We start from the raw sequence: 72,089 nt of genomic DNA on the forward strand, positions 1-72,089 counted from the left end.
TTAATGTTTGGTAAGAAAAACAGCTTGCACAACGAAATCTATTGGGTGAACCTATGCGGGTGTTTTCAGAGGAATGACAGGCTGTAAAAATGTGAAACCATCATTAAAAATGTTGTACAACTGCATTTTTTTAGTTTGTTCTTTTAATAGCAGTCAAAATTACATCAGTATCTACTCTCCTAAATTGCTTTGCTCCCATTTGCATGACAAAGTGAGACAAACCTTATCAACAACAGTCATGTGGTTGTTTAGTTTGACAGACAACTTTCACATCAGCATAACTTAATCAACACAAACAAACAGCGAAATTTCCAACAGTTAGTTGTCAGACATGGTGGTTTCCTGTATGTTTTCAGACAGGATGAAATATTGTATTGATTTTCACTAATGCATTTATTTTTTCATTATCATGTGTCAGCTGTTTGTGTGGTGGGGGTAGTAAAGGAAAGGCACAAATCTTGTTTTTGAGACAACCGATGGAAAAAAGTATCCCAATTTGCAAATTTATGATCTCGGTCACATTTGTGCCTCATTGTCTCATGTTAAACGTATATTTGAGACTCTCTCTCTGTTTAACTAACTGCTTCCAGTTGAGGAGAGACAAATCACTGCTCATTTGGAGGCAATTCTCAGAATGCATCATTTGCCCTGTTCATGGGACGTTTGCCGGGAGAAACCCTTTACATGCACGCACAGGAAAGAATGTGATCGAGAGGAAAGAGTCAAAGAGGCAAACGGGGATCTCAGACAGCAGTGGAGAGTGGCACAGGAGTCCCCATAAAGCCAAGGTTAATTCCTCAGTCTCTCCATCCATCACTGAGCAGCTGGGAATGGGGGGTGGGTGGTATGGGGGTGACATACCACTTTCAGCCATATATATGTGTGATGAAAGGAAAGAGGGGTGGTAGGGGTGACAAGAGAAATACAGTTCAGAGAGACTGGGGGGTGAGGGGGAGTCTGCATCGCCCCATTGTCTCCCCAAGCACCCATAAAGGGCGTAGGAGGCGAGGGATCATAAGGCTCGTTTGGCAGGAGTTATGGCTGCCAACAGAAGGCGAGTCAGAGCAGGCAGGCAGACCGGACCAATGACAAGCTCGGGATGTAATTGTCACGGTAACTGGTGGGCACTGATGCCGGTGGGGTCAGGAGCGGTCCTGGGTGGACAGCAGCCAGGACATCACAGTGAGTGCAGTAGAGACATCACTGTCACTGATGATCAATGGTCAGCTAAGGCAGGGAGGGCGGTAGCACTGGTTAGCCACCCAATGAGAGAAACATGGAGAGTGGCAGGTAGATTGTTTTTACTGAGATAGCGGTGATACAGGCCAGAAAGGAAAAGTGGAAAAGAACAAATGTGGGAAAGCCAGATTGTTTTAGGACTAGAAGTCTGAATGAAGATGTCAAAACAGCTGCTGAGAATAAAACTCTAGGTAATGCATTCATAAACTCCTTTCTAGTGATGCACAAAAATACCCTAACACTGCTATCTAGTTACCAATACTTTTAGTTTATGTGGTTAGAGAAATAAAGTTGCTCTGAGGGGGGTATTACTGATGCATCAAACAATTGTAGGGGTAATGTTCAGGTTAAGGTCAGATTTTTGGTTAGGGTTTCAGTAAGTGCGCATAGATGTCGCCATTTTTGTCAATGTGTAGCTACAGAAGTGTGACTGGGCAAGTTTAGTGTTGATCATATGGCAGCAGAGGCTAAGTTCGGGCAGACCTACCACAGGGAAGGCAGAAGAGCTCATCTTAATGCCAGCCACATTATCTGGCGTGCTAATGGTAAGTAGACTGGTTCTTATACGGTGCATTTCTACTCAATTTGAGCACTAAAATCACTTTACACACTATATTTTATCCACCCATTCAAGTCCTTTTTTTTATGTCCAAGTACTTTCTATTTAATATTGAAAGGAGCAACTCATGGTTCACTATCTTGCCAAGGATATTTTGGGCATGTAGAATGGAGCAGCCAGGGATCAAACCACCAACCTTCTGATTAGTAGATGACCTGTTCTACTTTCTTAGCCACAGACACCATGGGTACTTGCTTGGCACAAATCCAACTGATCAAGTTCATATATAGTGCCCTATTTAAGCATCTTTAGCCTACCCACAGTAGCTGTGTGTTTGCAAGCCACTAAACAGCCCACCTCCACATCAGCTCCTCCCGATGATGTACCTGACTTATTAATGGCATATCGGCTGTCACTGATGCCCCGAGGTTTATCCTTTAAATCATAGTTCAAACGTTTCAAACGTTTTAAATTTAAATAGTGTTTTAATTGAAGAAATATTTGTAATTTTTGCACTAATCCGTACTTTCTTCAAGAGGGACGGACACACTCTCTTCTTAGTTATGTTCCATATCTTTTTATCCTGCAGACCTGGCTTGTGTCAGGCAGGTGGGTGTTATTAAAACCATGCTATGCTTATATTTTGCTCATTCTCTCTCTCTTACCCTCACACTCTCTTCCTGCCTCTCTCTTGCTCTGTATGTCTCAGAGGGTCATTTGCCTGTTCAGATGAGATTATGAGCTATAATGGAGGAGGTGTGGAGTGCTGAGACAAGGAAAAATGGCCTACCGTGCAGATAGGAGATTTGATGGTTAGTCAATAGCTTTTCTCTGTCATCAGAGAGAGAGGGGAGGAGAGCATGGAGACGAGCATGCATGGACCTTGATTCTGTATAGGAAATGCATTATTTTCTTGAAGACTACCTGAAACGGTCTCGGAAAATCATTTTAGCATGAACTAACCTTGAACATTCCCATACTTATGTAAATGATCATTGTCAGTGGTAATCAATGAATGGAATAGCCTTGAGGTTCTTAAATGTTATTGAGAACATTTTCAATTTAAACAGCATTTCTTTGTCAGGTTGGTTATAAAAGCCTTGTAAGATGAGATGAGAGGTCACATTGTTACTCCATCTTTAGCTTCTGTAAAGCTGTCTTACAGTTTTACAGTCTATGTGCCAGACCACTGGTTGGCCACAAACTTTCATGAAGTCTCTGCTGGGTGTCTAATATTGTCTCAGTGACCATAAAGGTGAAATAACTGGTGGTGACACAATGAGGGTGTGAGCTGAAATAAGCTTCCAGTTTCCAGGAGAGCAATTGCAAATCTACCTGGATCAAAGTCCATTTAAAAACCTCAGTTTAAAACAAACATCAGATCTCAAAAAACCAAGTCATGGCTTTCTAATGCATTTTTCTGGTATCATTCTTTGAAGTATTTATCTGTTAAAAAGGTGACTAAGACCAGGACTGTCGTAATCAGTCATACTGAGGATGCTTGATAATATTGGTGACTGGTTATCTTGGAGGCCTGGTCAACACTATGGTTGGACTGTTTTTCATATTTTTTCCGCATTTGAACAGGACCATTTGTAGTGTTTAACAATCAATCAAACTTCTAAAGTCAATAACTCATAAGTGAAACAAGGACTCTTTCCAACTGTAAGGGCAACAAGCTGGAAATGAATTATTGAATTTTTTAATTATTGTCTAAATTTGACAAAAGGCATTTTCTTTGCTGTTCGGTTTAATTCAATTCATTCTGATTTATATAGCACCAAATCACAACAACTTTATATTGTAGAATAAAGATCCTACAATAATACCAACAATCAGATGACTCACTACGCGTAAGCACTCAGTGACAGTGGGAAGAAAGAAACCCTCAGCAGAACCAGGCTCAGGGAGAGGCAGTCATTTGGAGTGAGGTGAGTTAGACTGGACATAAGACATGCTGTGGACAGCATCACAACAACTAATTTGGAAAACCACACAAATGTGTTTGAGCATATGAGCAAAGTAAGTTGATGCAACACTCTGCAGACTTTTAAGAGGACTAAGTTGGAGGTTTGGTCCTATTTTAGATGCTAAGAGTGCTGATGAAGAGTAGAATGATAGAAAAGAGTAGTCTCTGTGCCTTCAGAACAGGCTGAAAGAAAATCACATCACAACAAACTACCCACTATTCAATAACAACTGAAAGGTAAGTTTGCTTTTAGCTCAGTGCATGGTATGAGAACACAAGAGCAGGAAAAATACACTAGGAAGCAATGCTTGCCAGTGAGGTGTCAGTCCACATCTGGAGTAGACTGTGTTGTGACCTTATGACTGTCCTGATAACGCTCGTGTCTGAGTGGAAATGGGAGAGTGACATGAGGCACTTGAGGGACGAAGTCCTCAGTCAGTGACAGGAAGCATGAATGACACCTGACACACGGCCGACCTCAGAGTGCTGTCTGCTTCTAACAGCTGCTCAGAAAAAGACGTGTGATTAACCGGACCTGACACAAACACAAGTTAACACACACACCCACACGCTCACACCCAGAGCCACGATAGTACAGCTGAGGGATAAATGTGGCTCAATCACACAAATTTCTTTCTGATAACAATGATACCACTACTGCTGCAACTGACTCTTATAGTCACATTGATTTATCATACTTTTATACTTTCAGTTCACTGCATGAGTGTATCAAAAGAAACAAACTATATAAATCTGAGGCAGGGCCAACATGACACATGACAGTCACCTCTTTTGATTTGCTAAGCATTAATGCAGTTTTGCATTTAATCTTTATTATTATTAAGCTCTTGCTTTTTAACATGCTTTTTAATGCATGAGTCTAAAATACCCAAATCTGCTCATATTAGAGGAACAGCAACCGCACTGGCTTCATTTCTCAGGAGATTGCTCCTTTAAATATAACTTGTGTGGGTTTTTTTGCTTGTTTGGTTTTTGTTCTTCTTGCTTATGTGTTTGACGTGCTTTCTTAACAAACTTGCCTGATGCTTGCAGGCAAACGTATTCTCGCAGCTCTGACATGTACAAAAACTTTTGAGCCGACCTCTAATTCGCCCGGCGACCGCTCCCTCCTGCCCGCTGTGTAGTGCGTGCAGAGTTGTTTGTAAAGTCCTGTGTGAGAATGTGTCTAAAATGCATGTGAATGTGTGCAGTGAGCCGAGTGAATATGCATGGCCGCACCCACTTTAATGCATGAAGCCTATCTGCGGCTCATTCATATTTATCTGCGGCACATGCATGCATGCTGGCCCGCAGCTGTTCCGCTGCAGGTAATCATACACTCACCGTTTCTAATGTTAAGCAGCATGGGAAGTGCCACCGCGTGTTGTGTTTGCAAACAGCTTGCATTCTTACTGTTGATGTTCACTGTGAAGCCACGTCATTTGAGTGTGTGGTGGTTCAGCTGAAAAACCAAGAGGGAGAAGCAATAAGACCCTGCCAAAGCTTGCAGAGGTTGCAAACACACACACAGACACACTCAGCTCCTGTCATTGAAGATATTGACTGGGCAATCAAGTGTTATCAAGGATTATCTTAACCTTCGCCCTACTCCTCCTCTTGACTCCACAAACATACAGGATACTCCATCACAGGGAGAACTATGGGAGATCAAAGCTGGCACTGACATTCTCACACTGTAATTTGTAATATTATCTAATCTGAGCTTCATTCCTCAGCTATAAAGACATGGCAGGAGTGGATAAAGTACATCTGCTTATCCATTTATCAGCTTACCCCCCACCCTCCTTATGTTTTACATCCCCCCACCATCTCTTTCTCTCCCACCATGTCTCCCCCCTCCCCACCTCTATCTCTCTCTGTCTCACTCCGCCTCTGACACCCTGATCAATTCCCCATCAAATCCTAATGCCACGGTTTAACTCAAGTGTGGCATCTTAATTAGAACGATAACTGCACACTGTCAGGGTCATCGACTGGGCCGGCCGCAAACCAATGCTTCTCATCGACAGGCTGCCAGCGCTCAGAGAGGCTCTAAAAGCAGGGGACAGGGGACGGAGAGGGATGGATGGACAGAGAAGACGTACAGGTGGAGAGTGAGGGGGAGTAAAAAAGATATAAGAGTGAACAAGGTTTACCTAAGAGCACTCAATGAATGTGAGACTGGAAAAAAACTAAAGAACATGTGACTGGAATTTGGTAACCGTTAAGTAGGGATTAAAAATGTTTTAGAAAAATTGTTTTTGTAGAAGATAAAAGGACCAGGAGCATTTCTATACGGAGCAATGACAAATTGCCCCCTCTGGTGCTTTCTCTCAAAATGTTGTTGTCATATTAATGCAACTATGGACAGAAGGAGGGAAGAAATGGGTTTGAACCCTTCTCACTGTCAAAACATTGTTTTCTTTTAATGCATTGCTGTACCAATTTGTGCTAATTATACACTCACCCACCACTTTGATAGGTGCACTGGTTAACTGCTTGTTAACACAAATATGTGATCAGCCAATCACAGAGAGGCAAATCTGTGTATTTAGGCATATGGGAATGGTTGAAGTTCAAACCAAGTAGAAAAAATAGATAGAGAGATTTTAACTGACTTTGGTTGTTGATGCCAGAGGGACTGTTTTAGGTATTTCAAAAACTTGTTGATCTTCTGTGATTTTACTGCACAATCATCTTAAGGGTATACAAAAATGGTTTAAGGAAGAGAAAATGTTCAGTGAGTTCTCTAGACAAAAATGTCTTGTTGATGGCAGAGGATAGAGGAGACTGTTTTAAGCTCAAAGACAGGCAAAAGTAACTTAAATAACACAAACAGCACAACACATCAAGCCTTGAAGCAGATGGGCTACAGCAGGAGAAGACCACATCGGGAACCAATTCTGTCAGTTGAGAACTGAGGGCAGGATTCACATGGCCTTACCAAACTTGGACACTATAAGGCCGTAAAGTTGTTGTCAGGTCTGGTGAGTCTCAGTTTCTGCTTCATCTTTTGGACGGTCAAATTTAGAAATTAGTACAAACTACATAAAAGGATGTATCCATTATGCCTCATAGTGACAGTTTGTGTGAGGGATATGTTTTCACACACTTTGGTCTTAAGCACCTATGCAGACTGCTTCTGCAAACATTTGTGGACGAATGGGTCACCCTCAGGAAGTCAGTGATAGGCCATGTCAAATCACAGATCAGGGTCAGCAGATGCTGAGGTGCACAGTGCACAGAGCTTTCTGACAATCAATTGCTACAACTCTCCAAACTGCATGTGGCCTTCAGATTAGCTAAAGAACAGCTTCCATGGCTGAGCAGCTGCATTCAAGCCTCCCAACGCAATCCAAAGCTTCAGATGCGGTGGTGTAAAGCAAGTAGCCACTGAATCTAGAGTAGTGGAGGTATGTTCTCTGGCATGACAAATTATGCTTCTCTGACTTGGAATCTGATGGATGAGTCTGTGTTTGGTGGTTGCCAGGAGAACAGTTCTTATCTGACTGCATTGTGCCAAGTTTAAAGTTTAGGGATTATGGTGTGGGCTTGTTTTTCAGGAGTTACAGTGAGATCAGTTTGGAGATGGTCCCTTCCTCTTCTAATATGACTGCACACCAGGGTTCAAAAGGACATGGATGAGTGAGTTTGGTGTGGAAGTTGTATGACCTCCACAGAGTCCTAAAATCAAACAGATAACCTTGGGGATGAATTAGAGAGGAGACAGCGAGCCAGAACTTCGTGTCCAACATCAGTGTCTGACCTCACAAAAGCACTTCTGGAAGAATTGTGGAAAATTCCCATAAACACACTCCTAAACCTTGTGGAAAGTCATTCCAGAAGATTTTAAGCTGTTACAGCTGCAAAGGGTGGGCCAACATCATATTTAACACTATGGATTAAGAATGGAATGTCACTCAAGTTTATATTATGCCTGTGAAGGCAGATGAGTGAATACCTTTGGTAACATAATGTATTATAAAAGAAGTTTAAAGTAATTTGATTCAAAGACTAACTGACGGTATTCAGGAATGTGAGAGAGCTGTACAAGCTGTAAAAAACAAAAAGTAAGAAACAAAATCTCATAACTCAAACTGTGTTCATGAGTTATGAGATTCAGATGAGAAATGCATCAACACAGTAACAAATATCTTTAGTAGTAAAATATGTGTCAAAAGTACATAGAAAGTGTACACAAACACAATGAGAAACACCTGTGAGGCAGGAATGCATTGGTGATTTGAGAACTTTGTGGTGAGAATGATGTAAAATTATGTCAAAGTGATTCTTAACAGCAGTCACATCAGTAAAATCGTTAGAAGTGAATTAAGCGTCTTGAGGTAACTGTTGTAATTTGGAGCTATATAAATAAAACTGAGTTGAATTTTCAACTATTTTTGATTTGGTTTGGTTTGGAGAAAATGGAATAAAAAATGGACAGAAGAAAGGAAGGAAAGTATTTAGGAACAGAAGACGAAATCCAGGAGGAAAATGAATAATGTGTGTAAAGGAAAAAATGGAAGCAAAGGAAAAGAACAAAAAATAAATAGATCAAGAAAGGGGGAAAGAAAGCAGAAAAGGAAAAAGAAAGAAAAGGATAGAATGAAGGAAGACAAGCCATCAAGGAAGTTGGATGGAAAGGAAAAACAGGCACAGAGAAAAGGAAGCATGGGAATAAGAGGAAGAGAAAGGAATCCTTGGAAAGAAACTAAAAGGAAACAAAAGGAAAAGAAAAAAGGGTCTCATTAGAAACTTCTTTATCAAGTAGGGAACATGAAGCTATAGGAAGGAGGCATCAAGAAAAAGAAAATAATTTCATAATGAAAGGAAAGAAAGAATAGCGCTGAAAAATCAGATCAGGGAAAGGAAAAAGGAGAAGATGAGAAAAGGTTGGAAGACTGAAAAAAGAGGCATGAATGAAGAGCTGTAGAAAAATAAGAACAATTAAAAAAAATGAAAAGAAAGCTAAAGCAAGAAAGAAAAAATAGAGGTTGCTGGCAGAAATAAAAAGCAGAAAATGAGGGATTGGAAACAGAAATGATGGGCAAGAAAGAAAGGACATTTAAAGAATGAAAATTAAAGATGACACATGCATCTCAAGGAAGACAACAACAGTTAGGAAAGGATGGTAAAGGAAGAAAGAATCAAGAAAGGAAATTACAAAGGAAGAAAAGGTAGAGAGGAAAAGAGTGTAAGGAATAAAAGGAGGAAGAATGGAAAGACAAAAGAAAAAAGGCTCGTTTGTATATTTGTTGTCAAGCAGAGAACTGAAGATCCTTGACTACAGACACTGAACTTGCTTTCACATGGCGATTTGCCCTCTCTGTTTGCTTTTCAGATTAGAAATAAGGAAAGAAAAAAAAGAGAGGGACAAAACACAGAGATGCTAAGTTTGTCTTTGTATGTGACAAATGTAGAAATCAATAAATCACTGTGGGCCGTTGACAGGTTGTGGCAAGGAGGGGCCGCTCATTCTTCATCGACTATTTATGAAACTGTCGCTGCTGTCTGTCTCTCCTTCTCTCAGAGCATGTGTTGGCTGGCTGGCTGGTTGGCTGCCAAGCGAAAGTAGCATCTGAAATATTTAAATGTTTGCGTGCATTTCACACCGGACCTGTGACGCCCACAGAGGGAGCGTTACGTGCCTGTATGAGATGAGGAGGGGGACAGAGTCACAGGTTCTGTGTGTCTATCACAGATTCGACCACCAAAACTCATCCTGGCACAAATAAAACCACCTCTCTGTTGTTCCTTGAACTGTTCAAGTTCATGCATGTCTCACAGTGGATAGGACTGTTGCCTCACAATTCCTGGTTCAAACCCTGGCTGCTGCCTTCCTGTGTGGATTTTGCTTGCTATCACTGTCCCTGTGTGTCCCTGTGTGGACAGAGATAAAATGCCAATCTCCTACAGAGGCCTGGAAGTCACTCGAAAAAGGACTAAACTCAGAAAAACAAAAGTAAATATCTACATTCCATAAACAGCAATGTAAAATGAGACAATAACAACTCAGGCATACTAATTTAATCCACTGCAGGTTTTTTTTACATCACAAGTCACTTTATACTGTAAGGTAAAGACCCTATAGTAATACAAAGAAAACCTCAACAATCAGATGACCCCATATGAGCAAACACTTTGTGACAGTGGGAAGAAAAAACTCCCTCATAACTGAATGATGTCTCCAGCAGAACCATGGTCAGGGAGATGACTGGCCCTGGTTGGGGAGGGTGAGGATGGGGGTAAGGGATGGAGACAGGTCAAACAACACATTGTGGAAGACAAGAGTGAAGAGGAAACACACAGCATATCTGTGCACAGCCTAGGCCTATTGCAACATCACTAAGGGGAAATTCAGAGTTACCTGATCAAGCCTTAACTCTATTGTTTATCACAAAAGAAAGTTTTAAGCCTAATCTTTAAAGTAGAGAGGGTGTACAGAAGAAGCTTCCACAGAAGAGGGGCCTGGAAACTGAAAGCTCTCCCTTCTATTCCACTTTTAAGTACCCTACAAAACATGAGCAGGTAGAACATGTCTGCCTGTTTGGCAGGTTTTGCACAGAAGATGTCCTTCCTGCTGTAACCTCAAAGGGTTTTGTGTCTTCTCACAAGCTTTCACTTGTAAGGTGGATGTGTAATGTGCAAAAGGAATCGTGCAAATTGTGATAATCTTCAGAGAAAAAGAAACCTAATAAATGTATTGCTCACATGGCTAGTCATACCATCCTTTCTGTTTCTGGGGACGACTCATTAGAGTCGGCATACATACTTAACATACATGGTAAATGGACAGTAGTGATATAAAGATAGATATATATTTCTTCTCAGTTAAGCACAGGAAGGCCTTTCAAATGCAAGTCTAATTCACCCAATCACACAAACAAAACTTTTATCTATGCCTAACCACTGTCTAACATTCCTCCCCAACACCCACCCAGTTGTGGTTAAGGGAGGGAGACAGGACAGAAGACAGACTGTGATTGACAAAAACAATCCAATTTATGAATTTTTCCTCAGAAATGACTTGCTGTTGAGTCCATATATACTTGAATGGAACTAAATGGCCTACAACTCCTCACATACTTTATGTCTTGCTGGACCAAATACTCCAGAGTACCAAATGTAGATTGATCCTCAGAGCCTGTGTAAGTAAAATTTGCTAAACAAAACTAGTGTGTCTGTCAGAAATAGTGGAGCCATCCTAGTTTTCAATGATTTCATTTAAAGCTTTGTTAACCTCATATTTCCCCACTAGCACCTGGAAGCCTTAAGACTGAGAACCACAGAGAGAGTAGGAAGGCCAGCAAGCGATGAAAGGTGGGCTAATATTCTTAGATTTTAGTCTAAGAAAATTAAAAGTATAGAGCTACACCAGCTTTACCATCTGAAATTAACTTCTGGGGATAATGATTATAGTTGGCTGAAGCGTCAGTTCTCAGAGCTCAGCTGTGTCTCTCTCTAAGCAGGCCATGAATGGGCCGTAGTTGATTAATGAATTAGACTTTATATCCAAAGGGGTGCTCTCCCAAAGAGTCCAAACTCCCTAACCTACTGTAATCCACCTATTACAGACAGATTATCCTGATTATTACACCAGTGTAGATTTAACAGACCATGAGCTCAAATTACCCAGAGGGGTTGGATGAAAAATTTGTCAGTTTTTACTTCAGGATTATCCGTAAATGAGAGTGATTGCCCTAAACCTTTACTGTGGATGTGTTAAATACCCAGTTCCTTTTACATGCAGTGCCATCCTTATTTTTTAAGCTGTCGCTGCTTTTATATGATCATCATTTATATCATTTATAAATGATACTAATAAAGGTTTATTGATTAAATCATTTTCATGTTAGAGCATGCTGATATTTTACACTTTTTTAGAATACTTTTTACTTTGTCACCAAATATTCCAACTAAGCCAAAGCTGTCAATCATGCGAGCGATGAGCCATAACCTGGTCGGTAAAGATTCGAAACCGGCCCACTGTATGCCTTTGCGGTGTGTGAAAACTGAGGCGAAATCAGGCGCAGTTTTTGAATCTGTTACTGTGTTTTGCACCAAGGAAGCATTGTGCTGCATGTCGTTAAGAATAGATGTGTTATGAGAGGGGCTGTCCAAATTGGTTATTTCACCTGAGTGTGAGGTGTGAAAGTTTTCCAGCATTCCTACTGACAAAGACATTGTCCACAGCCTGTCATACCACGGTGAAGCAAGACGGTAGAGCCAAAGAGCTTTGCCAGCTTTTATTTTGATTTCCAACCATACAGTAATGACAGTAGACTGGTGGGAAAAAATCATTCTGCTGATATTTCACTGCACATTTTTAAACTAAAAGAAAAAACAATTTTTGTATAGGGCATCATGCAATAGTTTTGCTTGTCTTGCCCACTTGGGAATCAAACTGGCTGAGCTTGACACCATTGGACTAAACAAGATTAGTCTAAGGTGTTAGTCAGATTTTTCTTATTGTCTCAAAAGAGATACAGAGTGTCCCAAAGTAAAATTATTCTCTTTTTTTTAGATTTTAATTATTTAAACAGTCTCTAGAGCCTGCTTAATTTTGAACACAACTATAGGCCATAGCTAAAAAGATAGTTCAGGGACTGTGACTTTTTTCAACAGTTGGTGCATGTCCCATCTAAGATTAACCAGTTTGCTTTGGCCTATAAAACTCCATCCAGCCTTAGTGTGGTCCAGACGCTGAACCTAAAGCTCCAAATTGCCTGAAATCATCAATGACCCTTAATAATGTGTGAATGGGAGCAGACGAGAGGCTATACTACCGAAAGTCTGGAATCAGAGGATGATATCTGCATATTTACACCCATGGTGTTGAAACAAGACGTTAGTGCTCAGTCTCACCAGCTTCTCTCACTCTAAGTCTGAGCTGCCTCTGAAAGTAGTTTAAAGCCACACAAAGCTTTTAATAAAACAACATTTTGCTTCATACTTTTGTGATATGTGGTGTAGTCTTGCTTCACAGTAAGTGTGCACCTGTGAAGTCTGATGTGTGCAGAGAGAGAGAGCGAGAGCAAAAAGTAGATGAGGCACTTTGAGAGCTTGCGGCAATGGTGAGATTTAAACTCATTCTGTCTACGGTTCCATCAGATAACGAGCTGAATCAGCACGCACTGTGGATATGCACGGAGTGGGACACACACACACACACACACACACACACACACACACACACACACACACACACACACACACACACATCAGACATTTACGGAGATACAGGAGGAAAAGACAAAGTCTGGCACTGGCTGTTCATGAGCAGGAGTCCTCAGAATCAGAAACTGTCACTTTATCATCCCTCCACCATTTTTCTTTCCTCAGTTTCTCTCTCCTGGTGTCTCAAAGGTCACAAAACAATTAAAGATAACAAAATTGATTTATTTATCCTTGGTATGCAGTGTACACTACATTTCCTTTCTCACAAAACATTTCCAAAGTCAGATTTAGGAATAAGGTAATCACTGCAGTCTGTATCTTCTTCTTCCTTGCTAGTGAAGGATGCAAATGCGGTCGTGTGGAGACAGAGCGGACTGATCTAAAAGCGACCTGTTTATTGACTGTTTGCAGAACTTAAAGGGCAAAAGGGAAAAGTGAAAACTGTAAACTACTGAAACATAAAGCTCTGTGAGGGACTAATGGGAAGGCAGCACTATAGACAGCTGCAAAAACAAGACACAGCTGAGCTAAACTACAGAGGATGAGACAACAAAAGGAAAACTAAAAGCAGGACACAAGAGACTAAGCATCACGAAGTACTGGGACAAATGACCCGGGGCAATGACAGTAGGATCCCTTGGTTTCTTAATCAGATCAGTCACCAAGAGGGCAACTTGAGGCGGTTATGTCCATCTTATATATACAGGTTGGAGGTGTGCTCACATTGATGTACAGAACAGCTAATGGTGGAAAACTTTTACAATGCACCTTTAGTAATCTTAGATATGAAAGATTTCTGCCTCAAAATCTATCTGCTCACAATCACTTTTAATAAGATGTTCTTTATTGAGCATTTATTAGTTGTTTTAAATGTCTTAATTTGCAGGCAATATGCAATTTATTAATGTTTTAAATTAGTTATATATTACTTAGAAACAGGTCATTTTGTCTCATTCAATGATATTTATGCTATTATGATATTTCAGCACATCATCATTATTATTATTATTATTATCATTATTATTATTATTTAACCACATTAAGAACGACAGTCTATCACTTTCCATCTTCCTCTGTCCTCTTCCACCACTGCTCCTGCATCCTTCTTTTACTTTCTCTTTTCCTCCTTCTCACCCAGGCTTGTTTCAGGCTCTGTGTTGGATCACTTTCATAGCCCTGCTGTCAGTGCTAACCACACCTTGACCCCACTGACCCCTCTTATATCCTCTGCCTTATCTCTCCCAACCTGCCACATCACCCTGCACCTTAGCCCTCACCACATACTCTGCTGCTACCTTCTCCCTGTGGATGATGAGGAGGATGAGGTGGAGGAGGAGGACGTGGAGGAGGAGAAGGAGGAGGAGGACGATGAAGGAGGCGGTCAGTGACGCACTCCGCTACAGGCCTGTCCCTGCTCATTTCAGGTTAGCCCATCTGCAGTAGTACCAGCCAAAGTGACAGCTGTCAGCGCCACTAAGCGTACTCCACATGCTCCCCCTCCATCCGTCCTTGGAGCTCGGCCAGGACAACGGAGGAGAGGAGAGGAGAGGAGAGGAGAGGAGAGGAGGAAAAGAAAGACATTTAAGAAAATGAGAGAAAAGGAAAACAGATATTTTTAATAAATTGAGAGGCGAGAGAACAAACTGAGGAGATAAGTCGAGAAGAAAGAGTAAAATAAAGTGGGTAGAATTAGATTTGAATAAAAAGAAAATTTAAAAAAGAAAATGAGAGAAAATGAAAGGAAAAAGAGGGGACAAGAGGAGGAAATAGAAACAGAATGAAGGGTGAGGACGTAAAAAATCAAGGAGAGAAAGGAACAAGAAAAACAAAAGAACAGATGAATGGAGGAAAAAAGAGATGAAAGGGGTAGAAGTAAGAGGAAAGGAAAGATTGAGGGCTGAAACAAGGGGGGAATAAGTGAAACTGTTTTGTTTTTGTTGTCTTTTTAATAGAAGTTCAGCAGTTTCCTCCAGTCACCGGCCTACAATAATAATAAAAATAATAATAATGAGGTGTAAATGTAAACTGAGCTTCGTCCGTTTCTCATCCACTCTGACTTCTCCAGTCTCGGCTGCTGTTCTTCGGCCTCTTCCGTGGCCTCGCAGCTGCTCCTGTTTAACGTGTGAGCAGCGCCGCCTGCTGGCTGGGAGCGCAGCAGCCTGCCGCAGCTCCTGCTCTGTGCTCGGCGCTCCTCCGAGCATCAGCGCAGCGCTGTGCTCTCAGAGCGAGCGCGAAGGCTCGGAGAGAGAAGACAGAGGTTCGTCTGGTGTTTGTCTAGAGGAGACAAACAAAGCCGGACTGTGAGCGTGACTTTTGGTTTCCTGTTCACGTGTGTCTGTTTTGTTTGTTTGTTTGTTTGTTTGTTTGTTTGTTTGTTTGTTTGTTTGTTTGTTTGTTTGTTTGTTTGTTTTAATCGCAAGGGCTGCAAAACTGCCGCAAAGGAGAGCTGGAAATCAGGAGGAGCGGGAAGAGAAAATAAACTTATCTGCATTTTATGGCTGATGTGAATGAAGGTAATATAAGTTCAACATGTCCACGTGCACAAAAAGTAATATTTGCATCGTTCTTGAAAAAGGAAAGCTTCTGACTTAATCTGTGCTGAAATAATTCGATTTTTTAAAATCTTTATTTATACACATAATTATGTATCTTTTCATAATTTTGTGCACATATTATTTATTATGTTCACTTTGCTGGATCATCATTGTGTCAAATGTCATGTCAGTGAATATAATTACTTATATGACATCATGTTTAAACTCACTTTCAGAACCAAATAAATAGACAGTGTGTATCCAGCCTTGGCTTGGTAAGTGAAGGACGACAGCATTACAGGTAGGAACAAGAAGCTGAACTAAACCTGACAAAATGTTCCACTGTTAGAATATTGGTGGGAAATCTCTTTTTCAGATCTCTTGTTCTTTAAATGTTCCTCCCATGTCTCTGTTTCTGTTACACATTTCACGAAAATACGAAATGTTGCATTTCAGGTTTGGAGGTCAACAAAGCTACAGTCTGACAGAGAAAACCAGTCAGTGCGACAGAAACGCGACATGAAACTCATGCACTAAGATCCTCACCTCCAAGCGTGAGTATATTGTTTCCTGTCCTGGAACGTGACTTGAAGTTGTGCAGACTATGCTTGCAGAGGTCAGAGGTCAAGTTAATGATCTTATGAAGACCTGAGACCCAGAGATAAAACAGCTACCTGCTCTCCTTTGCTTCATTCTAGATACAACCGGTACGAGTGAGTGATGCCTGCCCCAAAATGCTCTAATAACCGCGTACATGAATAAATAACACACACACACACACACACACACACACACACACACACACACACACACACACACAGGTACAGAGCTATCGGCTGAGCAGCAGCAACAGAGCGGGTGTCTTGATTCCTAGACAGACACACTCATGCACTTTTAATGGGATCCCGCTCTAAAACCATGGGATTCCTCTGCCAAGTCCGACCCTTTTTCACTGAGAGTGTGTGTGAGTGAGTGCTTAACCGTGCGTGTGTGTGTGTGTGTGTGTGCAGGAGGTGTGGATAAGGGTCATCTCCCGGCCCAGGGGTGCGATTTCAGCTTTCCAGAGGGAGGGTAAGTGAGTAGTCCCAAGACCCTGAAAACCCCAAGGTTTGAAATGAAACCTCATCGCACACGTTGTGCACTCAGCCCGACCGCTGAGAGTGCACGTGAAAATATCACAAATATAACGTGCAGCTGGATCATTTTTAATAATAAATGGGAAAAAAATAATCATCCTTTTTGCTGACCGTTTCAGTCTTTCTTTGTTTATTTATTTGTTTGTCTTTTTTAATGCCCCTAAATTTAATTCACACTTCCTTACATAAAAGAAAGTCTCAGTGAATAACAAAATCACATTTTCAGTATATGTAGATTTTTTTCAGGTGATTACTTAATATTTCTGCATCATTAAATCAAACAATGATACTTCAGGTTTCACGTGCAACATTTTGAAGCCTGGATTAGCATCTGAGTAAAAAAAGCTAAAAGCAGGAGCTGCACTTCATGCCTGTGATTTAATCCGGGATTAAACGGTTCGATGAATCACAAATTAATCCCAAATTTGTATAATATCTCCATTTCATCAGCCCCTGACACAGAGCAGTGATTATCAGGCAACTTCTTCAACACATTTCAATATGCATTCGAGTATCCTGAAATAAAATTCCCTGAATGAAAGCCTCACAAGTCAAACATTTTAAGATTTGTTTACCAATTTGTTATCTACAGGAGTGCATGCTTGTTTATGCATTACTGACACTGAGTTGGCAGAAAGCTGGAAAAGCTTTCTATTGGACATCTCTCAAGAGGTCAAGCTTAGGCATTCTGCTCTTTGACATCCTGTTGGTGGCCCTGAAAAACCATCTCTGTCACCTGGCTGAGACAGGTGACAGAGATGATAGGATTAGAAAGTATCTTATGTGAATGAGGGGATGAGCAGAATATTTTCTGATATATAAAAATGCTGCCAGTGGTCGACTGCAGCCTCAGAGGTGGGGTGATAATATGACCTGCAAAGATGCATAAGTTCCCACAGTAAATGATTTTTCTACTCTTTAACCCTGAGTCTGCTGGACTGCTCTTCGTATACTGAGGAAACCCCATTTCATCAGGTTTTACACAAAACTACCAGAAAACGTGAGATGTTTGTGATGCATTTTATTTCCTAAAAACCTATGATATAAACTTATCATATAACAAAAATATTATTTAGTTTCTGCAGTGGTGACATTTATTTTCTGACTTACATTTCATGCATCAGAATAGTGGCTCATTCCAGGGTATTGGGGAAAATAATCAGTGTCGTGTATCATGGACTCCAAGATTCTGCCTGTGAGACCACTTCGGCGTGTCAATCCAGCCCATGATCACTTTAGACACATTTTCTCAGACTCTTTATCTCACATATCCAGCAAAGGCTCAATGAGGTGCCATATTTGCAAAACTATATGTAAAATGAACGCGACACCCAGCAACACTTCAAGCAGCTGATGAAGCAATGCCCCCTTTAACTATTTCTTGATATATGTAGTTTTTTTTTTTTTTTTTAAGATCCACTTTTTAAAAAATGTACATTTGACTTCTGTTATTTTTTCTTTGGCTTAATATCATTTTGTTGATGCATTTAAAAAACATTCAAATGAACTCTTGCTTCTCATATATTGTTTTATTGTAATGAGGAAACGGTCTTCTGTATTATTAAAAAAAAAAGGAAAAATCAGTTATTGTGCTTTTGTTTTAATGATCTACCTATCACAGAGCTGCATTTTATTAATAACCAGTTTTATAATGACCGAGCCCCCTCGTGAGCTGCTGGAAATAAGGTTCTTTAAAACACTTAAATCACTCATGTCGTTTGCATTTTTCAATTAACCTGTTAATAGGTTCATATATACAAAATGGGACAAAATAAATTACTATTGATGGAAATACTGAAGCAAAAAATCCAACACCACACGTCTCCTGTTTGTTCAACCAGCCAAAAGCCCAACCCTCAACAAATCTTTGTGGTATTAAAAAATGGCCATTATCTAAAAGGTATATTTTTCCAAACTGTAGAGCTGCACATCTATTTTGCTACTGTAGCAAGTAAAAGAGACTGAATTATCACGTTTGCCTATAATCTCTGTTTCTCAGTGTACATGTGGTAGTGTCCTCAGGATAACAGAAATCACAAGTTCTGACAGCAGAAAAATCGTCTCATTTCACAAGCTGTTTATATTTTTGTGTTTGCTTTATTATTATTTTTATTATTGTCTGGATTTGAATCTTTATCCAACTGTTGTTCTGAAGCTCAAAAATGTTGCAGCAGTGTGTGTGTGTGTGTGTTTGTGATTTTCAGAAATACTTCGAGGTTGAATAAAAAATGAAATGATAGAGCAGCTGTTCCATATTTATTACGCAGAAGGCACTTAAAGGTGGAAAAGCGTGGAGGAAATCTGTGCATGCTGCTGTGTTGAGCACGCAGGAGCAGAGTACCAAATGTTTGTGGTTTTTGCTTTTTCTTTCTTTATTTATTCATTTATTTATTTGTTCTCTGGTGAGCGGGATTACCTCTGAATTATGGAACAGTCCCCTTTCTCTCCTTAAGTAAAAAATAACATCTGTCCGGCAAATGGAGAGCTTAGTGTTTCTCTATAATTAATGGTAAAAGCCTCCAGAGCTGCACATAAAATATACATCTTCCATGCAGGACCCCCATAACAAAGAGACCAAGAGAGACCAAGAGACGAGGAGGCGGAGGAGAGCAGTAGGTCAGTGAGAAAGGAGGAAGTGCCACTCTCTGTGCATGACAGCACAGTGAGTGACTGTATTTATTCACAGACCAGAAAATTAAGTCACCACTGCCAAAAACTGCCGTTTCTCCAAGATTTGTTCTTACTTTAAAACCCTTTTATTGTTCTCCATAAGTCTTTGAATAAAAGCACAGCAGAGAACACTAAAGACTTGCAGGCTGCTTGTTAACATGGTGAAAATATTCCACGTATAACTCAGTATGCAACTTTTGATGGTTTTTGTTGTTGTTGTTCCTGACGGTTTGATGCCATCTGGATTGCAGTTTTCATATACAACATTGCTGGCTCAGTAAAAAAAAAAAACTCATTGAAAGAGATCTCATCAATCTCAATTTTACATCTCAAACAATGTTCTGTCACATAAGGCATCTCACGTTGCCTCTTTGCAGACTTCCTTTTAATAACTAGTGGCTGCAGTTGGAAGCTAGCTTCACTCTGCTTGACCATGTCATTTTCATGAGAAGCCAGCAGCATTTTCTGGTTGCTTGTGCATGCTCTTGTGGATAAACCTCTGGTGGGTTTAGCAAAGGAGCAGCTTGTCCTGGTTCTGCTTTCACTGTTCTGAGATCAGCTACAGTTTGCATGTTACTGAGAGACTGCACATTGCATGTGTGTGAAAACAGGGCTAGCAGCTAAAAAGTAACCAAGCAAACTTATTCTGTGATTTTTCATCTTAATAAATAAGATTTCTGTAATGACCTTGTCCCAAATGTAGAATGTAGAGGAATTTTATTACGTTTAGCACAGTTGTTTTGATTATACACCACCGTCAGTTTTCTTTAATATTTTTAATCTCACTGCAGATATTGACAGTTAATGTGTCATTCTGTAGATTTAAAATGTTATTAATATGTTTTAATAATCAATTTGTAGGTTTGTTTATCTGAATTCATTAATTCACCACTTTTATACATAATGCAGGTCACCCATACCAGAAAAATAACATTTTATAGAATATAATTCATACTGTAGATAAAACAAATTATATAAAACATTTAAAATAAGACCATCCTTAAACATTTGCAACAGTAATATTAATCCATTTAACACTAATGGGAAACATTTTTCGGCAGAATAAGTACTTTTACCTTTAATGCTTTAAGTTAAATGTACTGGGGTACATTTGGGGTACTCGTTGCCCTGTACCTGTGACATGTGCAATGACAATAAAGTTGAATTCTATTCTAATTCTATTCTATTCTATACATGCTGAGGACTTTACATAGAGTTGCAACGCTAATTTTACTAAAGGAACACATTTTATTAAATCCACCAACACTTTTCATAGTTTAATAACAACTATAGAAATAATAATATTTTACAATTCTTAAGCAAAGGAGTCTATGCAGAGTGCAGAATGATGCAAGATACATAGCATACATAGCATACATAAAATATTGAGAGAGCACAAAGTCATTAAATATTGTGTTTTAATATGGTATTTAAACAGTGGCAAACATGCATTTTTCTTCTTTTAAAGGAGGTGGTGATCGTTGCCTCTGCTTCTTGCCTTTCTGTAAAATCACAGCACACCAGCAACACATACCAAGTTCACTTCTTGCAGCACTAAACACGTGTTGTGTGCATATACGGTATACATGCAGTTTCCCCTAAAGACGTTCAGCAACACTGTCTTGTCCTGCAGACAAAACAAATCTTCAGAATTCATCATCTCTTATTAAATCAGCTAACCTCCTTAATAGTGTTGTCTCTTATATATGTTATACAGCATTTGCTACACATGAACACATAACCTCACAACCACACAGGCCATAATCATCTGCTGTGGACAAGATCCACTGTAAACTGCTCCCAACTGCATTGTTTATTGATTAGTGATTGAAAAATGATTGGCTGTGGAAAGTAAACACAGGAGCACTCAGACAGTCACCGGGGAAACACACATCTCATTAAATTTACAGCCAGCATAATACACACACACACACACACACACACAAATAAATAATGTGTGTGTGTTGTATTCACAGACAGTGAGAGAAGTCAGAGCTGTAAGTGACTCCTCGGAGTTGGAGCAGTTTATTATATAGCTGATAGTCTTCAGTAAGTGAGGGCATTAATATAACAAATGTTGCTTTGATGTATAGTGAAAACGCTGAAGTTTTTATTGAAAGTAAACAGTGACCTCTACAGGTTATAGTGTGTCAGAACAGGTATCAGACTTAAAGCAGTTCATCTTTCACCACTGCTGTTTGATACATTTGGAGATACATAACGAGAATAATCCTCCAGCTTTTAAGGGAATGGCTGTAACATAAGGATGGAGAGTGCAGGCGTCCACTTATCTCTGAGATCATCAGCCGATGACCCGCATGGATTGTCTTCATCTTATCTTATCTTCCTAATTGTTATACCTATGTATATTTGAAGATGAATTTTAAAGGATTATGTGTTGTAAACTATTGATTTTTTTTCATTTAATTTTCCTTAGTTTTACTTTATTTACACATTTTATAAACACGAAGTTGCAATTTTCTCTCTTTCCCTCCCTCTCTGTAATAAGTCATATTCTGCTACCACAAAACATTACTTTGTTATTGTAATGTAAATGGGTAGTCCAAGTACAAACATGTTGAAACAATTCGATACTTTATTTGCGATAACTGGTTGTTTTAGCGGAACCAATATGTAAGCCATTCTCTCCGCCGGAGTGTTATAGATGTGGGACGGGAACGATGGAAAGATGGCGGCCGCAATGGTGCAAATGTCATGTTTGTACCGTGGGATGTTAGCGGTCAGGACCACTGGCATCAGGACGCTGATCCCCGGGCTGGTCCCGGTCCAGTTCCGAGCCTTCTCGGTGCGGAAGGAGCCCGAGCTAGAGGAGAATCCGTACTATAGCAAGTACCAGGACAAGATCCAGAAACTGCGCAGGTCAGCCACCAGCCACACACCAGACACCACAACCCCGTTACAAACGATATAGGTTTCCCGTCGTTTACAGTTTCACATTACACTGAGGTATACGGAGTATCTCTTCAAAGATTTCACCGACAGTGAAGTTGTCTAACGTTATTTATTGATATGTTTTTTAATATGAATGTCTATTGTTAAACTATAATAGGTCGGCGTGTGAAAATGCAGGCGAAATCCAGCATGAAGTATATATGAAATATATATATGAATATTATAAATATCCATTAAATCCATTTCATAAATGTATTGTGAATCTTTTATCATTTGTTTACGTTGAGAGTTGTTGGAATATTACTCAGTGGAAGATAGTGAATGAATTTCTGCTTTTAACAGTTTACTTGTTTCATTTTGTTATTATTATAAAGCCATGAAAATGGATGATATAACTACAACCAGTCTCCGCTGTTACCGTTGACTGATCGATCGGTTGTTTTAATGTTTTCATCAAAAGTTCCTGAAGATAATAATAACTGTGATCAGATGATAATGATGTATACAGTTACAGTCATGATAGAAAAGTGATATTAAACACAGATAGCTAGTTAGTTAATTTGTGTTTACACTGACTTTGTCTGAATCCTTTCTAGTGCCAAATCACAGGAGTACAAGACCCGACTGGAGAAAAGGCATGAAGCCAAGAAGGAAGTGCTGGGACACTCGAAGCAGGCAGAGTTCGTCAGATTTATGGAGCAGGAGGTGGAGTATCAGCGGGGCTCACAACTGAACAACATGATGAGACAATGGACTAGTTAGAAACAGTTTTGTTTCTAACAACTACCACTTGTTAACAATTGTGTTGTTGCGTAGACAATTTTATTCAGATGTGTGTAACTGTTTTGCATTAGGATGGTCTGGTTGTAGTTAGTGAATTTCAATGTCTTCCTTTCCTTTTTGCTGTGGGAATCTTTGCAGCTGGAAAAAAGGGACAAGATGGCAGCTGGTGACGCAACATCAGGAGGTTTTACAAAGAATAAGGTGAGCTAAAGATAGAAGCGCTTTAGGCCTCAGTTGGCAGCAGTGGATCTTGAATAGGACACAAATGGAATACTGAGACAGTTCACCTTCAAATTAAGAGTTATGCCTAACTGCTACAAGCAAAGCATTTCAAAAGCTGCAGCTTTTATTTTGAAGGTGAATTGTCTCTGTTTCTGGTTTACATTGCACTTTCCACCGTTTTACATCACTTGGCATGTAGCGCACAAATGTCTGCAGGCACATTAGCATCTTCCTTGCAAGCTGTGAGTGACTGCAGTAGCTGGTTAGCAACTTAAGTGATTACAGTGAGGTTCTCAAGTCACTTTTCCCTCATCTGCTGTTGTCTCTATCAGACTGTGATGTGTTTTCTTTAGACTTTGGGCTCCATCCTCAACTTGGAGATGATCAAGGACAAGACAGGCGAGGAGATTGCAGAGGTGAGTGTGTGGGATTGGCCTGTGCACATCAGTCGCAGACTCTCTGTACAGAAACCTTTTGAAACTGCTTTCACCTTTCCTGTTTTTCTCTCAGCTTTGGATGAAGTATTATTCTACCAAGGATACAGTCAGCGCCGTCATCCCAGTGAGCTTAAAACTCTTTGTTTCTATCTCCTTTATTTTTTGCTTGGATTTAAATATGAAAGTAATATTCATGTTTGGTGGCTTTTTGTTTGTTTTTGTCTGTTAGTCTTTAGAGTAAATCTGATGGTTCAATGAGCTTTGATGGAAAGATGTGCTTGTAAACACCGGATGTGACAGAGAAATCAAGTGACACTACATGCTCATTGGCTAAACAGTTGTGATTAAGTAATTGGCCAACGAACATAGCGTAATTTATCTGTCTTTCTGATTCTAATAATCAGCTCAATTTCCAAAATGAACTTTGTGCTTTATTTAGCATAACTTGTAAATAGGAGCTGAGACCACAGACTGACCAAAAAAGTGTTTACTTAGGTCACAGAGTGACGAAGCTGAGGGCCATGTTCTTCCTCACAACCAAACCAAGTAGGAGGAATCACCCCCTGCTGTCCATGCAAGAGAATGCAGGTTTTTGTAAATTTAGCATCGGGTTTAATTTTTATGATGTGATATTTTATATAAATACAATTTTTTTTTTTAAATAAACAAAAAAACCCTCGATGGTACTGCATGAGGTGGTCAGCAGTGATAGAGAAGATGTAAGTTGTGGTGCAGGACTGGGTGGAGACGAGCGTCAGGGGTGATTTGTGACAGAAGGAGATGAGCAAGAGAAGGTTTTCAAGATGGTAGTGAGACCTGCTGTGATGGTGGAACTAAAGGCTGGAGGCAGAGATGAAAATGTTAATTTTACTTGGAGTGACTAGGATGGATAAGATTAGAAACAAGTGCATAAGAGGGACAGATCAAGTTTGGAGACAAAGCTGAGATGGTTTGGACGGGTGCAGAGCAGAAAGAAAAGAGGAAGACCTCAGAGAAGAGTCATGGATGTAATGAAGGATGTTTGGTGAGATGGAGGAAGATGATCTGCTGTCTGACAGGGCAAGATGATATTTTATATACAGTCTGTGGTCTCATTGCTATTTTAGGTAATACTAACTCACATATGATGTACAAGCAAAAGAACAAGCTGTGCAGTGATGCAGAGAGTTCCTTTGACAGGGTTTCAGTAATAACACAGAAAAAATTAAAGTACTTGTTTGTTTTTGTCTCATCTACACATTTAGATTGCAGATTTTTCTTTTCTTCTGGGGCTTTTCTGTGCAGTTTGGTATTGACTGATAATAACGCTCCAACACTGCAATGATGCCATTAAGATAACATTTATATAGACAGATTAAATTGTGATAAGCACTGTTCATAATGATCTAATATTCTCTCTTCTCTTGTATTTGCAGACACAGATCTATGAGATGATTTTCAGCAGATCAAAGTCCTGCCCAATGGTAAGATCAATGCTGCAAGCTCTGGAAGCTAAGCCAACGTTAATTCCGAACACTTTAATAACAACAACACTGAGCAAAGTTTGGAGCAAGGGAATAAAAATACTGAAGATTTTTTTTAAAAAGCTACAGAAAGTGATTGATGGGTATTTCATAAGCAGTAACAAAGTTCGCTGAATAGCTGCAAAGTGCTAGACTTTAAATTGTCATACCTGTGATTATTCATTAACCATCTGATCATCAAGACTTTCATGATGCTGTTATTCTGTTTTCAGGCAGCCCAATTTTTTTCCCTCTTTTTCTAAGTCGTCACCTCGGTGACTTTTCTGTTTCTCCTTCATCTCAGTTCCTTTACGCTTTGCCTCAGAAAGAGGGTTACGAGTTCTTTGTGGGTCAGTGGTCCCGACATGAGCTCCACTTCACCTCCCTCATCAACGTCCAGGTAAAGTGCTTCAGACTTACATCTTGACATGCTTCTGGGAAAGTTCATTACTCTCTGGATTGCGGAGCTTGTGAAACGAGGCTTTACAGAGTCGTTCCTTCTGGCACCTTTCCTTTGGCATTTTTAACCATAAAAGATGGAAAGAGAGTCTTTTTTTTTTTTTTTTTTTTTTTACATTTTTGAAATTAGTAATTACGTTTTTTGGAAATGAGCTGATCTTTTCATGCTTGGTTATTTACAGTAACGGCAACTCTGCCCAAACTCTCGTAATTCCTCTGAGTTTTAGCACGGTAAATTAGCTGAATGTGTTTGTGTGCAGACGCTGGGTGAGAATGCTCCCAGTCAGCTGATCCTCTACCACTACCCAGACCTGAAGGAGGAGAAGGGCATCGTGCTCATGACAGCAGAGATGGATCCCAAGTTCATAGTAAGTCCACATACGAGCCTATATGAATAGACTTTAGAGGTTTTATGTTCTTGAGAGATTCACAAATACAGCAATGCAGCGGATGTAGTGTGTCACATCTGATGTGTATTTAAGGCCTCAACATCTATCCCTCATCTCCACAGACCGTCCACCAGGCTCAGTGTTTGGCTAATCAGGTGCAGCTCTTCTACGGCACCCAGAGACAGGAGACTTACCGATTGGTGGAGATATTTAACCACCACCCTGCAGAATTCAAGCACATGTCAGTCATAGCAGAGCTGGAGCAGAGCGGTTTGGGGCCTGCAAACCCTTCCACGGGTTCCTGAGATGGACTGAAGTTGCCACCAGACAGCCTGCCGAGGAACTGTTGGTCTCCATGTACAGTCGCAAAGATATCCAAGCTTCTTTGCTCAGCACGCTCCAGTGGGATATAGCTGCTTCTTGCTCTGTGTGTGCAGTTTCCAGCAGCACAGAACTTCAAGAAGCACAAACAGCTTCTCTCAGAATTTACTACGCATCTTGTGTGTTGCCAGTTTGCCTCAATGGGAAAATACTGTTGAAGTGAGCACTTCTATAATAAATAGTTCTCACTTTGTCTTGTTCTTCATATCAGACTGTGATGTAAGCAGAAGAACATTGTTCATAGCTATCCAAATAAGCCCATATGAAATGCAATAAATGTAATAAATCATCTTCAAAACTTTAACCTGTTTATATAATGAGCGTTATAACCAGAAGAAAAACTTATGTGCTTTAAACACAATACTGAGGCAAACAGAAAAGTCTTCATAGCCTGGATTGTGACTGACCACTTATTAATGATCAGGGTGGTATCGTTCCATACAACTGTTACTGTTCCAACAGGTGTTAAATCAACGGTGTACGTTAGAGTTCACATTAACCAAATATTTATGACAGATTTTTTTTTTAACTGTGATGGAAACATTTCACGTCTGTCCTTCCTTTTGACACATAACACTGATGGATTTATCAGAAACTTCCATAATAACACCCTTAACAAAAGTGCAGCAGAGGTGGGTGGTCTCTGCATAAAATGACATAAACATGTATTCTGGGCCTAAAGTGGAACTTTGCAAGTGAGGAACCAAAGGCTCTGGTGCAGCATGTAGAAATAACTGAAAGTAGAAACGAGTCATGTACAAAATTGTTTTAGCTTTACTAGATTTACTTTCTTTGCATGTAGGCTGTGGTCAGGTAACCTGTGCTGCTGCTTCTGAGGTTTGGTATGCTTTGTGGATGTACCCAACTTTACCCTGCAGTATAAGAGCAGATATTACATAAGCCTTTGTGGCTGGTTTCAAACCCTCCGGCCAGAATACAGCCGTGTAAAGGTGGAGTTTGATAAGTGATACTAAAGAGAATACTCAGCAGACTGTGCGCTACACTGCATAGGAACACTTTGTATTTGCTGATATTTGTTGAGTTGTATGAAACGATGCATTTGAAAGTACAGATTAATTTTAATCGATACAGCTCCAATTCACAACAGTAATTTTAAGGTGCTTTATATTTTAAGGTAAAGACCACCAATCACACGACCCCCTATGAGCTGGATATACTTCCTCACATTTCATCTGAAAGACACACACCTGTGGTAATGAGACTGAAAACACCTGAATTCAAAGATTAAAAGCTGTGGCTCAATGCATCATGATTCTATGATGTGTGCTACTGCATGTGTTACAGTAAATGCACAGTAGTTCATTATTCACTTTTATTGTATTTATTTAAGGAAAAAAGTACTGTGCAAATCCCCAAATGCAGTATTAGGGATGGTCACATATCCAGGCAAAAACACAAATTCATTTCTCTTACAAACAGTCAATGCCAAGCATTTACTCAAATGCACACATGCACACGGAAAGCCAGAGAGGACATAAAAAAAGTATTTGGGTCTAATCACAATAAAAAGATTTAAAAATTATTTTCAAAGAGTTCAAATCTATTTTTATAATGTCATAAACAATAAAACAGTTTTTGTAGTGATGGCAACACATAGTCAACAGACATAAAACTATGTAATTGCAAAATAATGCAGTGCATCTGCAGGTTGCAACACATTAAATTTAAGCTGGGAGCTGTAAACACAATTATGAAGCCAATTTAAGACTTACTTAATAATCACACAAAAAAGTACAGACAAGGAAAAAAATGAATTTCTATGAACTTAATCTCAACTTTTACTAACTCCAAATGAAACAAGTTAGGCCAACGCCTCTTCAACAATCAGCAGTGGCTTCTGGCCCTGGCAGATCCCCAAAGAAAGCAGAATGGATTTACACGGGGTGGCTGTGAGTGTATACCGACTAAATTCTAATGACCCTTTAGGATCGGAGATTGGAAGGTAATGTAGACAGTGAGAGAAACGCATCTAATGTTGAAGGCTTGTAATGAATAGTGGTACGCATTTTAATTCACAGGAATAGGGAGTGACTGAAAATTCAGAAAAGCAGGTTGAAACTGGGATGAAATGAACCAAATTTCTAAATCTAGTCATGTTAAGTCAAAGACAGCAGTTGCTTCTGTCTAAGATGGTTATGTCAAAAAAGGTTGGGTTGTCTACGTGAATGAAAATGGCTCTCTTGATGATTTATGCCTCTGGAAAAGAACTACTATTACTACCGAACAAATTTGAAAACAGCTGATGTTGGCTAGAAGAAACTTTTCTGACTGAACTTAGGTCGTTTGGTGTAGAACCACATTCTGCCATAAAAACCCCAAACCTGGCTGGATTGGCATTTGTGCAGTGCTAAGTGTTGTGCTGAAAGTGCAGCTGGCCCTAAAAACTGCCATTGAAGCTGGCAAAGGGTGTCAAAGTAATTGTGCTGTTACATTGATCAATCAATCAATCAATCAATCAAGATCTCATAGTGCAGAAAATCCCATCTGGTTTCCATTTGTAGTCAGAGCAGTACTGATCAAACACATTTGAACACATAACTGCATGCAACAATGCTTGCAGAGAACAGAAATGCAATGATAAGACCACTGAGTAATACTTTCTGACAAAGATTTAGCTTTCAAGTGAAGGAAGATGGAAGAAAGTCGTGGCCTAGATATACACTGGCCTTGCTTAAGCCGTGAAAACAGAGAGCTGAAATCAGGTGCTGGATTGTAGCAACGTTCTTTCATTTGAACCAGTTTCCTACAGCACCTGAACTGATAAGGGGTGTGAGTATATTACCCATACAGTAGTAATATATATTGTCCTTTCAGAAGACAGTACATGCTATATTTCATAACATGTAATTGCTAAATGTTATTGGGGCTAAACACAGTACAGGAGAATGCTCAACAGAGTGTAAAGAAAGATTTGGCAACAAATACAAATTGAGCAGACAAATATAACAAGTAGAACAGGGAAAGTGTATCTGGAAACCTGCTGACAATGTGAACTGAAATATAATGGAAAAAATAGGATGTAGAGAAGCATATTTGGTAACTCAGTGTCTCAACAGGGAATTAAAAAATGTTTCAAAAGTAAGATGGAGGAAAGATTATCGGGCAGCCTCGGGTCAGAAATGGATTATCAAGAATGTTCAAACACAGGATGGAGAAAATGAAGCTGTCATCTCAGTTCCAGAAACTGGAGTAGTTGATGTTAGCGAACAGAGGAAAGAAATTAGCATCTCTGTGCTAACACAAGTGGAGAAAAGTAAATGTTAAATGGACTGGTTGTTATATAGTGCTTTTCTACTATAGCTGAGCAATCAAAGTGCTTTATGCAAGGTACCTCGTTCACACCTATTCATACAATTAATTTTTTCTATGCTTAAGTGCTTTATTTCTATCTAACATTCATACTCTGGTGGCTGCACGAATCATGGTATCACATCTTGAATAGTCTTCTTACTGTCAAAAGTGGCACAAAAGTTGCTCATTTTCAAAGGAATGTGAATATCATCATTGTGAAAGAAGTTGTAAGATCTTTTAAAACTATATTTAAGATTTTTTAGACGAAACATACCCAGATAAACACTGAATTTGCTCTTGTCCCCTCATGCTTTCCACACTCATGACAATGGACCGTCATGTTACAGTGAACACAGACAAACTCAAATAACATTCATTTTAAGCTGGAACAAAATGCTACGTCAAGTTGTATCAAAATTTTACAAAAAGTTCAAACAGCACTGATTTAAAGAAAGAAACATTTTCTCAGTATCGTCCTACAACTACAGATGTAACATTGGCTGTTTCTAATATACAGTACAGTGGTTGGACATTGTTAAACACAGTGGACTTTGGTGTAATCACACCTCATGTCATGCTTTTCCTACATGATCGCTCTTTATCACATTTGACATCCAAACACACATCCTCTCAATGTGAGTACATCATAGTCATTATTGTAAAACCTGAAACTACATTTACAAAATATTTGTCACAGTGCATTCAAAATACTAAAACTACATTAGAAAATAGAGCAAAGTTCAAGTGCTTTTAGTCACCTAGAAATGATAAAACTAAACATAAAAAAATGATCTAAGGATTAATTCCAACATGATACTTTTAGTAATAAATCCAGGTTGAACTGACTGGCCAAATTAATCCTAATCTATTAAAAGCTGAATGTGCTTTCTGTCAGAAGTGAACAGACTGACAGTTGGAGGCCTTCAGTGGTTAATCACAGGTGACTGCTGGTCTATTCGGTCCCATCAAGAATATAGTACAAGAAATTTTGTACTTCCTTGCTAATTCTGCTTCATCTTCTTCAACAAATATTAACATTTAGAGAAGCTACTTTCAGCTGTATTTACAAGGGATCATCACAGTGGGTAGCACCACATTGGCAGGTTTTTACACCAGATATCCCTTCTGACACAACCCCAAAGTAATTTGTGTAAACCACTACACTCTGAGCTGTTTTTTTTTTCTTTATTCTTACCAATAACTTTGCCAGCTGTGCAGAATTGTGCAGTGCTTGAACAATGGGCCCTGCTAACACTGTTAACCTTGCATTTATTAACTAGAAGGGGATGTTGATCATAGTTGTTTGCTGAAAGTTCAGTAAAATATATTTGTTTTCAAACAATTCCAAAAAATTGAAGAAAATCATGCTTGAACCATCCCACAGTTTTCCTTTTTTCACAGCAGTTTGCTTCAGATTTGTTCATACTGATTGATAACACCCACTCACTCACTCTATGTGAATTTACTGGACAGCCACCTGAACAAATGTCACACTGTGACATAATCTCCATAGTGGCGAGCCAACAGGGTAAAAAGCATTACATGTCTGATTTAGTTCATGTCTAGTGTTAGACTACATTCACACGTGCAATTCTTTCTACCGATTTATTAAAAAATCCTATGCCTGCAGGTTGTGTGTAAAAACAGGTATATTATCAAAGTCTGTGGCACCCTGTCTCACAGAGGAAACCAAGACAACAAAATGGGCTGTGTGGGTGATCATTTGTTGGTATCAACAGAACGGAACAGAGTCACTTTTTACACTTAAAGTGTGTCCATAAAGAAGGGTACTGTACAGCTGTCAGCTTCAACACAGCAAGCATGTATGTTTCTAAAGCCTTGAAATTAATTAAGAAGAAGCCTCAGTTCTGTTATTTTGCTCCCTTTATACTTTTGTGCTTTTATTTTTGTAGCTACTGTACTTATATGACATAAAGCTCATTAACATTCTACAAATGTAACTTTGCCAGGCCCTGTGGAAAATTAGCATCTATTTACTCACACACTTTGACTTTATATACATTGCCACCACATTCTTCCTAAACACACAATTTAAATTCAAAGTCAGGTTAACCCAGTGTAGGAACTGGGGACACTGTTCAAGGCCTGTACAATGTAGACAGTCCCAAAAAGTGAAGCCATAGTATCTTGGATATGGGCAGTGCCATATTGTGCTGCTCATTTGCAAACAGATCCTTCATAATAGTGACTTCAGGTGAGAAATTACAGACATATTTCCACTACTGATTCACCTACTGTGCAGTCTCTGTTCGAAAGATGCCAGGACACAATTCTGTGATACTTCAAATTCACTTTTGTACAATGGGTAAAAGTAGTAAACATCATATTTCAATGATTAACTGACGAAGATGTCGGATATGCTGGAGTGTGCAAGAAGAACTTGGCACAGCACTTGTTCCTTGACTATACTTTTCCTTTGTCCCAGCTTTGCATCATCACCTACCTCCTCAACTCAGGAGAGGCTGTTTCTTTGTGTCTGCTTTACTTGTACCGTGTGCTCCGCTGCTGTGATTCCCTGAGTGATTCCTCTGAAGTCATCTCTTAGTACATGGCCTCAGTGTCTCGGATGCTTCCGAACGACAAACTGAAAGCGCTTCCAAGTCTCTTTGTGATCGTGCTGCCTTCCCTCTTTTTCTTCCTGTTCCAGTTCAGCAAAGAGGCGGAGCTCTGGCCTTTAGCCCCAGACAGCAGACGATGCCGAGTGTTTTCTTTGTCGCTGCACAGCGACAGCATAACTGCCCTCCTCTCCACCTGCTAACAAACAAAAAAGCATACACACAGGTACACAACCACTGAAACAGCAGCCAAACCCCACAGATATTTCCACAATTTAAGGAATCAAAGAATAGACTTTCAGTTTTGATTCAAGGGTCTGAACATAAAGTACTGCACGGCTTTGGTTAGTATAAAGATGGCTCAAATGTAATCAAATGACAAACACTCATATTCCCTTGTTTCAGCGTTTTACAGGTGAGGGGTAAAAAGCAACCCCTCATGCTGGAAAAGGGCTAGACATCCATGGAAGACAACAAAAAAAGAAATGCCACCAAAAAGCTTTGCAGCAATTTATTGTTCTCTACGTCTCTACGAAGGAAGTTTATCTCAAATCTACATGCTTATGAATGCCCTACATAGCTCATACACATACTTACCTGTGTATCATGTGAGTGTAATGTGACCACACTGATCTCCACCTCTCTGTCACTGCAGCTCTTCAGCATGTGGACCACCTCACCATGTTTGGCCCACTTACAGTCCTTTCCATCCACTGCTACTATGTAGTCTCCTTCCCTCAGTCCAGCCTCCTGAACACACCATGTAACAGTTATACATCATTAGTTCATCTTAATTACATGTTTTGATCTCGTTTTTTTCATGCAAGTATGCAGGCCCGCAATATATTCCCACAATGAAGAAGGAGACAAAAGAAGGAAGTGTATTGCATTTTGTCTCCTTCATGTCCTTCACAACTCTTTTCTAAATAACAAATGAATGGCTGTTTTTTGCAGTTAACTATTTTATCAAATTCAATTCAACTGTATTTATACACAACAACAGTCACCTCAAGGTATTTTATATTGTAAGACCCCATAATAATACAATAAGTAGACAGAAAAGCAGGTCTTAAAATATTTACATCTTAGAATCAAACTGCAAATCAATTCCTTTTGAGAGGATAAAAACTAAGAATAAAAATAAGACTACAAGAATACAAGAGAAGATCTTTTCCTCTCACAGAATCTTCTCTAGATGTGCAGGGTTTGTCTCACCTCTGCCCAGCCTCCAGGTACCACTCCAGCCACCAGGACAGGAGAGTCTCCTCTGAGTGTGAGCCCCAGTCCTCCTTCTCTCTTATTCAGGCAGATCACACGCATCGGGCCCCAGCGAGCCCTCGCACAGAACACTGACAGTGGACCCTAGAGCATAAGAACAGGAAACAATTTTTAATGGTTACCTAACCTGGGTAGGTATCTGCCAAGTGTGTATTATTTTCTCCCTGTGGGACTTACCAGTCTTTGGAAGATATCAGTAACCTTGACTGTGGAGAAATTGGGTGGAACGATGTCTGGTTTCTGGTGGGTATGAGCTGGTAAAGAAGCCAGTTAGTCACTATGATTTAATCAAACAGAAAATGTAATCATTGATTTTACCATTATACGTGACACTCACACTGTATCTCTGGGGCCTCTGCAATTTCATCGAAGTCATCCTCTCGATCCAGCTCTGAGTATTTGTCCAGGGAACGTTTGTGTGTGACAGAGAGCACATCCTGCAGGATATCCATCTTTCTCAGGATCTTGCACAGACTGTGGACACGCATGGCCTCCTCATGTCTGATTACAGCACGCCGCAGGTGGGCCTTACCTTCATGTAAACAGAAATTATTATTAAAAAACATAAAGGTTTCAAAGAATGGGGATATAACTATTTAAGTTATAACATCAGCATTTTGGTTCATTTTCAAGATGCTTGCACAATGCAGCTCATAGCAGCTACGTGATGAATACAAACTCACCAAGTTTTCGTCTTTTTTCAGGATCTCGAAGAACCTGGCTGAGTTGTGGCCCTGCAGGAACACTGGCATGGCACTGAAGGAAGGCCTTCTCAGCCTCCTCCTCCTCTTCCTCCCCTCCTGCCAACACTATGGAAAAATGTATACAGCTAAGATCTGTTTAGAAACACTAATTAAGTGAGGATTATCTCTGAATAAGAATACAATAAAGTTAGGTTTATTGGGTAAATCACTAGAAATGTCAGTTTTCTTCTTCAAAACACAGTGCTTTTGATGCTGCATAGGTGATACACAGGAAAGAGGTGTACTCCATAATTGACAGAGGAAAACAGCTTTGTTGATCAATTTGCCTCATTAGACATTAACAGACTGCTGACAAGATGACAAGCACAGACAAGACAACATTTCACACTGCCCGCTGGATCAGTCTGACACCACTCTCACACCGCCAAGAATATCAGTGTTTGATAAAAAATATTACATTACAGTCTGTTTATAAATTAGCAGCAAAAAGTGTCTCATGTATGTAACAAGTTGTTTAAGCTTCAACTTAAGACTTTTTAAGACTTTTTAAAGACACAAGTATACTACTTTAATTCAAAATTAAATATAGCCAAGGCAGAAGGTTATCTACAAAACAAGAAGTATGAACTCTCCCTAATGAACGTGTAAGTAAATTTTGTACTTACACATGTGGTCACAGAGTGCAACAGCAGCGTAGTAGTGGGAGAGAGCGCGGAAGTGTTCAGATTTTACCTGAACCATGGACACCCATGAAAATGGCACATAGTCCTTCATCAAAGGCTGTGCCATAGTCTGCTGCACTAACAAGTAAACATCTGACACCTACAGAAAACACACATGCGTATACAGTTAAACATAGGGCATCAAGGGTAATAACACAAACAAAGCAGATATGTATTTACTCACCCGTGCAGCCTCCTGTGCCAGCCGGAGCTGGGAGGTAAAGTGCGTGTCCTGTGTGGTCAGGGTGATGCGCTCAAACACACACTCCTGTACCTGGGCAAGCATGAGCCGCACCAGCATGCAGAGTGATGGACTACTCATGTCCAGACTTGGAGCGTTGGAAAAGTTCTCTTTAAGATAATTAAATGCACCTACACATAAAAAAATAAATAAATAACCAATAAATACATTACCAATTAGCCATGTGAATTCAAACATTTTGATATCAATGCTTATTATATCAAAAGTATATAATAAAAACAACTGAACAAAAACTTTAAATTTACAGGATTGGCTACCTCAAAATCATCAATAGCTGATTATAAACAACAAAAAAATCTGTTATATTATCGGCAATCTTCTTGTTTTGGCTGCTCCTTTTAGGGATTGCCACAGTGGATCATCTGCCTCTATCTCGCCCTATCCCTAGCATTGTCTTCTGTCACAGCAACCCTCTGCACGTCCTCCTTTGCTCCTCTGAGGTCTTCCTCTTTTCCTTCTGCCTGGAAGCTTCATCTTCAAAATCCTTTACACAATATATCCATTATACAGTATGCAGTCATTGTTAACCCAGGCCATGACAAATTCAATATGAAAAATTCATTTTTTATGATCTGCATCTTGGATCTGGCCAAGATTTTACACCAGGTGCACTTCCTGATGCAACCCTCCCTGTTTATCTGGACTTGGGACCAGCACTAGGAGTATATTGCATTGTGCTGTTTTGTGTAAAAGAACATGCCCCTCTTATTTGAAGGCTCACAAAACGAGAAATCAAGTATTCTAATGTATGATTTTGCCATTGTGGTACCTGCAGCACGCTGAAAAGCATCTATAGCTCGGTCTATGCCAGCTGTTGCGGAGCGGTCCTGTCTTGCTCCAATCTGCGTGTACAGGGCTCCGATGTTGAACAACACACTTCCCTTCTCGAAGGCCAGCGCACGCTGACATGATGGAACGCCAGTCAGAGAGTCATACCTGAATGACAAATGAAAAGGGAACCACCAATGAACAAAGCCCCTCCAGAGTTTAAGCTGCTGGAACATAAGTGTCTTCATCTACTATTAAGCTTAAATTCTTTTTTAAAGTCATGTAATGGGACACTGCCATCCATCCTCTGCTTCATAATTAGCGCCTTCAAGCTCAACTAAAATTTGTAGCCAACCACTTAGAAACATAAATGAGATTTTAATTCTGGAGAAATGGTTTTATGGTCACATTACATACAGTGGCTTGCAAAAGTATTCGGCCCCCTTGAAGTTTTCCACATTTTGTCACATTACAGCCACAAACATGAATCAATGTTATTGGAATTCCACGTGAAAGACCAATACAAAGTGGTGTACACGTGAGAAGTGGAACGAAAATCATACATGATTTCAAACATTTTTTACAAATAAATAACTGCAAAGTGGGGTGTGCGTAATTATTCAGCCCCCTGAGTCAATACTTTGTAGAACCACCTTTTGCTGCAATTCCAGCTGCCAGTCTTTTAGGGTATGTCTCTACCAGCTTTGCACATCTAGAGACTGAAATCCTTGCCCATCCTTCTTTGCAAAACAGCTCCACAACTGCCCTGTGACGGCCTCAGAGGTTGTCTAAGAGAATATTGGGAGCAAAAACACCATGAAGTCCAAAGAACACACCAGACAGGTCAGGGATAAAGTTACTGAGAAATTTAAAGCAGGCTTAGGCTACAAAAAGATTTCCCAAGCCTTGAACATCCCACGGAGCACTGTTCAAGCCATCATCCAGAAATGGAAGGAGTATGGCACAACTGTAAACCTACCAAGACAAGGCCGTCCACCTAAACTCACAGGCCGAACAAGGAGAGCGCTGATCAGAAATGCAGCCAAGAGGCCCATGGTGACTCTGGACGAGCTGCAGAGATCTACAGCTCAGGTGGGGGAATCTGTCCATAGGACAACTATTAGTCATGCACTGCACAAAGTTGGCCTTTATGGAAGAGTGGCAAGAAGAAAGCCATTGTTAACAGAAAATCATAAGAAGTCCCGTTTGCAGTTTGCCACAAGCCATGTGGGGGACACAGCAAACATATGGAAGAAGGTGCTCTGGTCAGATGAGACCAAAATGGAACTTTTTGGCCAAAATGCAAAACGCTATGTGTGGCAGAAAACTAACACTGCACATCACTCTGAACACACCATCCCCACTGTCAAATATGGTGGTGGCAGCATCATGCTCTGGGGGTGCTTCTCTTCAGCAGGGACAGGGAAGCTGGTCAGAGTTGATGGGAAGATGGATGGAGCCAAATACAGGGCAATCTTGGAAGAAAACCTCTTGGAGTCTGCAAAAGACTTGAGACTGGGGCGGAGGTTCAGCAGGACAACGACCCTAAACATAAAGCCAGGGCAACAATGGAATGGTTTAAAACAAAACATATCCATGTGTTAGAATGGCCCAGTCAAAGTCCAGATCTAAATCCAATCGAGAATCTGTGGCAAGATCTGAAAACTGCTGTTCACAAACGCTGTCCATCTAATCTGACTGAGCTGGAGCTGTTTTGCAAAGAAGAATGGGCAAGGATTTCAGTCTCTAGATGTGCAAAGCTGGTAGAGACAGACCCTAAAAGACTGGCAGCTGTAATTGCAGCAAAAGGTGGTTCTACAAAGTATTGACTCAGGGGGCTGAATAATTACGCACACCCCACTTTGCAGTTATTTATTTGTAAAAAATGTTTGAAATCATGTATGATTTTCATTCCACTTCTCACATGTACACCACTTTGTATTGGTCTTTCACCTGGAATTCCAATAAAATTGATTCGTGTTTGTGGCTGTAATGTGACAAAATGTGGGAAAGTTCAAGGGGGCCGAATACTTTTGCAAGCCACTGTATATCTGTCCCTGGAAAACAACTATTGAATGCTTCGATTTTCTCCTGAAAGAGAGAGCAGCAGTAAGGCATCAGGATGTAGTAACAACACAGCTAAAGTGCACATTTAAAAAAACAGTTCTTTTTGCTATCATATAATACCAGTGGAAATGGACACCCAGATTCTTCTGAGCAGAGAAGAAACGTTGATCCAGGTAGTACAGCTGATTGTAGTACTCCATTAGCAGCTCCAGACCGGCCTGGTTTCGACTGGGTGTACGCATGGCCTGATTGAATCATCAATAAACTAAATGTTAACACTCATTTAATATCAGCTACAGCCTAAAAGAGAGAACAACTTTAAGTAAATCAACACTTTTCATTCCACTTGTTTTTCTACCCATTATTAGAGGCACACTCTGGGTTTCTACCAACAGCTTCCTACAAACAGAACTGGGACTGAATGAGCAGAATGTTTACTCTGGATCAAACTGTATGGGTGAATTTATTAACCTGTCTAAGTTCCATAAGCTCTTTGATTTCCTTGTCATAGAGAAAGCTGTCCTCCCCATAGTGCTCACATATGAAGTCCTGTGAAGGCAGACAGAGACACGGTGACAAAAAAATTATCTTCACGTGTCCACATGAAGATGATTTTGGTTATTCTTCCATACTACCTGAAAAAAGGAAAGCAAATAAGCACAAAAATATGATATTTCATCAAACTACCCATCTGTGTCAAATGTTTAGTAATGAACAAGTAATGAAAAGAACTAATGTAAATTAGCATAAAAATATAAACACTGCTTGTAAAATAAGCTTAAAAACATTGATTCAGTAACTTTCATTAGAATACATTTACTGCAATAATTTTTCACTCAAACACAAGTTTTTCTTGAAAAGAACAACAAACTGGATAAATAAAGAGAAGGACGTAGACAGATGCTGACTTCACCTTGATAGCAACAGTGACATCCACCTCTTTGGTTTCTTTTAAGCCAAGTGGGATCATTGGAACATTGACAGCCTCACTGCAAAAAGAAATTAACAGCGATATTTTAGGTTTCAACAATGACTGCTGCTCCCATCTGCTTGTTTTCAAAACCGGTGAGCACTATTCTCAGTGCTTCATCCTGCTAATCAGCAAAGCTAAAGCCAAGCAGTAAGCCTGTCACCCCCCACAGTTACCTACTGTCATTCACAATAACAACAAATGTGCACACAGACACCACAGGGTTATTGACTATACTCTAATCAGGGTTTTTTTTCCCTCCCACGATACGGAGCCATGGAGGCAAAAATCTTATGGATGTGACAGACTGCATGACACATATGTGGATGCTTTTTTCCTTTAATCTCTTAAAATAAATGTGACTGAAACCCAACTTTGACTTAACCCCATCCTATTATTAAAAAACAAAGATAACATTTCTAAGGACCAACACATAAACTGGTCACCAAAAATATCTAAGTACAAGGAGGTTATACACCCAGTGCCAGTGTCACTACAAAAATATAATGGATTTTTTTTTTCCCAATAATAATGATCATTACTCTAACAAGCATGGTCCGGATTTAATGGGACAAATTTGCATGTATTTGTGCACCTGTCTGTCTGGTAGACGTCCATGCTGCTGTTAAGTTCCTCCAGTTCCTCTTTGAGCAGCTGCAGGTTGGAATTGACAAAACTGAGCTCTAGAGCCACCGTCTCCTTCACCTTGTTGTTGGTTGTCGCCCTGCAGAATAAAACACAAAGATGTCCAGGTTTCCTTTTTTTCAGTTCTCAAAACTTCTTTGTGGGCTTTCTAAAAACAGTACTTGGGCTGATTCCTAATTTGCTTTGTCGTAGAGCCCAGTATCACAACTAAAACAACACAGCTAAAAACTGACTTGCCAGTTCAGTATTAGTGGATGCAGCAAACTTTTCTGAGAACATAAATTCAGGATGGGGTGAAGGCATAAAAAGTCTCTCTTTAATTTATGCAGCACTCCCCACCTTCTCCTCCCTCTGTCAACCACTGTTCATTCACTTTCTCTGGTTCACCCCCCAAAAACAATGAGAGGGTCGATGACTAAGGCCAGCTCATACTTCTATGGGGTACACAATGTTCCCGGAAATCTGAAGCATCACTAGTTTACTGTTGTTGTTCAGAAAAGTGGTAGAGAATTCCATTATTATTGGTCCTGAACAGTGCACAAAATTATTGGGACTTTGCAGTCAGAAAGAATTTCTATCCATGAAGTAGAGAAATGGATCAAAACGGCACTGTGTCAAATTCACAGAAATGTGGAAGAAATGATTGAGTTTAGATGAACTGAAAAAATAAAGGCCTGCAACATCAAATTTACTTACATTTCCTCTGGCCCATCTATCCAACCCGTTTCTGTTTTTAGCGGGAGTTCTGGTGTCAGTTTTGGAGATGTTTCTACAAAATCCATGTCGCCTTGTTTTCAAGTTATCGATTTCACAAGACTTTCAGAAAACTTACTCTGACCTTGAGACAGGGCTCTAGAGTGCGACCAATTTGGTCGCAAATGCGACCAAATTTTTCAGTGGTGTGACTAAAAAAAATATTTGGTCGCACCGGTGCGACCAACTGTTCGGGTAACAACAACAAAAAAATCTCTGCAACTCTCCGTGTGGTCAACAACAGACACATTATGCCACTGTCGTGGACTAAACCAATCAGAGATAGTCAGGGGCGGCACCTCTCTGATTGACCGTGGTCCAGTTGAAAGTGCAGGTGGAAGTGGAAGGTGAGTAGCTTGAATAAAGTGATATCGATTCATTAAATCCTGAATTGACTTTTAAGTATAACTGTGTTTTGTCAGAAACGCCAGATTCTCAGATTAAAGCTCACAAAACTATTTCAACAACCACCAAACAGCAAATGAGAGCAGGTACACGGATTCCACACAAAGACGTAACACAGAGCCGACACATCAGAATCAGCTTTCTCTTTCTCTGCTTTCTCACCCAACAGCACGTAGACGGACACGCCGTCAGGGCTCACCGATTCTGATGCGTCGGGTCCGCACTGTGTTTACGTTTTTTTGTGCTGATTCTGAGCTGCAGGTTTTGTCTCTCTCCAACCAAAATTCGCCGAGCCAGCAGCAAAAGAAGCAGCAAACTACGTTTCACATTTGATCAATGTCGTCATGAATTCCCTCTGACTTTTGCTGTTTTGCTTCCACTACGATAAAAAATTACACTTCATACACAGCTCTCTGTGTGTACTTCAAGAACAGTTTCCCGTGTCAAATCTCTGTTTTCTGCATTATTCATTTGCTTATTACCCACCAGTCTACCGTTGTTTACAGCGCTGTCGGCCGCTGTCTTTTTCTTTTCTTTTTCTTTTTTTTTTTCCACTTAAATGACCTCGGACAAGAAAGCCTAATTTCTGCTGTTCAATACTGAAGAAATTTAAACTTTTTAAAATTATGCAAAATTGCAGAATATTGCTGAATATTTTTAAGGTTATCTGCTATAAAACGCCAGACCAGGAAAATCTCCTTCATGTTTTTCTGTGTTTTATTCTCAGTTACTTTGACACAAAGGCATCTGCTGTGATGTTCACAATTCTGATGAAGTCTCATGTGTATCAGTACTGATAAATGATCAGAATTATAATATTTCTGACTGTCTGAGGCTAAATTGAATCGAATCAGGACTTTGAGAACCGGAATCGAATGGATTATAGAAATCAGTGATGATACCCAGCCCTAGTGAGCAGCCTAGGCCCGACAGAAGTGGATGTAGCTGTGGGTAATAAGAAAAGATGAAAAGAACTATTGATAACTTTTGTGTTAAGTTAAGGCCTGATCCGTCTGAAATTCATAGCCAGCTCTGACACGGTGCCATCAATCTTTGAATGCTGAAAAAACAGCAAAGTATCCAGAAAACACATTATATGCTGCAATAAATGCACTGCCCAAGTGTCCCCTCTCCCCACTGCCTTTCAGCAGCAGGCAACAGCAAACAGGTCGTCAGAGGAGCCAAGATGATGATTAAGTTTAACATTTTCTACAATATTGACAAAGCAATTTAAGCACAAGTTTGTTAGTTATTAATTTAGAAATGAATATTGTCTGTATGGACTGCAACTTCCCCCCCAAAAAAGTGCACATGTAAAACTGCGGTGTTAAGCAATGCGGTTGAAAAATTTGAGTGCGCCTAACTTTTGTGCCGGTGCACTGGTGCTCCCATGGCAAAAAGTTAGTCTAGAGCCCTGCCTTGAGAGTGAGGTCACTGAGATTCGAACTCATCCAAGATTTTCAGTAGATGCACCTGTGGTATGACATTGAATACACTGTCGCATTCTGGAGTTATCATATTCAAAAAAAAATCAGAAAACTTGACCTCTGACCTTGACTTTGAGGTCAAGGTCACCGGGATTCAAAATCCTCCGAGATTTCTAGGAGATACACCTATGATATCAATTTGTAGCTCCTACGTCGCCTTGTTGCTGAGTTATCACATTCACAAGCTTTTCAGAAAACTACCCCTCACCTTTGACCTTTAGGTTGAGGTCACTAAGACACAAACTCATCCGAGATTTTTGGTAGATGCACCTATGGCATTTGAAAATCCTAGGTGACTTCCTTCTTGAGTTATCAAAAACTTAGGTGTCCGGCCTGCCCAGCTGCCCATCTGTCCACCTGGAGGGATGACTACAACACCCCATCAGCCTTTTAGGCTGACTGGTAAAGAGCTAAAAAAAAACATATGTTAGAGTGTTTATCTTGAAATAGCACTTCATCTTCAGTTGCATATACCTGTTACCAGAACACTCACATCACTCTGAATTTGAAATATTTGTGGTGCTTTTTCTATGTTATCCTTTAACACATGACCAATCTCAGTTCAAACACACAACTGAAGCTCACTTTTGAGGACTTAAATCAGGTTAAGCTTTCCAGTTAGACCACTTTAGCTTCACCTCTCTCCTCATCTGTCACTGCCTTTCCCAGTCTCACACACACACACACACACACCTATATGTAGGATCAAGCCAGGGCCAATCTGATTAGTCAGCATTAAACAGGCTGCCAAATATCCCCTTCACACACATCCACTTACACACACAACATGCTGCAGCTCTGGAAGGGAAACACAAGTATTTCTTGCTTATGACATGAAGAATCAGAGAAGTTTAAATGTTAGAATTTTTTTTTCCTGTGGCCATAACAAATTTTAATTTTTTAAAAGCACTAACCAAAGCAGAAACAGAAAACAATGTTCTGATATCATTAAGAACAAACTGATCGACAAAGTCATTCAAAAACTGAACAATAGAAAAAAAGCACCTGTGAGATAAGAAAAATAAAATACCTCTGGGGTCTGCATGGACCCCTGTGCTGGGATGATGTTTAAACAACATTACAGTCCCTCAGTTGAACTCCTACATGCAGCACAGAACATGACGTCTTCATTAGCCAATCACAAACCCTGATTAGTGACACCCCCTCCCCTGTATTTAATTAACATCCCAAACCCCCTACACACAAACACACACAAACATCGACTCCCACACACCAGCACTAATACCATGACCCAGTTTCACAACAAGTGAAGTGCAAGTGAAAGCTACATGTTTTTTGTGTGTGTGTATGTGTCTATGTGTTCCACTTGACTGGAAAAAGAAGGACAGAAAAAAAGGTCTGACAGCACCAGACAAATAAGTGGGGGATGAGCTTGCCAGAGCACCGCTGGGAATCTCTGCATGGGAACAGGCCGGGGGCAGACACAAAGCTAGCTGATTACAGGCTGACGGGCTGTGTGGGGGTCTTTGTCTATGTGACGGAGCGTCCCAATAGAACGGGAGGGAGGGCTTGTTTTATATCCAGCAAACTGAGTCATCACCTTTAGGGATAAGAGCCTAAATCAGGTCAAATGTGGAGCTAGGGAAACATTGAAAAGACAAATAAAAAGAACTTAACACCCTGTTACACAGTAATTATTTTAAGGACTGTTTCATCATTTAAAACATTTAGAAAACAAAACAGCAAAAGCCACTGCAGTCAGGCCACTCAAACTGGCTTGACTATGAAATAAGAATATCCAAATAGAATGATAGGTCATCAAAAGAGTAATTTATTAATCTCATATCAACTGTGGTTTTCTACACTAACTAACTTTTGGGAGCATTTTGAAGCATTGTAATAATACAATAAAATAATACAGAGAGTACAGAGTAAATAAAAAAGAAAGAAGAAAGATTTTTTTCAACTTTATCAGTTGTTGCAAAAACAAGTCCTGAGACAACAGTGAGTCTGTCTTAAATTAAAAACATTGTTAGTTTCATTAGATTAGATTTTAGTGCGGCACCACTGAGGAAGCAGAAAGGAGCTCTTTGCTTTAATTAAGTGGCTCCTCCTACTCCTCCTCCCGAATAGTGCTGGAGCAGCAGCATGTCCCATGTCTTTCCAGAGACTTTTGCACAGCGGTCTGCTCATACTTTAAACATTGAAAGACTGCCACAGCAGAGGTTTAGAGCAAATGTATCCACATACTTCATACATATTTTTTTTTTTTTTTTTTTTTCATTGTACAATGTACCAAAATACATCGCAGAACTTAAGCAGACCCACCAAAAATGTACAATTATAGGTGATGAGGAACGAAGCAGCCATCAATCAAAGAAGAAAGGAAAGGCACAGTAATAGAAGTCTCCAGCAGCATACAATTATCTTAATGTCCTTCCTTATAAAGTAAGATATAACTAAATTAAAAAGAAAGGAAAAAAAAAAAATAGTAATAATACTTAAAAAAAAAAAAAAATAGTTCATACATATACTCTGAGGCTCCGTACTAATTTACCTGAGTGGGCAATAAACATGGACATGTTGAGAATGAGTTGAGGAGACAGAATATAGAGGAGAGCAATGGAGAGACACTAGACAAAGATGATGCCAATGTCCTCAGAGACAAGACCTTGATGCTATGTGAACATTTCATTTTTAACTTCGTCCACTTTCCTCACCAGTAAAACTCTCTGGTTTGTGTGAATGACAACTGGCTGCTTCAAGACACAGGGCCAGCAGTTCAGAGAGTTGGGAGATTAGCTTCAGTGGTGCTCATGCTGCCAAAGTATGCAGTGTTCACTCACTGTTCTGTTTGAAAGAAGCATTAATATAAAAAAAGCAAAAATTTGCACAACAGGGAGGAGATAAACCAGCACAAGCACATAAACAGCCATGTTCACACACAGTGAACACAAACAGAGCTGTAAAACTGGGTGGTGCTGGTGTGTGTGTTTCTTTAGGATGGGAGTGATCTCTGACCTTTTCCCATCAACCGACTGAACCAAAAATGTGAGGCAACCAACAAAGACGACAACACAGATGGCACCTGAATAGCATTTCTCACAAAATCACACAGAAAAAGTTGGCGTGTGACGAGTGAATATACATTATATTTAAAGCAACTGTGATAAAGCTGACAAACACAAAGCTTCACAATTTTTTACCCATGGGATTGGAAAAGCAGCTCAACACTACAGCACTGCATCACTTATTTCCAAGAAGATTCGTGTCTATTTTGGCCTCTCCAAACTGTGAAACAGACACGCATGCAGATGTTGCATTACCAGAAGGAGGAAATAATCTATTTAAAGCCACGAAGTCGGTAGTGAGAAAAATGTATGAAATACATTCCAGGGTCCTTAATGATCAAAACTGATTAAGCTAGGCAGCTAATATGTATATACATATAACTGTCAATGTTAATAATGTCTGTTTAAATGCTTTTCCATGATTATTTTCATGTTGGCTTGAAATAAAATATCTTCCTCTGCTGTTACTGCAACTTCTGTGTGCATGTACGTGAAATGGACACCGTGGACCGGCGTGTCTATTTCACGCTTTATTGTGATATCAGGTTGCAACCACCCTACCTATGGGAGGAAGCTAAAGTTCCTGGAGAGAACATGCAAACTCCACACACACGATAGATTCAAACTCAGGTCCTTCTTGCTGTGAGGCAGCAGTGCTAACCACTGCACAACCGTGCTGCCCTTATGTAACATCACAACAGAAAAGTAATTAAAAATAAAATAAAAATTGTGCACGCAATGTTCTGATTCGTCGCAGTGTCTCACCTGAACAGGTTCTCCGCTCCAGTTCTCATACGCATCTCCTTGTTGATCTGCTGGTTGATGCGAGCCCGTCGATGCTGCAGCTTACTGCGCTGAGTCTGAGCCAAAGGATCACAGCCCTGCAGATGAAATAAAGAAATAGAGGAGGTAAAAGAATTACTGAATGACCAATTACAAAAGTTGCATTTCCCACAGAATTAGACTATTTTAATTAATCTACTCACCGGCAAGAAAGCAAACCTTTTTCCAAGCAATAGCATAAATGATGTTGTATGTTATAAGGGTGTAAAGGTTATGAGACCATGACAGAAACCACCATGTAAGCAGTTCCACCGGTTTGTGGTGGAAGCAGTGTTGGAAAGCAGTTGCACTTGTGTTTATATAACATGTGTATGTTCACTCAAAAGGTGGGAAAAGCATACTAAACAATAAAAAGTACTTCTTGAAAAATAAACAACAGAGCACTATAAACAGTTTCCTCTGGCAGAATCCAAACAACAGCTAAAAGTCCTCACAACAGTATCTTAACCAACTACCCACCTCATGTTGGATCTCTAGAGCAGCGGTCCCCAACCCCCGGGCCACGGACCAGTACCGGTACCGAGTTGAGGCTCGGGTGTGAAATTTATGGTTTTCAGGGGTTTTACTGGTTTTTAGTTAACTCGGTTTCCCTGGGTCTTTCCATTGTGTTATGAATAAATCTTCAAATTTTTTGGTACCAGTAATGGTTTTATTTATCTTGTATTTATCCGCGATACCTTAAAGGCCGGTCCGTGGAAATATTGTCGGACATAAACCAGTCCGTGGAGCAAAAAAGTTGGGGAATGCTGCTCTAGAGCACAACACAGATACTTCCAGACACCAGTTTAAAACCATCCAGTGGACTACAGGATGAGAAACTCAAGCAGCTGACTAATATCAAAGATAGCCACAAAAGAAACTGGCAAGTGGACCAGACTGTAAAGAAACACGATGGTAAAGGCACGTGAACTTCCACCGATATCATTATCAAGTCTCTGTATGAGAAACAATGGAGTCTGGAGAGGAAGCTGAATGATATCGAGCAGTAGGGAAACACAAAGTGGAAGGGTCAGGGCTGGTTGAGTTAATGAATTTCCAAAACCGGAGCAAACTGATGTTGTACCAGTAAATCCATCATGGAAGCTGCTAAAAAACCTAAAATTAAAAAAAAAAAAAAAGACAGCTACACTAGACTACCAAATATACTTGGTGGCTGTTAATATATTTTGGCAGTCTGCCCAAGAAAACACAGAACAGCTGTGAAAATGTGACAACATTACTTCATGCTGTATGATCTGAGTAAGACGTACTGGAAGCAGCTGGCAGACTTACAACCAGCTAACTAATGTTTTCCCCGATGGAAATTATCCTGTCCAAAAACACGCTTAAAAAAAGAAACTGTAAGAGACACAGCCACAGCGGGGATAAGATTTGATATATCGAAAATAAATCTCAAACAGACTTTGGCACAGTGAGAAATTACTTTTTACTTTTTTTAAGCCTTCCTGTTTTCACATGACACTAACCCCAGTTTTACCATGGCACCATGGCATGTTATTACTGCCAGTTGAGAGCAGTCTGAAAGAATTACTTCACACTACAAACCCTGTATAGGGATGATGATGATAGATGATGGATGTGACAACATGTGAAGGTCATTGTGGCTGCTTAACATGATAATACTGTGCCACAATAAAGCAGCGGACATACATTCTCTCAGAAGATAAAAAAAAAAAACTTTAACAGGATCTGTACATGTGTTTGAAGATTTAACAGCTTTTTAAAATCTTGCTTCAACAGAGGCAATTTGCTCACATTACTTTAAGAACTACCACACAGCTGGTAATTTGCATGCTCACTAAAACCAGACATGTGTCATACAGTACAGCACACTTTCACACTCTGAGGTAAACAAATGTACAGTTACATGACAGATGGCGGAGCTGAACTGTAAACAAGCTGAATACTCCCTTTTTCTTATGCCCTACTACTCCTTCCATCATCTTCTCTATCCCTCTTCCAGGAACATCTACAGTATATGGTTGTTATGTTTGTCTCTCTCTTTTTCTTCATATATCTCTTTACAGTAAAGGAGTTTGTTTAACATGCGCACATCAAGTAACCCTCCAGTGCCTATGTGACCTGATCTCCCACGGCAGGGAAGGTTACAAAGACTGAAAAAAAGACTACCCACCTAAATTATATATTCGCATAAATTATATATCATCATTTATTATTTTATTGGTAAAAACAACAATTAACAGTTTGGCAAGTGTATATTCTGTGATTTACTTATCTGTTGCATTTTATTTAACAATGTCAGGAAAGCAATGTTTCAGGGGATCCTGATGTCACACCGTAAATTACGGACTGATAATTTAACAGTGGTATAAGATCAGCACTCTATGAACATGACCCTGAAGCCAAGGTATATGTATATAGAACTGGATCAGTTCAGCCCTTCTCTGCTGTATTGGGACGGCCACTATGTCAAAACTCAGAAAATGTGGTCAGCAGAAAAATGTGCTTTTTTTTACCATGTGGGTATTATCATGTGGGTATTATTCCTGCTGCTAACTTTCTTTGTTCCCAAGCTAAGTTAAAGTTTCCATTTTCCAATTTAGACATGATCATCAATGACATTCAGGTTTCATGTTTTTTAGTTTTTAGTCAGGGGCGTTTTTAGCCCATTTTTGGTCTAAAAACAAATGATCAAAGCACCCCCAATGATTTCTTAATTTTTTTGACAATATTTGCGGTTTGTGTGACACAATACTAAAAATATAAAAACCATACAGGACTTGCCTGAGACGTAATAGTTTAAAAACAAAAGTATAGATAGTGTGTGTGTGTGTTTGTGTACGGAGAGACAGCCAGGTTCATAATGGATATTAGGAAGTTTTTTCAAAAAAAGGAGCCACATTCAGGTAAAAGTATAAGATCAAATGATCTGTCAATCAAGAATAATGTTGGATCAGTGTTTCAATATTTATATCTTTTATTAGATGTACATGTGGTTTGGTTATTTGCCTTTTGGTTCAAAGTACACTGAGAGAGGACGTTTTTATTAGTGATCTTAATAGTATTTTTTTTTCATATTAATGTAATTTTTTCATCTAATTGAATACAATCTATTTGTGTATGATTGTCAGTCCAAAGAGGGAGAGAGGAAAGAGGGGAACATGAGGAGAAAGTACAAGGTCAGGAAGAACCAGGTAAGAAAACAGACAGGGAATAGTGACAGGCAAAACAGAAACTGTTAAACTGACAAAAAAAACACCTAATTTCACTCATACGATCTGGAAGTTGTGTTCTCCCTATATTAAAGCTGCTATACAGACTCTTCCAAACAAACTGGGTTGAAACATTTTTTGACCTTCTTTAACAACATTCCAACATAACATTATCATTGATTGGGGAGACTAAAATTGGGACTGACAGAGATGAACTGATGAATTTGGGATTTCTTATGATTTAATACAGAAATTTGCAGACTGTCACAGAGATGGACAACAGACGACGAGGACAGGGACGAGGACAGGGGTTTAAATGCACCAAGGAGACAGTCAGAGAGACCTCGGGACAACTGGAGACATTTAAGGATGCAGGGACTGACAGAGACAGGGAAGAAGTCTCATTGTGACGAGTAAAGTTTATCTTGCCTGGCTGGGCAGCTCTCTGGGTGCTCAGCACCCCTAAAGCTCTGATCCTAGAATCGCCCCTGGTTTTAGTTACAGGTCCAATAAGATCCCCAAGTGAAGCCACACAGCATCATCACGTGGACTGTATTCTAATTTTACTTATCCAGTAATTTTTGTCGATTTGAAATAAGTGCAAGAGTGTGGTTGTCTGACCTTGCGGATGCTCCCACTGTGGCTGCCATCTGTGGGTAAAGTCGACGGGAATTCGTCGTCGTCGTCAGAAGGACCGTCTGACAGGGACATCTCAAACTCTCTGCAAAGATTCATGTCAGCATTTTATTACACTCAGGCACGTTTAGACACACTTCTCATACACCACCGCACTCTTGGAACACGACTCTTAGCTTAAGTCGCCATTTTAAAAAGTAAATTTTATCCCAATGCAAACAAAACAAAAAATATCCCCCCCCCCCCCAAAAAGCGTTAATTTGGCTAACATTAAATACTTGCCTTATCGCTGGTTCCTCCATCGTCAAGCTATAATACCTGCGACCAAAAAGTCTCTACATGTCTCCCAACTTTCCCACCACTTTGTGAATTTCCAAGTAAGCGTACTACTCCAAAAACAGTCAACAGCAGATTAACTTTTTTACTCCTGAAAACAACTAAGCTTTCGCTCTATCGTACAACGTCGTCCGCACGACTCTTCCCGACGTGTGTGCAGCTGGGAGCGCTTACTCACCGAGGCGGGCCTCGAATGTAGAAGCTAGCCAATCATGTTGCAGCTTCTAAGACAGACAATATATGAAACAAATCATAGGGCAGGTTGGGACGGAACAACGATCCGAGGTGACCAATTGCGATTCGTTCGTGGCATCTCCGCGAGTCGTTGCTATGGTAACGGCAGGGCTTTGGCTTGTGTGTGGGCCTCGGAAAGATTACAGAAGCTCCGCCTCAACCTAGGACTGAAAACAAATTTCCACATTAGATCACTTATTCTGTTATTCATTGTCTCCGTGCTCTGTTCTGCTGTTGTCATATGGCAGCGTTTTTGACTTTTTACAAGCTATTTAACTAAGAATGTATGTAAAGTTCATCAACAGGAAACTCTAATACACAGGTTACAACATAGGTTACAACAAGGTTACAAATAAAAAGAATATTGAATATGATGTAATAAGATGGGTTTTATTCTGTAAATGGTTATAGAGTTTTTGTTTTAGTTATACGCTAAGTCTATATCTGAAGAAGCCACGGCATAAAGAAGGGGGTTAAAAAGCTCAATACTTGCATGTAACAAAACATGCAAGAAGGTAAGCCAGTGCTAAGGTACCTTAAACATGCATTCCTCCTAATGGTCAGCAGGGGGCAAGTCCTCTCGCTGTCCGCTTACGGAAAACCGACGCTGTTCAGCACTTTCCTGGTGGGTTTCTGGCCTTAAGGGGTCTTTACCCTTCACAGATTTGCCTTAAGGCAAAAGAATTTTTTCTTAAAACCATCGTCCAGCTGATGTCTTTTTAAAAGATTGTTACCAACCAAAGTGTATCAATGAAATAGGCTTTTTAAATATTACTATTCTGACTGTTATGTTATTGGACTGGTTAATACGAAAATGAAACAACAAACATAATTTTTAATAATAATGATGCTTCATAATAATAATGGTAATAATAGTAATAGTAATAATAGTAATAATAATGTTTTTAATAAGCAATAAAACATGAAAGGCAATCTTGTTTGTTTATTAGTCACCAGAGGATGTCACATAAAAACAGATGAAAGAAGCAAAACCATGTGCCATAGTGAGGGGCTAAAGTGGGCATGTTTTTATTTATTTGTTTTGTTTGTTTGTTTTGGCACTACATTGGAATGATTTGGGGTGTCGATAAGTTGTGGTACTTCAGCATATAGCTAGCCATGCAGAAGAAGAGTGAGCATAAAGTGTGTAATTTTTTTGTGTCAGGACATTTTGAATGCAAAGGTCCAGCTGCTGTATTTCACAGGGAGAGAAAAGAAAAAGAGTTAAGTTCACTCAGAAATGAAGGGAGATATTTTTTAAAAAAAAGCCAGGACTAGAAAGGAAGAAGAGAGCTTAGATTTAAAGCTAAGGACTGCTCAGTGGCGTTTGATGAACTGGAAATGTAAAGTTTACATGTAAGTCCTCATGTTTTTAAATCAGATACCGGGTCTGTATATGTGCAATTGTGTTTTTTCGTGTTGTGAAACATGCTGCAAAAAACAACAACAACAAAAAACAACTGAGGTAGACTAATTGGTTTATTTAAAAATTGCATGAAAATACTCTGCAGGTTAATGCAGAATAAACAGGTCAGTTTGCTGTACTGTGATGGATTTAAACCAAGAACAATGTGTGACTAGTGGACAGTGGCTCTAGTGATCATGGTCAGAGTTTGGTTACATAAAGGGTAGCAGAGATGAATTTGAAGTTAAGCTGATTCATTCACTGAATTCCACATTCATACCAGCTGTGTAGTGCACAAATGAAATGCGAAATCAGGGACAGTTCCTCCAACACAAATGCAAAAAAACAACCCCCACACACACACACACACATAAGCAAAACAGTTACATGTTAGATGCATTTTATTTATTTATTTTAGCTATACTACTGGGCTGCAGAGAACTTGTTATATGAGAATATAAGACATTAAATTCCATGACTTATTCTCCCTGAAACAAAAGAGCACCAGCTCCAGTAACATTTACATCAACCTCCAGTTAGTGGTGCTGTAAAATCTGGAGCTGAGAGCATTGGGGGCAACAGAATAGAGCTTTTACAGTGTGAAAAGACTATGCACACTTTGCGTCTCAAATTCAACCCTCTGGCTTTTGGGGGGACAATGTGAAAGAACTATAGTGGTTATATTGCCATTTACTGGATAAACTTGACCCCAATCAAATTGTTTGCCTTGACAGGTGATGGTAGTCTCCATAGCTCATATTTGAAAGGCTTTTGTAAACAGTAGACAGTATATGCACATGAGAATTCAAGTAAGTATAGAGAACTACCACTTCTTCGATGGATATGATGCAGCTTTAAGCAACTTTTTAACAAAAGGGGAAAATGATTAGTGTGAGGAAGAAGCTACTTATATATGCCAAACTCCAATAAATAACCAAAATAACAGATTTTCCATTAATTGTGGTGAATTATTATTATATGGAATGAAATAAAAACCTAAATAAATATAAATAAAAATAAATACCCTAAATCAAAAGCTCTTGGTTGGTTACTTTTTTAAGTATTCCACTGTCTGTCTTTGATTTTTTTGATTAATCAGATTTTCCCTTCTCCTTGCTTTGTACCACTTTGGTCACTTGGGGGCAGTTTTGTCCCCTTTTACCCAGTAAAATACTATACTGCAAACACTTATCTTTTCTGTGCGCTCTGTGATTATTTGTATGGAGGTATCTATGGTTCAAACTATGTAAATGTTTACAATTACTACACTGGGGTGGGGTTGGAGGCTGGTGATGTTGTTGCATTCTCTAAATCTAAATGCCAACACATAAAGGTAGTAATTTCTGTCCACCTGTGGATCCAGAACACAACCTGCCATCTGTAGATTTGACCTTTTATGCTCAGTTTGAACCTTTTTACTCTTTCAAGCTGCCAATTCAAATTTAGAAATGCTTCAAACCACTGTGATGGAGCTCATTCATGTACACTGTTCTTTACAAAGTTTGTAGAAACAACATTTTTTATGCTCACAATGACCCAGTAATATAGGAACGTCTGTGACATTTTCACACTGTCAATAATTTAGTGTTGTTCTCTCCTTCACAGCAAACAATGAGGAGGACCTGCTGTCGATGTGAAAAATGTCTTTGTCCTCACATGCAGGGGGAATAATGGACATTCTGTGAAGGCCGAAAAGGATTAAAGCAGAACAATTGTCCTTTCAGACACCACCTTGAGGTGACTGTTGTTGTGAATAAGAGGTATATGAATAAAGCTAAACTGAATTGAACTGAAAAGAAAATAAGGTACTGTGCAAAAGTTCCACCAGACTTTTTGGACATGTTTTAAGTGGTCTTGAGCAGTAGTTCAACAGGCTTCCTGAAGGTCTTTCTTTGGACTTTAGCTGCTTTTTCATTCACTATTAGTCGAGTCCTTGTACCTGATTATTTTTGTTTGTATGTTTGTTTGTTCTCTGCATTACTCAAGCATAGAGAGATACCTAACTGACTGTGATGGACCAGTTATGTGTCCACACATAACAGACAACTTAGAAAAAAACATTTGAAATTGTAGCTTTGAGCAATTTGTTAGCAGTGACCTGCTGCAAAAATACATTACATTGTTCTCATTTCTTTAGCCAAATTTATGAAAAATGCCACCAATAACACAGACTGGCATAAAATAGTAATTTTGCACCGACAACATGCTTCTAAAAGAGCTATGACCCAAAAACGTGGCATATATTTGCTTGGTGTGCAGGGTGTCCTTTAAAACCATTGAGGAAACTGGAAAAGCAGAGGACAAAAGAAAAAGCGGTAATGCTTAAAAATAATCTACAGCAGAAGACACGTCCTTAAGCAATTGGGAATTGGGAAAAAATCAAGAAAAGACCTGAGACAGGACCTGAGAGATGCTTTTGACAATTCAGCCAATCCATCTACAGTACTGTTCGTCAAAGCCTCACCAGAAATGGTCTTAATGGAAGGATGGTTGAATATAAGAATCAGTCCATTATCTGTAAAACATGGTGGTGGCACTGTCATTGTTTGGTGCTGCATTTTAGCCAGTGGTGTTGGGGAGCTAAATGGAGTTACGAATGCAGAAAAGTACCATCAGATTAGGATCCACCATGTATTGCCAACTTGAAAGGCTTCCTTTTTCAGTGTGACAGTGATTCAAAGCACAGTGCCAATGCAGTAAAAACATGCCTGGATGGAATAACATACACTGTGAGTTGTGGACTGCCCTCCCCACAGCCCTGGACATAAACATTACTGAAGCAGTGTGGGATCACCTTGACAAAGAACAAAACAAAGAGCAGCCAATATCCAAAGAAGAGCTGTGAATTTCATTCAAAAAGCCCAGAGCAATTTTCTTCATGATGCCTTAAAGAAATTACAAGAAAGCTTACCTAAAAGAGTTCATGTTGTGTTGAAGTATAAAGGTGGTCATACCAGATACTGACTTTCAAGGCCATTAGAATTTGACAAACTCTGGTTTTGCCAGTTATACTGTATTTCCATTTTTCTTTGCACATAAATTACTGCACATATTTCCCGTTTTTATGTCAAAATTTAAACCACTGAGGGGTTACACAAGAATTGTACACAGTACTGCATACAAACTTTAGTCTTCTCTAAGGAAAGGGACACTAAAGGTAGCACACTCAGGGGCGCTGGCTGTGGAGGTTGAAAGCACTTCAGTGGGAAGTAGTACTAATGAAGCAAGGTGACAGCTCTTAAGACAAAGCCGCTGAGGTGACAGGAGGTCTCACAGAGCAAGCCAGGGGGCAGTTTTTGTAACAGATGGTTACCTGAGTGGGCAGGGTGCCTGGCAGGCCTTGCTGCCCTTTCATTAGCTTGCGTGTCATCCAGTCTTTTAATGGGGGTGGCCCCTGACAACACCTACACTCAGCAGCATTATGGGTACAAAGCTGGATTGTCCTCTGCACACATGAAGACAGTAATACTTCAAACTTAGAAGGTGCTTTGGGGTGATGAAAAATTCAGACCGGGGCAGGCTGTGATGTGTGAGCTGTCAAATCAGATCAACTAGTTAGCTCTTTTTAGAAGAAGTTTTTTTTTAAAAATCTTGTCTAGTAATAAATGTGTGAATTTAAATAATACAATAAAGAGACACTGATTTTCTAGCAGATGTTTTAAAGCGGGGGGGTTATAGAAAAATGATTTATTTCAGGCATAACATGAGCAACAGAATATGCAGCAGCAATTAGCAGGCTCCTGATATGCGTTCACCTTCGACCACCACAGTCAGCTGCTTATATAAACTCCACACACATGTTTAATTAACACACATACACAAACACACAGTATGAAGAGTTGGACAGCACCAGGCCCCGACATGGTTCACACCTACTGGTTGAAGAAGCTGACTGCGCTCCACGAGTGCCTGGCAGAACATATGAACCAGCTGGTAGTTGACGAGAGACACCCAGAATGGCTAACCAAAGGCCAGACAGTCCTGATCCTCAAGGACCCCCAGAAGGGACCAGTCCCAACCAACTACTGGCAAATAACCTGCCTGAGTACCACATGGAAGCTCCTGTCAGGCATCATAGCGACTAAGATGAACAGGCACATGGCTCAATACATGAGTGGGGAACAGAAAGGGATTGGCAAGAATACCAGAGGCGCAAAACACCAGCTATTGGTAGACTGAGCAGTCAGCTGAGACTTCAAGACTAGGCTGACCAACCTGTGCACTGCCTGGATTGATTACAAGAAGGCCTATGACTCACACCTGGATCCTGGAATGCCTAGAACTATACAAGATCAACAGGACCCTAAGAGCCTTCATCAGAAATTCAATGGGGATGTGGTGACCAGCACTAGAGGCCTGCATATGCTTGAACCCCCTCAGTGAGATCACTGACAAGAACTGGTTATGGATATCAACTACAAAATGGAGCAATCCTCAGCCACCTCATCTACATGGATGACATCAAGCTGTATGCCAGGAGTTAACAAGACATCATTTCACTGATCCACACCACCAGGATCAACAGTAATGACACTGGAATGTCAATTGGACTAGATAAATATAGTTGGATGGTAACAAAGAAAGGTAAGGTAGTCAGAACTGAAAGAATTGTACTAAAAGAAGGAATCATTGACATCAGTGACAGCTACAAGTACCTGGGAATCCTACAGGCAAATGGGAACCATGAAGAGGCCACTAGAAAAGTCACCACCACCCAATACTTGCAGAGAGTAACGCAAGTCCTGAAGAGTCAACTGAATGTGAAGAGATAGAGGAGAGAAGCCACTAACATCAAGACAAGGAAGCTCCTGACCACGCATAGAGGGTTTCATCACAAGTCCAGCAACCTGAGGCTGCATGTTAAGCAGATGGAAGGAGGCTGGGAACTGGTGAGTGTCAGTACAACAGTTCAGAATGAGACAACAAACATCCACGAGTACATCAAGAAGATGTCCCGAACTGACCGCGTGCTCAGTGAATACCTCTGGCAGCAGAAACCCAAGAACGAGGAGGATGAGGAGGAACCATCATGGAAGGATAGGCCTCTGCATGATATGTACCACCGGCAGATAGAGGAAGTGGCTGATATCCAGATATCCTATCAGTGACTGGACAAAGCTGGACTGAAAGACAACACAGAGGCACTAATCATGGCAGCACAGGAACAAGCTCTGAGAACAAGATCCATAGAGGCTGGGGTCTATCACACCACACAAGAGCAGGCTGTGTGAAGATGCCCCAGAGACAATCCAGCACATAACAGCAGGGCATACATGGGAAGCCATAACCAACTGACCAGCATAGTACACAGAAACACCTGTGCTGAGTATGTGCTGGAAGTTCCGAGGTGAAAATGGGAGACGACCCCCTAGGGTGGTGGAGAATGGCTGAGCTAAGATCCTGTGGGACTTCAACATACAGATGGACAAAATGGTGGTGGCTAACCAACCAGACATAGTGGTGGTAGATAAGCAGAAGAAGACAGCCATAGTGATAGATGTGGCAATACCGAATGACAGCAACATCATGAAGAGGGAACATGAAGAGAGAAATACCAAGGGCTCAGAGTCGCAAGTGTGTGTGTGTGTGTCTGTGTGTGTGTGTGTGTGTTAATAAATTAAACTGCCACAGAAACATGCGTGTTGTAGTGATGGAAAGGAGAGTATATTTGGACACCCGTCTACAGTTCGGATTATGCATTACATAAGGGTTTGCATTAGTTTTTAAATGATAGAATTCTACTGTTAGGATGACCCAAACTGAATTTTTTTTTAAAATTTAACACGTGTGTCCTTAAGGAATAATGAACCAATTGGCATGTGCCAGCTAACATTTTTCAGGCAAAATTGGCGTCTCATGAAAAGGAAGGTAAGGGTATAAGTGTTGTTGTTTTCTCATTTCATATGGGCTTTTTGTATAGTGTATTTAGTTGTTAAGTTCTGACCACTGGCATTCATTGAGAACTAGATTTTGCACCTCCTCAGTAGAAATAACAGGAAGTGGAATGGATGGCTCTGCTTGAACTGAATGTTAATGTCTGCATGTGAGTATCTATAATGACTGTTGATTATTATGGTAAAAATTTACCATATAGCACAATACATAATACATATGATAGTACACTTCAAATGAAGGAAATGATTATGGGCAATAATGTTTTCAGCAAATTTTATCCATTCAGTACGTGTAAAGATCAGTTTGGATAAACCAACCACTGAAATGGTTAAAAGTATGAAACAGGGATCTCACAACATTCTGAAGCTGTGAAATTTCATGCCCCAATGGCCTTTGTTCCCATTTGTATTGTATCATACACGTGAGCAGCATGCTGGGCTCATTAGTATTTCCATAGCATCCTCGCAGCACAGCAGTTGGTTACTACATTAAAGAACCGGAGTTGTTGAGGGAGGGCTGGATTTAGTAAAAACACCCCTGTTGATGGGGTATGCTCATCACTCTGCCAGGCACAGATGTAGGATTTTGAAAGTCATACTATAGGTGCATGTACTATAAATCTTGGATGAGTCTGAATCTCAGTGACCTTGAACTCAAGGTCAAGGTCAGAAGTCAAGTTTTCTGAAAATTCAGTTAATACAATAACTCAAGAAGGAAGTCACCTAGGATTTTCAAATTGATTTCATATGTGAATCTACTAGGAGGCTGAGGATAAGCACTGTTGGCTACCAATATTTTGTAAAAATAAATAAATAAATAAATAAATACAACTATGCGTTAATTATATTTCTTTGGCCTGTGATTCAAGAAACATCACGTTAATGCTTTACTGCTTTGGGACAGGAATATTGAAATAATATTTATATTCTATTGTCTATTTACCCAGAGACTGCCTTTTCTGAGTATTTTAATGAAAGTGAAAAACATCTCGCACCATAAAATAGACTCAAAGAAATAAAGGTTGAGCAGTAAAACATGAAGGAGTTTCAATTTAAAGGCCAGTATGGACATATTCTAGTATGGGCATGTAGTCCACAAACTACTACAGGGAGTGCAGAATTATTAGGCAAGTTGTATTTTTGAGGAATAATTTTATTATTGAACAACAACCATGTTCTCAATGAACCCAAAAAACTCATTAATATCAAAGCTGAATGTTTTTGGAAGTAGTTTTTAGTTTGTTGTTAGTTTTAGCTATTTTAGGGGGATATCTGTGTGTGCAGGTGACTATTACTGTGCATAATTATTAGGCAACTTAACAAAAAACAAATATATACCCATTTCAATGATTTATTTTTACCAGTGAAACCAATATAACATCTCCACATTCACAAATATACATTTCTGACATTCAAAAACAAAACAAAAACAAATCAGCGACCAATATAGCCACCTTTCTTTGCAAGGACACTCAAAAGTCTGCCATCCATGGATTCTGTCAGTGTTTTGATCTGTTCACCATCAACATTGCGTGCAGCAGCAACCACAGCCTCCCAGACACTGTTCAGAGAGGTGTACTGTTTTCCCTCCTTGTAAATCTCACATTTGATGATGGACCACAGGTTCTCAATGGGGTTCAGATCAGGTGAACAAGGAGGCCATGTCATTAGTTTTTCTTCTTTTATACCCTTTCTTGCCAGCCACGCTGTGGAGTACTTGGACGCGTGTGATGGAGCATTGTCCTGCATGAAAATCATGTTTTTCTTGAAGGATGCAGACTTCTTCCTGTACCACTGCTTGAAGAAGGTGTCTTCCAGAAACTGGCAGTAGGACTGGGAGTTGAGCTTGACTCCATCCTCAACCCGAAAAAGGCCCCACAAGCTCATCTTTGATGATACCAGCCCAAACCAGTACTCCACCTCCACCTTGCTGGCGTCTGAGTCGGACTGGAGCTCTCTGCCCTTTACCAATCCAGCCACGGGCCCATCCATCTGGCCCATCAAGACTCACTCTCATTTCATCAGTCCATAAAACCTTAGAAAAATCAGTCTTGAGATATTTCTTGGCCCAGTCTTGACGTTTCAGCTTGTGTGTCTTGTTCAGTGGTGGTCGTCTTTCAGCCTTTCTTACCTTGGCCATGTCTCTGAGTATTGCACACCTTGTGCTTTTGGGCACTCAGTGATGTTGCAGCTCTGAAATATGGCCAAACTGGTGGCAAGTGGCATCTTGGCAGCTGCACGCTTGACTTTTCTCAGTTCATGGGCAGTTATTTTGCGCCTTGGTTTTCCACACGCTTCTTGCGACCCTGTTGACTATTTTGAATGAAACGCTTGATTGTTCGATGATCACGCTTCAGAAGCTTTGCAATTTTAAGACTGCTGCATCCCTCTGCAAGATATCTCACTATTTTTGACTTTTCTGAGCCTGTCAAGTCCTTCTTTTGACCCATTTTGCCAAAGGAAAGGAAGTTGCCTAATAATTATGCACACCTGATATAGGGTGTTGATGTCATTAGACCACACCCCTTCTCATTACAGAGATGCACATCACCTAATATGCTTAATTGGTAGTAGGCTTTCGAGCCTATACAGCTTGGAGTAAGACAACATGCATGAAGAGGATGATGTGGACAAAATACTCATTTGCCTAATAATTCTGCACTCCCTATATAAGAATAACACCTGCATGTGTATCCAAAGCCTTACATGTTTTATCCCTCTGTGCCATGCAGCTCTATTCATCTACACTTGTCTGTAAAACCAACTATGGAGTTGTGCTCCATAGACAAGAGAATATTTTTGGTAATATAGAAAAAAGATATAGTGACTTTTCAAAATACCTGTAAATAGCGGAAGGAGTGATTTCAGTAGAAAAGAGGTATGAAGTTTTTTTTTAAATGGCATTGTAAGATTTATATGTGATTTATGTGTTATTTATGTCATTGTTTGTCCTCTAGAATGCTGATTTTTTTGTGGAATCTGCCAACTCCTTTTTGCATTAATCATTGCCTAACTGCAAACTTTTTAAGGTCACCATTGTGTTTTATGTTGCAGAGAGGACACAGCCATATATTTCTGTAAATTGGGATTAATTTGACATATGAGTTAATGTATATGGTTGTTCACTCATAATATGATACTTGTCTTTGTTACATAACAAAAAGATTTTTTTTATCTCTATCAAAATATTAAAGAAGCACAAAACCCAAAACACATACTTTTACCAGTGAGTATTTATTTAATGATCTGAAAGGAATACAGTGATTAACAGCATGGTAAAAAATGAAAGAGCATGGATTTTTGTTTGTTTGTTTGTTTGCTTTATTGCTTTTTGGGGGTTTTTTCTTGTTTTTTTGCAGGCTGTTTTCCAAACTTTTACACTCACAGATCAGTGTGATTAACATGTTTGAGGAACAAGACTCTAGAAACAAAGTCTTGCAGATTGGGGAAGGGACAAACTAAGATCTTGTTGATGTGAACCAAAAAGAAAAGGAAAGAAACAATGCCCGCCAGCATACAACTGCTTACCCCACAGTTCATGTCATTTTTGCTTAATTTGCTTATCTTCAGACCTCCTGGCACAGCAGAATTCATGTTAGTAGTCTCACCGTGGGACACAAATTTATGATGAAAAACCTGGTAAATACAAAAACTAATAATGAGCCTTCATGATGTACTGCCTATGACCCGGGTTACTGTGGACCTTTCCAGTGAAAACTATTCAGTGATATTCTGAGACCAGTTCTCATCCCCACATGATCCTCCACAGGAAATTTGAATACGTTTGAAACAGCTTGATGTTTAGTGTGTTTGTGCAAAGCTGAGATGATGATCTTGAATAGGAGACCAAATTTAAATTGGGTAAGACGCCCATTCCTGGAACCTTTTATTCAAACCTATTATGAATGTGAGAGAAAATTGGAGTTCTGACATCAGTACTTTCAGGTAGAACAGACCCTTCAAAGACACAGTTTATAGTAGATCCATGTGTGCAGAGGATAAGGACCACATGCAAAGGAGAAATAAGCCCCGTTATTTGTATCTTTGAGCAGTGTCATCAGCAGCAGTATGTAGCCCTTAACAGTGAGGTAATAAAGGTAAACAAAGGCTTTGACAAAAGCCATTCCATGTGACATGTAACCATTAATAACATAAAAAGCAATGCACATTTTTTGCTTCAAAGGAGTGCTTAGATGTGATTAGAGAGTTGACAACAGGTATAACCGGAGCTCTTGAAGGTGACTTAGCACTTGTTTCCTCTTACATCAAGCTATTACCATGAAACTACCAAATGATGTTATTTAATCTTTAAGAATAGACTTGCCTTTGGTAATTACAGTATTGTTATATAGAAAGAGATACAAATTTACGATGATTATGCAAAAACTCATCTCGCAGCATCAGCGAAAATGACGAAAGTGTTAATGTAACTGTTCTTATGAGGGTGAAGTTTTTCACTTTGCTGTCAGAAATGTTACAATAAGCACTGACCAGCATGTTTTGTATATCTAGAGCGATTAAATATTGTTTGCATTGGTGTTTTCATTTTAAACGGATGAGGGGTAACTTGGAGAAATAAAGGGGTTGGCATGATGAGGACTAAGCATGAAAAAATAACTGTTGTCTCTCCGGCTGCTTGTCCAAACAAGCTATAGCTGCCCTCTTCTGTCATTTCAGCCAGAAAGAATCAAGTCACATACAAACATCAGCATCTCATGCCTCCAAGTACCTTCTGGCCCAACATTACACAGCCACCTGCAGGTGAAGAAACAGTGGATAAAGCTTCCATTTGTGTCAGACTTGTAAATCCACTTTAACACAAAAAGCAAGCAAAGACGCTGCTTGATTTCTCTCAGTGAAGATCAGAAGGTCGCAGTTAAGTCCCAGAGGGAGTGTTTGGAGGTTGCTGCTGTAGTGTCTCATCTATGGTGACCACTACCTCCTCCAGTCTGGTGGAGCTCAGATGGTTGGTGTGGTTCAGGGATATGTAGCTCATTTCCACCAGCGGGGGCCTCTCACTCATCTCATTCATGGTGTTGGTGATTGAGTTAACCTCAGTCTTGTTGCGGTTGGCAGCACGACGAGAGCCAAACACCCAGTCTGAAATAGAGACAGTCACAGTGTTGCTTTGATAGGCATCAGGTAACTTTGATAGTCCGAAGCAGAGACCTGTACTACAAGGCAGGATTAGGGATCTTACTGATCTAACTTCAGGTAATATTTTCAGCATTTTTGAAATTGGCTCACTTGTACTTGTTAGTACGTCACACTGTCACTTATGCTACTGACCTAACATTCTCTGAAGAAGGTAATGTTCACATGCAAAACCACCACCTACTGAACAATCCCTTCAATCACCACTACTCCTGGAAGATCCATGAATTAATTGAGCACACAGTAAGAGAATCTAAAGAATATGTCCAGTTCCCAAATATCTCTTTGCAAGCCAAAAAAAGGGTCATAATTGCAATTAACTAAATACAAATAAAAGATAAATACTAAGCTAAAAAATGTATACTAACCTTTCAATATAAACATATTCTTTTTTTCTTTGTTTGTTTTAATAAACCTCTCATGTCTGGCAGTTTTAGCAAGCAGAATCAGGGTCTTAATGGCCTGCTGTGGCATACACATTTACTTTGCCAAGAGGAGGTCTATAGACTCTCTACAGGCTTCTCTTCTAAGTCTTTTCCTTTCTTTCTTTCTTTCTTTCTTTTATTATTCACATTAGTATCTGTGTCATTATACAAGGTTGGAGCAAATGGGAAGAAGTGACAGGTTAGAAAAAAAGAGGAGAGGCAAAAAAGAGAAGGAATAAGAGGAAAAGAAAAAGAAAAGGGACAGAAAGAGGTGGGACCTCAAGAGAGTCGTGTAAAAACAAGCTCAATGAACTGAAGCAACGCTGTGAAGAAGAGCAGACCAAAATCTCCCTACAATGATGTGAGAGATGCAGAACATCATTACTTCAAGTTAATGTTGCTAAAGGTGGTTCTATAAGCCACAGATACATCGGGTATACTTTATATCAATGGTTGTTTTTTTACAGACCGTTACACAAACTTTCTTGGATGTAATTATAATATATTAATCAACATAATATCATAATAAGTTTCCTAAGCTAAGTGTTAAATAATTCCCACTCTTATGCCTAACCACCTACCATTTCTTAAGCCCTTTACTCTTCAAGGTGAGTTTATTCAATCTGGCGCTTCAATGTTAACAATAAAAACTCACATGGTTTTTCATTTTCAGGTAGTCTCACGACTGGGGCAGCAGCCGTGTGATGAGTGGAAAGGAGGACTCAGTAAGATGTGAAGGTGGTTTATTAAGAATACAGAACACAAAGTGGGGATGGCAAAACAAAACTAAGGATAAACTAAACTGGGGAAAACTAAACTATAGAACGGCAAACCTGGACACGAGAGGAGGACTGCAAGGAGAGCACATAGTGGAGTCACGGAGAGATTAACAGAGCAATGCAGAATACGCAGGGTAACACAGAGGATGAACACAGACGACGCGACGAGGAACAGAGGCAAACACACACTATAAATACACAGAGGGACACTGGGAAATCACACACAGGTGGGAGACACAGCTGGACCTGATTAACCTGGCGAGACAGGGGAACACTAACACCAGGGACCAACAGAGGGAGCACAAACCCAGAAACCCAGTATCTAAAATCCCAAAACACAAACCATCCCAAAACAGCCCACAAATAATAATGAAAATAATAATAATAACAACAATAAATACACCAAACACAAAATCACCGAGTCACGGACTCAGGACCATGACAGGTAGTTTATTTCCCCGACCCATCCCCAAATTCCAACCTCAAATTGCTATTCCCTCCCCATGGCTTGCTGTGTGTCATCCCACTTAAATAATCCTGGAAACACAGCTGTGTTTATTATTGTAATTTCAAAACCCAATTTCAGGAATTTCACAGGAAGAGGTGTGAAACTTGAACTCTCCGTGTAAGTGAAGCTACTAAGCACTTTTCATCCCACGGTTAAAGTTTATGATAAACCATCATACATGACGCCTTGGGGAAGGGGAAGCATAAACTGCAAACCCATACATTCTTGAGAGGGGCAAAAACAAGCATGCTGAGCATTTATAACATGCACTGAACAAGACTGTAAACTTCATCTAACAAAAAGTTGTGATGGGTTCAGCCTCTGTAATTCCATTAGAGGCAAAGCACCATAAAATTGTTTCTGGGGGGAGATGTCTACTGCACAGCAGCCCCATCATGTGTGGTGGAGCCTTTTTGAATTGGAACCCATCAATCATTGTTCTGTCAGATTAGGAGCTGAGATTATAGCTGACAGTCGTGAGTGTGAGGAACAGAAAGAAGGCGGGGCGGGATTCCTCAGACCCATAGATTCCCCTCTTAAATCATGCATTTAAGGCTCTGCTGCAAAGTGACAGAGAAAAAACTGAAAGCGAGCCAACAGCATGCTACACTAAAAATTCACATTTAGATTCATCTGATCATCAATAAATTCTAAGCTTATTTTTGAACTGATGCAGTTTAATTTTTACTTGGAAGCCCTGCATTTTTAGCAGCCAGTAGGGTGGCTGTGAATCAGGTGGTAGAGTGGGTGACCTACCAATCAGGTCAGTGGATCTATCCCCAGCTCCTCCTGTCCATATGTCAAAGAATTCTCACGAATAATACTGAACCCTCCATCCTGCATCCATCGGATTATGTGGTTAGGTAAAGGTGTTTTAGCATGATATACATCATCACTTTAAGTCCCAGCTGCACTGTTAAAAAAAAAAAAATCCTAGAAAAACAGTAATATTCCAGCAGCTGGGGTGCCAAAATAATACCAGAAAATAACAGAAAATAATTTTCTCATAAAAATACGGTTATTTTCAGTAATGACAATACAGTTTGTTGCCCTAATTTTACATGGGATTTTACCTTTTTCAAGTGCTTTTAAACATTAAATTAGGAACATGTTAATGTGATTAAACAATGAAATTACCTATAAACAAGGTCAATGAATGTGGCAATATGAATAATAATACTTAAATGTACAGAAATATACAGTTAACAGTTGGTTTAAATAATAATGGATTGCATGCCCTCTCATGGGACAGACTGACAGAGGCGAGGCTGCCATATCGCACCATCAGCCCATCACCAGTAGGCAGTAGGTGAAGTGTCTTGACCAAGGACACAACGACCAAGAGTGTCCGAGCCGGGGCTCGAACCGGCAACCTTATGATTACAAAGCGAACTGCCAACTCTTGAGCCAGAATCACCTTAAATAGCAATAATTATTATTATTATTTGATGTAAAAAAAAGTTTATGAGAATCATTTTATATATTTTTCCGTAGCATTACATTTGAATTTAACAGTTCAATCTTTCAAATAACGGACACATATTTGTGAAATCATGATACATTTGTGAATGTATTTTAACAATCTAAATATGCATATGTACAGACAGATACATTTAAAAAACAAGAAAATTATGTTTTATTACATTACAGTGATTTTACGTTAATTTACATTTGAAATGTGAAATCACAGTCTATTTATGTAAATTTAATGATATTCTAGAAAAACAGTACAAAACTGTAAAATACACAGTAAAATACTTTTATATTAGGACTTTTTTTTACAGTGTGAGCAGAGATATGGAACTGTAGAAAGGAGACTTCAAGATGTCATGAACCTGAGAAGAGGAAGGGAGATACTCTAAAGCATAGGTGTCAAACTCTGGCCCGCGGGCCAAATTTGGCCCGCAGCCTAATTACATTTGGCCCGCGAAGCCATGCCAAATTACTGTTAGAGCTGGCCTACTGGTATTATACAGCTAATATATATATCGTTTAGTATTAAGCTTTGCTTGTTCCATATTCAGTTTTTCAGCAAAACTTGTTTGAGTCCATAAGAAAAGATTCATTCTTATATCTGGAGGAAGATTTTTTTTTCAATAAATATTAATGTTAGCCCACGACTTTGTTCCAGTTTTGAATTTTGGCCCACTGTGTATTTGAGTTTGACACCCCTGCTCTAAAGTATGTTTCTTTGAGTCAAATCTCGATTGATGGAGCTGTAGAGACAAGTTTTATCACAGGAGAGGAAATATTTATTTGATATTTTTAAGACATTTGCCTCTCATTATTGAGTTGCCACGTTCAAGCTTGTGAATCAAGTTGTGTGAGACTTGTAGACAGAAAAATGATGTTGTGGCCTTGCAAATATTATCTTGATTATATATTGAAATTCAACAAAACCTTTACTATTTTCATGCATTTTCCATTAAAAAGTCAACTTTTATTTAATGGGTTACTTTTGTTTGTAATTCAGTATCACTATTTAAAAATGCAAATTTGACTCATCACACCAAGTAATATTAACTGCTGAAATGTCAGACAGCTAAAACCTGACAAAATAAGTGAAACGTATTTGAATTCTCAAAAGTGAACCAGAGACGGTATAAAATATGGACGTAGCTTCCAGGTCAGAAAAATGAAGCCACAAGCAGGAGTGCTTTAAACCTTCATTCTATCTGAAAAACACCACGTGGTGAATTTTGTGGGGCATTCTGAATAAAAAATTAAATCTGTTTTATAAATATCTGTAGCTCATTGACTAACCTGGTAACAAGTCATTGTAGGAGAGTGATTTCACAATCAAAATTTGTGTGCAGCATGTCTTTAAGCAAAGATTTGAAAAAAACCTCATAGTGTACACTACAGCTCGTAGCATAACACCAAATATTTGAACACTTCAGAAAAGAGTCTGTCAGCCTGACTAAGATTTTAGTGTGGTTGTTAAACTAAGGATTAAATCTTCTTCATGGTGAGTAATCCAAACCCCACACCAACATATTGATGACTAACCTCATATTGTGGATGGGCTCATCTTAAATGTTCTCTTGATTAAATTCTAGTATGTTTTTGTTGGCTTCTTAGTTCTTATCTTATATGATGGTGTTTATCTCTGCTCATGACCCGCGATATGCATGTTTATTAAGAGCAATTTAAACCTCATCCTAAATATTCACTGTGCTAATGTTTTATATTCTGTAGCTAGCCACCGGGTAGCACACATTTTATATTAGCTAGCCTAGGGTGACCAACCGTCCTCTTTTCCCCGGACATGTTCACTTTTCACGTTCTGTCCGGGGCGTCCGGGGGGATTTTCGAGATTGATGAAAATGTCCGGGTTTTCCTACAGAGGACCCATATGTGTGACGTCATCCCCGAGCTGCGGCTTTGTGAGTGGTTGTTCTGCGCTCACAGACGGGACAGACAGCGCACAGCAGAGCGCCTGGTGATGTTTAAAACCAGCCAAAGCACAACTGCAGCTTTCAGACGAACTGCAAAAGAAATTTCCCTCGTACCGTCCCGGTACTGGTAATTTTTCTTGTACAGATGAGGCCTTATTTCTGTACCATTATTTAATTCCAGAGGGTTTTAAGTTATCTTTTTGCCCTTGTTGACTTGTAGAAGTCTATTTGACATTTTTGTTTCACCATTCATTAGCCGCACAGTGAAGGCATCGTTTAAATATGTTAAAATTTTCTTTAAGCAAACAGTATTATTGAAGTTCTTCATGACTGGGCCAAGTGTCCTCTTTTTTGGAAATCAATATGGTCACCGTAAGCTAGCCCAACATTACTAACCCGCCATGTTTTAATTTTTTGGTGCTGTAATTCACTAGAATGGGTGTTTATTAGAGATGTGTGCTTGCTAGCACCAAAAGATGTCATATTAAAAAAAGTAAGACTGATGCAGTGACGAGTTTTTAACAAGAAATTGACAGCTAAGTACTTATTTACTGAAGTCAGAGGTAAAGTCATGTGCTTAATGGAGAACACATTGCATTTAACAATTTACAATTTGAAACACCATTCTGAAACTAAATACACAGAGAAATACATGAACTTCAGTCATGGAGAGCACGTATAGACATCTGAGCTTCTGCTAGCTACAAAAGCATAAAAGACTTTTTACCAAGCTTTACATATCCAGGAATGGAGCAGTCAAGCCCAGGTTTGTGATTTCCAACAAAACTGCAAAAAGCAGTAAGCCATTCTCTGATGGGGAGTTTATAAAAGAATGTTTGGTGGACTCTACCATACTTATATGCCCTAAGAAAGAAAAAGCATTTAGAATGTACGCTACTCCAGGCAAACTGTGGCAAATCTGGAGCTTTAGTTGAAAAACAAAGAGAACAATTTTGACATTCCTCCTTGATTCTGGACAAGAGCTGTGCCGTCCGTGGAACAGGTCATTGCATGCTTTGATAGGCTTGACGAGAAATGGGACAAATTTGAAGTGCGTGCAAAATAAAATAGCTAAAATTAACCCAGAACAGACATTGGTATTTAATTTTATTTTATTCTATTATACACCTGTAGGTATTGTGTATGCTATAAATTAGCCATATTGCTGACCTAGCTAAAATAGTTAACTTCATCAGGAAAAGAGCACTGAATCACAGTTTGTGGCATTTTTTAAATTCACTGCTGGTAGAGCACTTCAGGTTAGGATCACTGCTGGACTTGTATTCTTCTCTCTAAGAGAAGAACTTTTCACATATAAGGAGATACACTGAGAAGACGTTGGCCCTATGTTTGGATGTGACTAAACATTCTCACTCATGAGGTTTAACAAACCCCTTATTTAGATCCCTTGTCAGTGATGATCACTGTCGTTCGGATTTCCACCTCAGACAGTGAATCTGACTGTGATGCACTTGTTCCAGCCCAAAACAGACTATATTTCTCTCACTAAACAAGGAAAGAAACCAAAAACTGAAGGACTGCAGATGAATAAATTACACTACAAACAAAATTGCAACATGTCTTTGTGCCTGTATCTTTATTTTTGCACAACTTTTGGGAATGATGATGAAATGTTATTTTTAATTATTTTACATTGTTCGTGCTACTGGTGCAATCCTCCACAACAATCCCAATTTCTCACTTGTTGAAATCATTGCCCAACCCTGTTTCAGATTACACACTATTGTGCCATGATACTAAAGAAATAATTAGGTGCTATTTTTAAAAAGAGTGGTTTGGAGGGTGTTCTGTTTATTTGTTTTGTTTTTTGTTTTGTTTTTTAGTCTTTATATATTCCTATACAGATCATATCAATAAATGTAAAAAAAGAAAAATGAAGTCCAGAAAGCCCTCCAAATCACATTTTTTATTTTTCAAATAACTTCTATCTGGCCGCATTTGTGCTTGTCATTTTGCTAACAGTCCCCAGAGCTCAGCAATGAATCTGGTGATAATGCTTTTATTACTAGAAATAAGGCCATTGAAAGATAATACAAGATTGTTATTAACCTCAATCACAGTACGGCTTCTGTCGATTTCTAATCCTTTCTTTCTTTATGCTCAATTCAGCATGTCTACAACAGGCTGTTTTGCTATTTTGATGTTGCATGTCCAAAGAACGCATCTGTGAGGCTTCGTAGTCTTTTTAACCTTCCTGTGGTGAGAAGGAAAATGTCTGCACAACACAGATTCTCCACATTTACACCTCAGCAAAATACCCAGGAGGCCAAACACTCTGTTTGTGTTGGTGCATGTGTGTCAGTTTGAATGTTCACGTGAAGGTGAACAGTTCAGGTGAGGTGAAGGAGACAGAGAGGAGGGACAACGTGTCTCTGTGGCAAATCTAAGTGCTGCAGCGTGTGACCCATGTGGACTGTTTTTTACCTGGTTCACTGGTTTCTGTACCGTCACCTTCCCCAACAATCGACCTGCCTCCACCTGCAAACAGTGAGCAACAGAACAAATGTGTAAGATTTGGCGCACGCTACCTTCTGAGTGTTATGAAATGATAAAGACAGAAATCATATGAACACAACAGGTATAATAAAAGTTAATGAAAACACACCAACATGGCCACTGTAGTGCTGAAGTGCAGTACAGTCCGGCTGTACTACTGAGTATAATTCATGACACTTACAATGCAAACAAAGGATGCAAAGAAAAAAGTGGTAAATATTGAATAATACCTGTTTTATTTGTGATGCGAAATACCAGAACAAAAAGTACATAAAAATAGTAATATATGGTGATGCATGTTTTTGTGTTGTGACAAAAGAAAGTGATGGCTATAGTGTATGGATATGAATTTAATATGCATTTGCAAACTATTTTCCTTACAGCAAGACAAATTATTACAAGAAAAGAGTAGTTGTGTTCATTTTTCCTAGAAGAAATCTTACCTGCTACATTCAGATTGCTCCAAATTACATTACACATGACACGATAATAATGTAGCATAATGAAAGAAATTAAGCATACACGAAAGGTTTTCGATACATATTTTTGTTAATATTATAATTATGTTAACATTCAAATTATGAAAGAAATAATATCCAGATTAGATCATAAATAATTTTTATATGCTGTTTTTAAATGATGACTTCATTTATTAATGGAAATAAAGCTACCCAAACTACCTGGCCCTAGTAACTGTAGACAGACATTAAATCATGAATTAACTGTCATTAATCAGATTTTTTTGTAAGCTGAGTTCAGCTTCACTAGCCACACCCAGGCCTAATTACTGCCAGAACGGCTGAATCAAGAAATCGGCAATGACTTGAATACAATGTGTGTGACAGTGTGACTATATATATGTGTGCGTGTGTGTGTGTGTGTGTGTGTTTTATACTCCCCTTAGGGCTTAGGGCCCCCTATTGCTACTTGATTTATATCCTCCTCTGTCCTGATCACTTAGTTACTAAGTGCATTTTGCTTTAAACGATTTAATGGAAGAAGATGACTATCAGATCAAGTCAGCACTGAGTGACTGTGCCCTAAAAATAGACTCATTGTTTCATTCTTTCATACATTATGTATCAGTCACAGGAAGCTCCTCAAAAATAGAAAAAAGAAAGAAAAAAACAGCAGCGCTCCTCTACATTTCTCATTCAGACACTTGCTGATAGTCGATAGTGATTTGTCAGACAGTTTGTCCTCCACAAGGTCAGTGGCTAGGAGAGCAGAGCTACTGTACATCTGCATTACAATCATTTAGGATTTCTTGTTTTGGGGGGGTTGGTGTGTGTGTGTGTGTGTGTGTGTGTGTGTGTGTGTGTGTGTGTGTGTGTGTGTGTGTGTGTGTGTGTGTGTGTGTGTGTGTGTGTACTTGTTTTCGTGACATCTGAGGACAATTTTATGATAACACACTCACAAAATGAGGACGCTCGGAA

General features: G+C 39.6%; 2 protein-coding genes across 3 annotated transcripts; one reads left to right on the forward strand and one right to left on the reverse strand.

Moving 5' to 3' along the window:
• Positions 1-21,931: 21,931 nt before the first annotated feature.
• On the forward strand, positions 21,932-27,122 carry atpaf1 (ATP synthase mitochondrial F1 complex assembly factor 1). The gene is made up of 9 exons (XM_031751378.2): positions 21,932-22,164; positions 22,794-22,902; positions 23,119-23,181; positions 23,556-23,618; positions 23,713-23,763; positions 25,055-25,102; positions 25,446-25,541; positions 25,861-25,968; positions 26,112-27,122. Exons 1-9 carry the CDS (start codon positions 21,950-21,952, stop codon positions 26,292-26,294), a joined length of 936 nt encoding a protein of 311 aa, XP_031607238.1. The 5' UTR covers positions 21,932-21,949; the 3' UTR covers positions 26,295-27,122.
• A 567-nt stretch (positions 27,123-27,689) lies between these two features.
• rhpn1 (rhophilin, Rho GTPase binding protein 1) lies at positions 27,690-50,489 on the reverse strand. Of its 2 annotated transcripts, none has more exons than XM_039601106.1 (16): positions 50,286-50,489; positions 49,989-50,088; positions 46,117-46,232; positions 39,625-39,753; positions 38,973-39,048; positions 38,531-38,608; positions 38,180-38,304; positions 35,994-36,160; positions 35,147-35,334; positions 34,906-35,062; positions 34,220-34,345; positions 33,874-34,068; positions 33,714-33,790; positions 33,474-33,620; positions 32,856-33,008; positions 27,690-32,454 (listed from the first exon to the last, which is right to left on the reverse strand). In XM_039601106.1, exons 1-16 carry the CDS (start codon positions 50,303-50,305, stop codon positions 32,245-32,247), a joined length of 2,064 nt encoding a protein of 687 aa, XP_039457040.1. In that variant the 5' UTR covers positions 50,306-50,489; the 3' UTR covers positions 27,690-32,244. The 2 variants fall into 2 exon arrangements, with proteins under 2 accessions (XP_039457040.1, XP_031607235.2); XM_031751375.2 differs by having other exon boundaries at positions 27,690-32,457.
• Between the last annotated feature and the right edge of the window lie 21,600 nt (positions 50,490-72,089).

This window comes from Oreochromis aureus, linkage group 17 (assembly GCF_013358895.1).
Source record: "Oreochromis aureus strain Israel breed Guangdong linkage group 17, ZZ_aureus, whole genome shotgun sequence".
Taxonomy (NCBI): Eukaryota; Metazoa; Chordata; class Actinopteri; order Cichliformes; family Cichlidae; genus Oreochromis; species Oreochromis aureus.

Coding starts and splice junctions, on each gene's coding strand:
- atpaf1 (XM_031751378.2), top strand. CDS start 21,950: ATGTGGGACGGGAACGATGGAAAGATGGCGGCCGCAATGGTGCAAATG. Junction 22,165..22,793: donor AAGATCCAGAAACTGCGCAG/GTCAGCCACCAG, acceptor AATCCTTTCTAG/TGCCAAATCACAGGAGTACA. Junction 25,103..25,445: donor GATCAAAGTCCTGCCCAATG/GTAAGATCAATG, acceptor CCTTCATCTCAG/TTCCTTTACGCTTTGCCTCA.
- rhpn1 (XM_031751375.2), bottom strand. CDS start 50,305: ATGGAGGAACCAGCGATAAG. Junction 34,069..34,219: donor TGAAAAAAGACGAAAACTTG/GTGAGTTTGTAT, acceptor GTTTACATGAAG/GTAAGGCCCACCTGCGGCGT. Junction 33,009..33,473: donor TACCTGGAGGCTGGGCAGAG/GTGAGACAAACC, acceptor TGGTGTGTTCAG/GAGGCTGGACTGAGGGAAGG.